This window comes from Helianthus annuus, chromosome 8, assembly GCF_002127325.2.
Source record: "Helianthus annuus cultivar XRQ/B chromosome 8, HanXRQr2.0-SUNRISE, whole genome shotgun sequence".
Lineage (NCBI taxonomy): Eukaryota > Viridiplantae > Streptophyta > Magnoliopsida > Asterales > Asteraceae > Helianthus > Helianthus annuus.
In genome coordinates, this window is record NC_035440.2 from 148,809,531 (window position 1) to 148,881,619 (window position 72,089).

Consider the following 72,089-nt stretch of genomic DNA (forward strand, 5'->3'; position numbering starts at 1 on the left):
CATGACCAATCATATCAATTTACAATATAATTACAAGAAGTGCTCAATCATCATTCATCCAAACATATCGAGCATTGCATTTATTTAATTCATATGGACCCTACGACTAATTAAATCATCCATTGCAATTGCTCATATAATCATCATGTGAATCCGAATCAAAGGCTCAAAGATATCATGGCGCACTAAATTCCTACACTATCCGATTTATTCATACAATACCAAATACGAAACTGTTTCTTCGAACTATCATCATCGTCGAGCACTCTATCCTCTAAACGTTACCATTATGACTATCAACTCGGATCATATTTATGAACAACCAATCCTTATTAACCCTAGTGTGCATGAGTTTTAACAAATATGTTCCATTAACAACTCTATGTAATAAATCAGTATCACACCTTGTTCTAGATTACATCTAGGGTTTGCTAACATCTAATCCTACAAGTCAATTATCATGCAGAATCGCATATCATTCAGTTACACATAGTCGAGCAAGATTAAACAAATATTTAGTAAACATATTCATACTAACCAGAGAATGATATTCGCTAGACACAAGAGACGAGACACAAGGTGGGCTGCCATCGGCTTCAAGGGACGGATGAGGGTGTTTAGAGTTTTGTTTTGACTTTCCTAATAGTACCACGCAACACAAACTTCTCCATATATGCGCACAAGTGAGGGTAGGGCTTGGACAATTTGGGCCAGATCAGTGTGTGTGGGCCGAGAGCCCTTCTCGGCGACGAACCATTCTTGACGAAGGACTATCCTCCGTCATGAGGGAGGATGACGAAGAATCCTCTTCGTCGAAGGACTTCTTCGTCGGGAGGGATGGCTGGGGCGAAGATCTGGTTGCGACGAATAACCAATGTGTTTCTTAATCAAGTTAGACATAACTATGTTAGACATAGATTTAATCAAGTTAGACGTAACTATCTTACACAATACTTAAGTTTTCCATGCAACAAGTTTTGCATGCATAATACACGTAACAATCCTTCAATCATTCCAGATCCACCATAAAAATGAATTACGAAGCAAGTAATGCATAAAGGAAAGGCCTTGAAATCTCGAGTTGTCATATCATCCCCAACTTGAAAGAAATTTCATCCCGAAATTTGATAAGTACTCCAAAAGCAGCGAGGTGGTAGATCATGATGACTGTGGGATTTCCTCGGGTGCCACATCATCCCCAACTTAAAAGGGAATTTCGTCCCGAAATTCGTCAATGATATCCGGAGTTGATTGAACCGTTCGAACACTAAAGATACTATTGCGTTCCCACGGGGACTTCGGTCCACGTATCGAGTTCCAACAAACTCTTACGACTGAAATTCGACTATGTTAATTAACCTTAACATCCTGGTCCATGTTTTCGATAGATTCCTCGACAACTGCATCCTGTCGCTAGCCTTAGGTTCTAGTAAGGGTATCACAAGTTTTCCTTCAGACAACACTTCTTTAGACTCGAGGCATAAATGTCATCGCGAACGTTACATAATTAGGTAACTCGAGTTTGTGAGCCATGTCACGGATTCTTTCCAGAATTCCGAATGTCCAAATGTATCGCAAATTAAGCTTAACACGCTTTCCCATAGCGTACCGCACCCTCCCAGGGTGAGACTTTCAATCAAGACACGTTCGCCTGCAGTGAACTCCCATTGTTTCCTAAGCTTATCAGCTTTCCTGACGGTCACGCGTTGCCGCCAACGATTTCCGATCTAAACAATCTTCCCAAGAGTTTCGAGTACAAGTCTTGGACCTGTGATTAGGTTGTCACCCACCTTTGTTCAACAAGGAGATAAGCAGTATCGTCCATGCAATGCCTCAAATAGAGCTGTCTGAATACTGGGATGGTAGCTGCTGCAGTAGAACTAAGCCAGGGGTATGTGTCCTTCCAATCTTCACTAAGTCATTCATACACATGCTCGTAGCATGTCTTCGAGTGTCAGGATGGTTCGTTCACTGTGACCATCTGTCTGAGGGTGATATGCAGTGCTCATGTCTAGATCTGAGCCACAGGATTTGTGTGCTACCTGCCAAGAATCGGGTATAAACGCAGATCGCAATCAGGGGTAATGGAAGTTGGCACCTCGTGCCTAGAAACTGCCTCTCTCAGAGGAATATTCACAAGCTGTGAAGACTCGTCAGTTTCCTTAATTGCAAGAGTGTGTACTGGTTACATGAGACAATCAACAATCACCCAGGTGATATTGTTTCCGTTCTGGGTTTTAGGTAGTCCAGTGACAGAATCCGTGGCAGTCTGTTCTCATTTCCAAATGGGTGTTTCTGGTTGCTGACACAAACAAGAAGGTTCTTGATATTCCACCTTGACTTTCGCACAAGTCAAACATCGCGCACACACATTGCTATATGGACCTTCACACCCGGTTGCCAGTACCAGATTTAAAAATCCTAATATCCCCTATCAAAATCCAGACGACTAGAATAACGATGCTGGTGTTACCGTATAGTGGAATCCATATCCGTTCCACGAAGTAGCGAATATCGTCCAACTTGCCAAAAGTTGCTCCTCCAGCCCCGCATGGACCCAACTTGAGAATTCTCTTCCTTCAGTGCTTCGGTTTGAACAGGGCGATTCTGATCGGGTAGGCTAGAGTCGATGGTGAGCTGCATGCTCATATGTGTTTAGGCTCCTTAGTCGTAATCGCTCGCTAGAGTTCCTTCCAGCGATGCCATCACATGTTTAGCTTTTTCGAAACAAGGGTACACGGGAGGCCCTTGTTATCGGTCTAGGTAGTGCATTTGGGTACCATCCAAGTAATGCCTCCAACTCAAATCCAAATACCATAGTTTCCACCGCAGGTGGTGACTTGTGCAATCCTTCTTGTAAATCCACCGCGTAAGCCATCACTTTCTCGTGTTGCATCGGCGTGTAACTGGGACTCTGATGAACTATCATGGTATACCACTAGATCACCCATATCCTCGGGTAAAGACGATGTTCAGTGCGTTGCGGAGTTGGGATTCGAAAGTTGAAAAGACATCCTCCTGTTTTGTCTCCTATGAATACACAGCACCCAGCTGTGGTAAAGAGATTAAAGTTGCGCGATCTTCAAAAATGATGAACCTGTGATAGTATCTAGCGAGACCAATGAATTGTTGTATCCCCGAAGGGCTCTTTGGTGCCGATCAGTTTCTAATAAAATGGATCTTAGCGAGATCCTCGTGTATCCCCACTTCGTTGAATATGTGACCAAGAAAGTGTACTTCTAAAATCCTGAAGTCACACTTAGGCAAACTTTGCATGGAGTTGCTCCTCCCCCCAGGAGCACTAAGACGATATACAAGTGCCGCTCAGGGCGTTCCCTTCTCCCGGAAATGATTCAAAACATCATAGCTAAACACGATTGACGCATCTGGCGAGATGAGATTGACACATACTACTCATGTGATCCCTATGGCTGCTGGTGTGTTGGATAACTTAGACAATCATGAACAGAAAATCGTAGTGGCCGTACTGTATCTGTAACGCCGTGTTAGGAGTCATCCTCCCATGGGTCTTCCATCAGGTGACAGTCCGATCTTAAGTCGGTTTTTGAATAGAAACTTGATCATTGCGACAGATCAAGCAGGTCGTCGATGCGAGATAGTGGGTGACGGTTTATGATAGCCACCTTGTGGTAGTCTGTACACGTACGAAAGGACTCGTCCTTCGTTTCCGCAATAAGCGCGTTTCCCCAAAACGAGGAGCTAGATCTATAAAACTCCCATCCTGTAGTTTCCTGAAGTTGATTAGACAGTTCTTGCAACTTTCCAGGCGCCAAACGATAAGGAGTACAAGTAATCAAGGCTGTCTCTGGTCGTGAGATCAATCTGGGACTCTACTTAATCAGTTGTGGAGGTAAACCTGAAAGTTCCTCGAGTAGCACACTGAGAGGAATTACGAACAATTGGTGGATCCTTGATCCTCTTTCCTTAGCCTTATTATCAGTAATGATTGCTAATACAGAGGGGTAATCCCTTCGTAGACGCTCCTGTCTTTCATTGCTAAAATGATACCAACCTTCACACCACACTGATGCTTTAGGACAGACGACTATTCGCCACTAGGGAGAGGGATACTCAAAATTTTCCCCACACAAGGTATATCCGCGCGTTATCTGGATGACCAATCCGCAAAACGATCAAGGGTAGATGTCGAACACTTGTCCCACAAGGTCGAGTTTGCATCCCAACGAACATAGGAGGTTTCCATTGACTTGCCATAAGTCGGTTCCACCACAAGTTTGGTTTCCAGAAGCATCAGCGTTAATCAGAACAGAGACGAAGTGATTAGTTACCAAGAACGCGCAGGCCACCATGTTGCTATGCTCCTGGCGTCGTCTACGCCGATCCTAAATGCTCTTCCACGAGCACCATCTCCAGTGTTACTGTTTTCGTTACGAGAATTTCCAGTACCGCCATCGTTTCCCTTGGTTGTTGTCGTCTTGATTTAACAACGGCCGATCCATGTTGCGGGCACCTCCGTTTCCATACTATAGGCTACGATGCGAGTTCCTTGATGTTGCCGTGACTCTTGCCCCTAATGTCATTGCTAGAAACGAATCCCTACAATCTTTCACCAACAAGGTCCATCTTGTCGCTTTCCGTGTCACGTACTAAGACACTACTCACTGCGTGGGAAGTTACACATTCCACTCTATAGTCAGTTGTCATCGTTTATGCCCCGATTGATTCATAGGAGTTGACGCCCATAAGTCGCTGGCTAGGGTTAAGGATTCGATTGAAGTCAATTTGCTGGTGTTCGTTGCCAGTAACCAGGGCCGTTCTAATACTGAGGTTGGTGAGATACTACGATCATCCTCTTGCCCTTCGATCTTGCTAGTTGATCGAGTAATACACAGTATGTTGCTAGGGTGTTGCAGAAGTGATCGCAGAGTTCCAACCAATGAAGAGGAGTGAGAAAGGTATCGACCAATCAATCAACGCTGCGACATCCAACTCAGGGACGTTCGTACAAGCACATAACATTCTACCCAGTTTGCTAGGCGTGCAGGTGGGTGTTCAGGTAATACTCGATAGCATCAGGATTCGTAAGGATTCAGAGAGGAGTGGGAAGATCACGTTCAAGTAGGAGGCAATCATTGCTAGGACTCCTATAGTTTTGGTTACGTTTTTCACTGATTAAATAACAGTACAGGACCCCTTTTTCACTTGTTAGGCCTCCCTGGGACTCACACGCACCCCACATTATTATTATGTGTGCACCCACAATAATATTGTGATTTGCATGCTCATATCAGTTCCTCCTAACTCGTGTCAAATGGTTCTTCAAACCCAGATATCAACGGAGGTTGTCAAAGTAATAAGATCACAAAAATTCAAGGACTATGGCATACTATCTACGCATCATAAAGTAAGCAAGCAATCCATGCCATCATGCTATAGTGACGAGTGTGTGTTCGTATGTTACATCATAAACAAATGTGTACTAGTCATGTAATGTATGCAACAAGTGAGAAAGACGGACCTTGCAATCTAGAGCTGAGTGTCATGGTCGTATTCACGTATTCAGAACTGTTCGGTTATAGTCTGGTGTTACAAAAACGTTTTAAAACCAAGTTCACTATAACCAGTGGCTCTGATGCCAAACTATCACACCCCCAAAATACCATATGCGGGAATACCGCGGGACGTGTGACGTACCAGGATCTAACCACTAATCACATTGAACTCATAACAAGATTTCTAATAAAAACTTTCATTCATTAAGATAAAGTGTCACAAAACATATTAACTCGTTGTGTTTAGTTCCATTCCTTGATTACAATGTTGATATTATCTCGAATACAAGACGGCTCCAGATTTATTTTGCCCTTTCCCCAATGTTCCCATCAAAGCATTGGGCATGACTGAGTCATTAGTTCACACCCGTCCTCTCAGGTACGGGGTGAGGGTGCCAAACCTAGATAGCGCTACCAACTAATACTTCGTTACCTCTCAGGTAACAAACAAGATGGGACTTAAAGGTGATAGGATGAGTGTATTATCCAACATTCCCGATTTTACCCACAAGACGTATTCCTCTCAAGAATACCCAATTGTTTTACCCAAAAACCTATCCCTCTCCGGGATACCCAACGACTGTCCCACCCACTGGGACGCATGCTCAAGAGGAATGAACTCACCTTTGATTGCTCGGTATGTTACGTTACACTACCCATTCCAAATTGATCAACCAAACCCTAATTTGGTTACCAATAACAGTCAGTTTCATATGCACATAGAACACGTATTCTCTACACATACTACACTGGTAGCGTACGCAGTTTCCACATATCATTATACAAGTCACAATAGTAGTTCATGCAACTTACCAGTTCATTATCATCATATATTCACATAGTATATATTCGGGTCACATACTAGGTCAAATTATCAGTTCATGTTCAATAAACACCCAACAGTCCATTATCACTCATGGCTCACAAACTCGAGTTACCTAATTATGTAACGTTCGCGATGACATTTATGCCTCGAGTCTAAAGAAGTGTTGTCTGAAGGAAAACTTGTGATACCCTTACTAGAACCTAAGGCTAGCGACAGGATGCAGTTACCTAATTATGTAATGTTCGCGATGACATTAACCTAGTTCAGCCTAATGTAGTGTGCGGTTCATAGACTACCCGGCCCACTAAGGTTCGAAGGAAATGTGCAGCCCATAAGCACGGGCCCATCCGAAGAGTACGACCCATACTCACGTGTGCGGCCCAACAGACCTCTCAAGTTATACTACAAGGGGTGCGTTTGGGCCCATTTATTTGATAAGCCCAATTGAGTGTGTGGCTGTGTAAATGTGTGCGATCATATTGATAGTGTGCGACTAAAGAGGTGTGTGCAAGATTTGTTTCCATTTGCTGTGATAACCGTAACCACCCATGATCAATCCATTTTATCATTTGTTTCCATAACAATAATTTACCACATGCACCCCTCCAATTCGGCCAATCAGTTACGAAATTTAGTCCAAAACCACCTCTATATCTTACAGTTTCATTATCCCCATTCATGACCAATCATATCAATTTACAATACAATTACAAGAAGTGCTCAATCATCATTCATCCAAACATATCGAGCATTCCATTTATTTAATTCATATGGACCCTACAACTAATTAAATCATCCATTGCAATTGCTCATATAATCATCATGTGAATCCGAATCAAAGGCTCAAAGATATCATGGCACACTAAATTCATACACTATCCGATTTATTCATAGAATACCAAATACGAAACTGTTTCTTCAAACTATCATCATCGTCGAGCACTCTATCCTCTAAAAGTTACCATTATGACTATCTACTCGGATCATATTTATGAACAAGCAATCCTTATTAACCCTAGTGTGCATGAGTTTTAACAAATATGTTCCATTAACAACTCTATGTAATAAATCAGTATCACACCTTGTTCTAGATTACATCTAGGGTTTGCTAACATCTAATCCTACAAGTCAATTATCATGCAGAATCGCATATCATTCAGTTACACATAGTCGAGCAAGATTAAACAAATATTTAGTAAACATATTCATACTAACCAGAGAATGATATTCGCTAGACACAAGAGACGAGACACAAGGTGGGTTGCCGTCGGCTTCAAGGGACGAATGAGGGTGTTTCGGGTTTTGTTTTGACTTTCCCAATCGTACCACGCAACACGAACTTCTCCGTATATGCGCACAAGTGAGGGTTGGGCTTTGAAAATTTGGGCCAGATCAGTGTGTGTGGGCCGATAGCCCTTCTCGGCGACGAACCACTCTTGACGAGGACTATCCTTCGTCATGACGGAGGATGACGAAGAATCCTCTTCATCGAAGGACTTCGTCGGGAGGGATGGCTGGGGCGAAGATCTGGTTGCGACGAATAACCAATGTGTTTCTTAATCAAGTTAGACATAACTATGTTAGACATAGCTTTAATCAAGTTAGACGTAACTATCTTACACAATACTTAAGTTTTCCATGAGAAACAAGTTTTCCATGCACAATAAACGTAACAATCCTTGAATCATTCCAGATCCACCATAAAAATGAATTACGAAGCAAGTAATGCGTAAAGAAAAGGCCTTGAAATCTCGAGTTGTCACAACCCGAAACACCAAAATTTCACTAGAAGCATTGTTTTAATGTTACAAAGCTAGTTATGATCTCCAAACACCATATTACATCCTAAAACACTATAACACATTAAACACTAAACTTTATACTTGAAATCTAACCAACATCCTTAACCTAAAATTAGAAACCAACCAAGACCCCCCCCCTCTAATTGACGGTCACAGGTGGGTCCCCCACTTGTGATTTCTTTTGTTTAATTTATTTGATATGCTATATAGATTTCCAACATAAAAACTTGTGGATAAAAGATTGTTGGGAGAACTTTTATAAAAACCAAAGGACTTCAATTCCTTATCATTCTTAAAATTTCAAACAACACTCCAACCTCCTTCTTCCCCTCTTAATTCTCGGCTCACACACGCCTCACCATCAACTCCATTTCAAGCTTCAATCCAAGTATTCCAAGTGTTCTCTAAGGTGTAACAAGCATATCTAAGAAGGTTGGAAGCATAGGAAGTGGAAGGACCATCTTGGAGTGCTTTTATCCATCACATTTCTTATCATCTTCATACTTGTTTCTTCCATAGCCTTGGTGCTAGTAGTAAGCTCCTTTAATCTTGATTTTACTTCTAATTTTAGTAGTTAAAGTATAATGTAACTTGGTAATTCAAAGAATCTCAAGAAAACATAAGCATGATCATGAACATGAACATAAAACTTAAAAACATGAAAATCAAAGATGTTTAAGTGTATGTGTTAAACTTGTTTGTTGACTACTTGTGTTTATGGGGTAGATCACCATAAGAAGCTTGCTAGATGATGATTAAACACATGATCTAGCAAGTATAAGGATGGATCTTGAGAAAATCATGTTGATCATCCTTTATGTGAATCATGAACTTGAAGATGAACTTGTTTTAGTGTAGGATAATTGTTCCTACAAGTTATAAGTCGTGAAATTAAAAGATTTCAAAAATAATATTTTCAACAACCTAAAGTTTATTTCAAGATTTAACATGGAGTTGGCTTTTAAAGAAAATAAACATGTTTTAAAGGTTAAAATAAAGCTAGTAAAGTGTATATAACACGAAAAATGCAAGATGCATAATTTTTGAAAAATCAAGTTGTAAGTTGTAAAGAATGAAGTTTTACAAGAAAGAGTTTTATTAAATAAAAACCATGTTTTTAGTGTTAAATAACCTTACTAAACAACATGTTAAAAGACTACAAAGTTTTACAAACTTTCAAGTTAATGTTATAGTGTAAAATGCATATTTTGGCTCATGGTAAGTCGTGTGTGAATTGTTGATAATTGATGATGAATTTTTAAAAGAAAATGATATGCTATTAAAGATGGAAACCTCGATTTTTAAGGGGAAACTATCGCAAATTTTTTATAGAAATTAAACACCTAGAAAAATATTTTTAAACAAGTGTTTACAAGTAAATTTTGATCTTGATTTTAATACAAAAATTTGCCATAATTTTTATTACAAAAATTACAAATATTGGAGGTTGATTTTTGATAATAAAAGTCACTAAGTATATATTTAGGAAATATATATTTAGATGTCACAAATTATGTGTTACTTGTATATTGATTGTATTAATTATATTAAAATTAGGACTTGAAAATAATACACCACACCAAAATACTAAAAATTGTAACATGAAAATATTACCAAAATCCCAAGAAAACAAATATATAATTTATACCCGAATATTGGACAATCTGACATATGGACTATAATTATATATATTTTGGAAATAAATTCATAACTCGACAAGTATGACAAACGGTATTTTTGAAACCAAAGAAAACGGAAAGATATGGATTTTTATAACTATTACAAAATATATCATGTTTTGTCAAATAGAAAATATATTATTTTTGAGTGGAGAAAAATATATATTTTCTTATACAATTCAAAAATATATTATTTTGGTGAAAACTAAATATATATATTTTTTCTAAGGTTAATCTTAAAATATATTATTTTTGAGATATATGTGAAAGTATACTTATTTTGCCAAGTAAAATTTATAGATATCTTTCCATAAAAATTCCCTTAAAATATGTATATTTTAAGAATATAAATTTGGTGATTTTTAGTTGTATAAAAATAATATTCCGGAAAATTTAAATACAAATTAAGTATAAAATACTTAATAAATACAAGAAAATACGTATTCCTATACGTATAAATATACACTGGAATACACCACCAATACTTGGCAAAATACACAAGTATGAAAATACACAAGTATGAGAATACACAAGTACTAGTGTACCTACACTTGGAAAATACATATGTGAGAAATACATAATAAATCAAGTTAAAAATATATTATTTATAACAATATCCCAAATAATTGGATAAAAATAGTTTAAGTTAAAATATTCTTATTTTAACTTATATAAATTGAAATTATAATGTACATCCAACATATAACTCAAAGTATACCAATTCCAAAATAAGTCTTAATAATTAAGACTAGGAGTCATTACACGACCTAATTGTCTAATAAAACATAGTACGTGTGTAGGTAGTGATACGACCCAGGAAGTGAACCCTTGAGTATACGAGACAGCAGGACGCAAACTTGTGAGTTCATATCCCCCTTTTCTTTTAACTATTTCGGTTTTATAACTTCGGGGGTGAAATACATGTTTCAAATGTTTCAAACGTTTACAAATGGTATGGTTAGCTAAGGAATGAACTGTTAGATCATGTGAATGGTGGGTACAACACTTAAGACCATTAATCCTTGTATAAGGACCGAGGGGCATGAGTGGTAGATCTATCTGGGTGTTGCGAGCCCCACCCATGGGCCCGGGAGTGGCCGAATGTGGTGACTATGTCATTCCAGCTGGGTGGACTAGTACAAATCCGCTAGGTTTGAGCCTTCCTGTACCATTGCACACATATTAATGACTTTGCAAATCAATAATTGATCTGTCCTTAGACGCTTTCATACCGGATTACAAAGGAATACTTACAAATGTTTACAAGATTATTCGTGCACACATACAAAAACACATGAACTCGCTCAACTTTTGTTGATGTTTTCAAACTACATGTATTTCAGGAAACTAATGGATCTGGCGGTGTTTGAAAGATTTCAAGACGTGTCTTCAAGATTGATGTCATCCAACTTTTGGAGGGTTTGACTTGGATATCTTATCTTAGATAAGATATACGAATCAAAGCCTTGATTTAAATGTCTTTTGTTTAAAAGTCCTTTATGGAACTTATTTCTATTTAAATGGTTTGTAAGTTAAACTTGAAGTCTGTTGGTTGGTACTTAACGACTTGGGTTTGTAATATTTTGGAACGTACGAATGGATGAACATCATGTTTTAATCATATAGTTGTTTGTTATAATTGAATGCAATGATATTGAGCAAGTCACACATCATACGTTTCCGCAAAAGTCAGGGTGTGACAGCTTGGTATCAGAGCTAGGTTGTAGTGAACTAGGATTCCTTCTCGAGTCTAGACTACAATCACTAGGACTCTCTCACGAAAATATTTTTATAAAATATTTTTGATTGCATTTACAAAACGCCAAGATCCATGGAACAAACATTTTACAAAGGAAAGAAAGAAACACGAGCAAGGACTTAATCAGTGGTTTAGTTTGCATGGGATAGACTTGTTAAGTTAGAAAAGACTCACGTAGGAATAACGCGAATACATGTTACGTGATGCCTATCTTTGCCTGCATATACATAGTGATGGTAATTAATATAAGTGCATATGCCATGATTATTATGTTACATGTACTGATGTCATCATCAAAGAGTAGTGGATTGACTGAGGAGCACGATCCGATGGCGATCGTCTCCGATGATGAGGTGGCACCCATCCCAGAGATTCTTACCTCCGACACCGACATCGACCCAGAGATGTTATTGGATGGAGACGATGATTTTCAGCCCTTTGTGCTGCCATACTTTGGAGTCGATGCTCCATTTGCTGATGACGTTCCTGTTGATGACGTTCTTGCACTTCCTTTTCCGATTGCTGATCAGCTTATCATCGGTCACCCCGATTGTGACATATGTGCCTCTGTGACCATCAAACAAACACCAAATCAATGAAATATTGTGTTTCATACTTGGGATTTGTATAAATTTGTGTATCATTTGCACATATCAATTCTTGTTCGATTTCGAGCTCTAAATCACTTTATGGAAAGTTATACGTGAACTGATGCGTAACTGTAATCAATTTAATGCGACAAACACTCTGGAACAGTTACATGGGCTTAACATACCTTAAATAACCTTTACATAACTTAGAAATAAGTTTTGGAGGGTTTGGTGTGTCGAAATCAAGTTTATTCGATCGCAGGGACTATTTGCGTCAAACTACAAAAGTATACCGAATCGAACGGTATCGAACATTCTGGAACTTTATCATAAGTTAAATATTCCCTAAATATCCTTTACATAGCTTAGAAATAGGCTTGAGGTGTTTGGTGCGCAAAAATAAACTTTTGGGTCAAGTAGGGACTAAAAGCGTCAAAAAGTGCACAAGTTTGCATTTTCGCGCATATCTTACTTTCTGAATATATCCAGACATCCAAAAAATTATGTAATCATTAAAATATTTTATTTTAGTGATTGGCATGATAAAATTTCATTCGTCACGCAATTTGGATCATTTTTGCGTCCGTAACGACTTCCGTCGTAATTAACCGAATAACGCAACCGTATGACCAAACGAACCGACATCCGAGATGTTTTTGAACATATTTTAAGCTCCCTATACTTTAAATTCATTTTAGAGCCTTGAAATGGGGTTAACGGGGCTTAAACGTGTCAAAAATGCATCGAAAACCAAGTTTCTGGGCTGCAGGGACCAATTTTGACAATCTGCCAAACATTGGCTCAGGAGGGGCGCGTAAGATGAAGCCCATTTCTTACGCGTGGCGCGAGAGACCCCCAGATCAGCAAAAATCATTTTCCAGCAAAACCCAGCTGTTCCTTTGTTTTGCACATGGTTTCTTTCACTCTATGGGCTAGATTTTGATGGTTTTTAGTGTCCCCTTGTATTGAAAACCATGTGCCCAACTGTAAGGCCAAGATCGAAGCACGAATTGTGAGGAATGATCCTAACGATTGTGGGATTTCTATAAATACCCAACACCTTCATTTCTTGCAACTCACAAATCTGATTCAATTGCTCTAAATTGGGGTTTAGCACTTCATACCTGAGCAACTTGAATCAAGATCTTCCTAGCTTGGACCCTTTGTAAGTATTCTTTCGTGCTTTTATGCGTTTTAAGCGTAAAAGTCAAACAGTGTTTGACTTTCTGCTTTGACCAGCCTATGGTCAACACAAAGTTCGTTTGAACTTTGCAACGTGTGCGTAATCACGATGGTTATAGTCTTGTGTGACTATACCTACTGATTACCACGTTGATTAGGTGTAGTGACGAGTCATAGTTTTGGTCAAAATGCGTATTTATGCGTATTTTGCAACCAAACTATTCTTGGGTATCAAAACCCTTTGTTTTGATATCAAACTTGTTTTCAAACTTCGTTAAACATGTTTAACTCGTCACTGTTAGTTTAGTGCTTATATAGGGTCGTAAGATAAGCGGTCTAAACAACCGCTTAAACTTTCGAACCCGACCCGTTTGGTCGATCATTAGGATCCGATCAAGCATGTTTAGTGACCATAGTTGTATAGGGAATAACCTTCCGAGGTTATACCTTATGGTCACTTCGCTTAGTTAGTTGTATGATAGGTAATTTATATGCCTTAGGAAAATTACCAAAATGCCCTTTTCATGCATAATTGGATTTTAAGCATATGTAACTTAAACTTTTGTCATTTAACAGATTATGCAACATATTTAAACAAGTTTAGGCATATAATACTTGTCATAGGAATAGTGTGACAACCCTCACAATTACAGGTATCCGTATAATTAATTAATATTTAATTTGAGCTTAATGACTGTGCTTGATTACAACTGTGATTAAACTACTTCCTGATTTCCATTACATACATGCATATGCATCACATTTCATACTGTCACTTCATTTATTTCACACAAACTCTAGTGACAAACTTGATGCACAAAGCACAGTTAGCACACTGAGCGGATAACCCAGTGACATGCTGACAATGCCAGCACCTAGATAGACAATGATTTTAAGGCCAGTATGAGCCAGGGATAGAATACTACACTAGTAGGGAGTGTAGGGAAGTGAGGACCATAAAACTGCGTCACTGGGTGATAGTTAAAGTGCCGAGAAGTGCCTAAAACACACTTTAACTGCAGAATTCTGCACTTAATAACAAAATTCAGCATTTAATTATGCTAGTAATGTGCAAAAACTTGACAAAATGGTCCTAGATACTTTCCAAAGTGTCAGGAATTAAATGTGTCACAAAAAGTATTATAAAAGACACATTACGGATTAATTAAGCACTTTAACGGAACAACACCCAACCGAACAACCGGACTTTACCCAGAACACAAAAATATTGTCAAACACATTGTTTTTACTTTTCTAAGCTAGTTAGGGTCCCCGAACACCCGAACACCCTAACACACTATATAATTAATAACACACCACAAACCACTAACTAAACATTTGATTTCTAACTAAATTACTAACTAAACATTTAAAACCCAACCCTATACCCCCCCTGGAGACGGTTACCAAGGGTGTCCCCACCCATGGATTTGTTTAATATTTTATTTGATTATGTTGGGGGATTAAGAAACATAATATACAAAGGTTAAAGGGTGACATTGGTTTATAAAAAGGCACTAGGGTCATAACCTTTCATTCTCAACTCAACATCTAACAAACACACTCCTCTCTTCTCTCTTCTTGTTCGGCCGAGACCCACCACACCACCATCACCATCTTCAAGTTTCATTCCAAGCAATCTCTAGTGATCCAAAGGTGTTAGAGATCATACAAACAAGCTCGGTGTGTTCGGAAGCTCAAGGACCACTCTCATCTTCTTTTATCCACCACTTTTCTACACTTGAACTCCCCTAGCCTTGAGCTAGTGGTAAGAACTTAGATCCTTGCATTTTACATGTTGTTTAAGTGGTTAATGATGTGTAGTGATCAAAATGATAAGAACTCTAAAGAACCATAAACAAAGTCTTGAACATGAACTAACTTAGTAATAAAGTATGGTTAAAAGATGAAGAAATCATGTTATTCATGTGTTGTGATTCTTGTTGGTTGTTGTTACTCATGTTGTTGATGGATCATCATATGGTCTTGCTAGAGCATGATTAAAAACATGATCTAGCAAGATGAGAAAGCAAGATGTTGTAGGATGATGGAATCATCCACACATAAACTATGAACATGAATGAATGGGTGATTTCTTGAAAAATAAAGATCAAAGTAGGTTATAATCTTGTAGATCTAAAGATCCATGAGTGGTTTTTCGAAAGAACCAAGTGAAAAATATAAGTTTCACTAAAACTTGGATCTTACATAAACTAATCACATTTATGGTGGGTAATCAAGTGTAGAAACACTTGTATAAAAGGAAAAGTTTACAAAGAAATATTTTGAGAAAATATGATTAAAAGTTGTGAACATTCAAAGTCTTTAAAAATGAAGTTTTAAAGAACTAATCACATTTTTAAAGGTAACAAGACTTACTAAGTATGCTAGTAAGTTACTACATACTTTTATAAATTTTCAAGTTCATGAGTTTATAGTTTATGCTTGTTTTTGACGAGTTTGGTAAATAGAGGTTGTATGTTGATGACTAAGAATTGTTTGAATGAATTTTTGAAAAGAAAATGATATGCTAGTAAGCATGGACACCTCCATTTACAAAGGAAACTTTGGCGAAATTTTTCTAAAATCCCAACACTTAGAAAATATTTTTCTAGTAAGTGGTACAAACATATTTTTAACCTTGTTTTCAAAATAAACTTCGCCATGATTTTTATTACTAAAATACTAAGTGCCGGAGGTTGATTTTCGTAAATAAAATTTGATAAATATATATTTAGAATGTATATTTTATACTAAAACTCTTGTGTGATTATTTGTCATTTTGTGAACTAGTTATATTATTTTTAGGATAAAATAATATAACTTATATATACCATGAAATTACGACTCCAAAATAATACCAAAACTCTCACGAAATAAATATTTAAGTTACACAATTATCATTGCGATACGTCACGCTAAAACGTAACTTATGTAATATTTCAGAAAAATGCTTTTATACGTACATTTTTGGTGAAACATTATTTTTGAAAATTTATGAAGTAAAATATAATATTTTTGGGAAAAATATATATATTTTTTGAATTAAGATGCTTTAGACAAATAATTTAAATATATTTTACTAAGTGGGACTTAAAATATATTTTTCGGAATTACAAATATACATGTATAAATACCCTCATCCTTGGGAAGGAAATACACATATAAAATACTTGAGAAGTATGGAAACGAAATAGTTGCCTAACTATTTTCCTAAAAACGAAATTTGAGTTAAACTAATTATTATTATTTTAACAAGAAGTCACAAACTTAATATAATATCAAGGTAACGCAACTCAAAATATTAAACCTTAAACCAAGGCACGGCCCGTTCGTTTAATAGACATTAGTACGTTGTAGGTCGCCAGGTAGCTGATCGAGTTTGAGATTGACGTTACAGGATACGCACTTCTGTGAGTTCATGTCCCCCTTTTCTTTTAACTGTTTTCAGTTTTATACTTCGGGGGTGAAATACATGTTACAATTATTACATACTTTTATTTACATGGTATGGTTAGCTTAGGGAGGGTTTTTACTATGCGATCATGTGAATGGTGGGCATGACACTTAAGGCCATTAATCCTCATCGTAGGACCAAGGGACATGAGTGATAGATCTATTTGGGTGTAGCAAGCCCACACCCGTGAGGCCGGGGCGGCCCATTGTGGTGACTATGTGTTAGTGCATGCATATGTTGACTTCGTCTTGTATCGAGTCTTAGACTAGATAGGATAGATCAGGGCACGTTGTATGAGAAAATAGGAGGTTTTAGTGATGTTTGATGTGATTCCGCTTGAAAGTGGATTGTGCTCTTTCAAGCGAAATCAGAAGATTGTAATTCCGCTTGAGTGTGCATTTGATGAGATTTCGCTTGAATGGGATTACGCTTGAGCATGTTCAAGCGGAATCAGAGTACTATAAATAGGTGATGTGAGGTTGGAGCGAAATCAGTAGTTGTATGTGTGATTTTGGATACCGAGGTGCTGCTGGTTTATCCAGTGACTGTAATTGCTGTTAAGTCAATCAAAAGTGTGTTAAAAGTGGATTTCAAACTGTGTGTACCTTTGTTTCTTGTTTTCCGCACCTGAAACAAAGAAAAACTTCTCTGAATGACTCGTTTAGGTCTGAAAACGATCCTACAAGTGGTATCAGAGCTCAGGAGGAGGAGTTCTGCAGATTACAGCTGTTTTTCATTGCATTTTCTTACTTCTACACCTTCTTTCTTCATTAAAACAAATTTTAACGGTCAAAATTGGATAAATTTTTCACAGAATGTGTAAAACAACATATTAACAAACCCTTGAAAGTTTCATGCTAATACAGCTTAAAAATGGTAAAAATGGACCTTAGACTAGATTCCGCTTGAACGGTTCTTCGGTGATTCCGCTCGAGATCAGCTTATTTCACTTGAGTTTTCAAGCGAAATCTGGTATTTCGCTTTGAATTCTGTTGATTCCGGATCAAACGCTTTATTCCGCTTGAGAGATTTCAAGCGAAATCAGTTATTTCGCTTGAAATTCCTGATTCCGCTCGAAAGACCTTATTCCGCTTGAATTTCAAGCGAAATCAGGTCATTTTGCTCAAACAGCTTATTCCGCTTGAACTTATCTCGCTTGAAGTTGTCTTTTCAGGTTATTCCGCTTGAAGTTGTCTGATTTTGAACAACGTGATACCGAATCATGAGTGACGAATTTTACAACGCGTTTGCCACATCTTCGATTAATCCGGCTTCCATTGCTCAAAACATGAATCTGGAAAATGAAACCGGAACTACACAAAAGCCCCCGAAGCTAATGAGCATTGAAGAGTACTACGGATGGAAAGATCGGTTCGAGAACTGGGTTCAAGCCAATCATCTTAGATCGTGAGAGTGTATTTTGAAGAGATATGTTCTACCTCGTACTGAACTGCAAACTGAAAAATAAATCTCAGAGTTTAATGACCAGGAACGAGAAATGTACAGAGCTGAAAAGATGATGATCAGTTTACTTCAGCAAGCTATCAAAGAAGACATCTTTGTGTTACTTCAACATGACAAAACTTCAAAATCGATTTGGGATGCTCTTAAAGTCAAGTTTGTGGGTAGTGAAAATATGATTAAAAGCAAAAAGGCGTTACTTAAGAAAGAATTTGATCTTTTCACTAGTTTGCCTGGGGAAGATACTAAGAAGCTAATCGAACGATATTGCCACCTAGTGTGATCTATGTCTATGTTGAGTATAACCAAAGATCATGAAGAGTGGGTCGAAAGTTAGCTAATGCTTTGCCACAGAAAGATTGGGGAACTTACTTGATGATCTTGAAGAACACTGGAGTTTATGATGGGTTGACAATTTCTCAGTTCATCGAGAAGATTGAAAGTCAAGATCTGGAACAGCAAAAGATTGCAAGGATGAACAGTCCGAGTGGTCAACAAGATGTGAAAATGTACTACAAGGGCAGTGTTCCAGAAGTTGAAAGAAGCCCGAAAATCCAAACTGCATTTAGTGCTGGAGATTCAGCTGAAAAAGTTGATCAAAGTTTAAACAAAAGCAGTGGATTTTCTTCATATCCGAGTGTTAATCCCAAGAGTTCATCTGAAAGTTTCAGTTCTCAAAGTTCTAAAAGTGGAAATGGTTGTGTGATACAATGTAACATTGCATTGAATCTTCCAGATGGTCAAAGCTTTTCTGAAGAGGTTGCAAAAGATCACATGGCATTACTTGGTTCCATGCTTCTATCTTATGAAGGCTTAGTTGCAGGACGGATCGGAAATCCTATGTTGACAAAGGAGGATTACGATCAGATAGACGCTGAAGAGATGGAGCTCATGGACATCAAATGGTGTCTAGCTAGTGTCCTTAGGAGAGCAAAGAAGTTCAAACTGATTACCGGGAGAAATGACTTTCTTGATGCACATGTTTCTACTTTAGGTTTCGATAAATCTAAAGTTACTTGTTTTAAATGCAGGGAGAAAGGTCATTTCAAGAGGGAATGTAAGAATAGAGAAGCAAATGATACAAAGAATCCGTTCGGAAAAGATTACTACTACCGGAAAGCCATATACCAACAAGTTGGTCAGCAACAACAACAAGAATCACAAGTGGCTCATGGTAGAAAAGTGATTGAGGATTCAAAGAGAGCATGTTTGGGAAATCAAGAAAGTTTCAACTGGAACAAATATGTTTCATCCGACAGCAAAGCATGCCTAATCAATCAAGATGATGAAAGGCTACCTGAAGGATTTAGCTGGGATATGTTTGTTGATGAAAAGGGAGATTTCAAAGCTTTCATTACCAAGATTGTTAAAGAACCGGATATGTTTACCGAGTGGATGAAATCTATCGGTGAAAGTGTGAAAAATGAAATTGAAAAGTCTGTTTCATCAGAAGAAAGTTCACAGAGTTCAGATGAAAGTTCTGAAAGAGAAGTTGTTTTTGATCAAACACCATCTGATTTTGGTTTTTCAGATGACTGTTCTGACAAATCAGTAGAGTTTGATCAATCTCCGACTGATGACAGCAGTGATGATGAAGAAGAAAGACATATTAATGTTGCAAAATCTCATCTCTCTCCTGAAAGTTTTCATTTTTATTTTGCATATCGCTTGGAGAAGCTGAAGGAGAGAAGAGCAGCAAAAGAACAAAAGCAGGAGAAGTCTGAAAGCATTGCTCAAGAAGATGAGATTGTTCAAAATGAAGAAGTTAAAGTTGCTGTTGAGGAGACTGTTGATACAGAAAAAGTGACTGAAGCAGAAAAAGTGGTTGAGGTAGTAAAAACCATTGAAGATGAAAAGAAATGTGAAAGTATGGATCAAGAAGAAGATTCTGATTTTAATGATAAAGTTCAATTTGCTAAAGAAGTGTTTCAAACAATCAAAAGAGTAGTTGAAGTAAATGAAGAAGTTGTAAAAGTGGAGAAAATTATCGAAGTAGAAAAGATTGTAGAAGTCATCAAACCTTGCACAAAATGTTTAGAACCATGCAAGGAATGTGCAGCAAAAGACGAGAAGTTGGTTGAGCTTGTGAAAATGAAGGAACAATTACTGTTCAATTTAAACTACGTGAAGGAATCTTATGACATTTTGAACAGAACAGTAACTGGTCTTCAAAAGACAATTTCTGAAAGAGAAGACGCTTTGACGATGATGAACGCAACAATGATGTTGAAGCAAAAAGCAATCAATCATTACATTGAAGAAAATGCTGAGCTGAAGCAAGAGTTGGAGAAGGAGAAAATTGAGAATGAGAGGATCAGACGTTTATTACGAAGTTATTCTAGTTCTGATTATCTTATTGATCGAATTTATCCGACTGTTGCAGGTTTTGAAGCATTCAAAGACGACAAGCCAAAGAAGAAAGATACTGGTAAGAAACCGACTGTTAGCTATAACAAGTGTCCGCCTCCGATCTGGGAAGGTTATTCTCCCAGAAAGCCAAATGAGGAGCAAGTCCAAAAGGCAGTCAATATAAAACTAAAATCCGAAACAACTGATGAATTACCAGGAAACATTGACGTCACGTTCACCTCGTCTGACACTGATCATGAGTCTGAGTTAATAAAAAAGGTGGTCGATCAGGTGTTGGATACTGATGAGGAGTCTGAGTCAAAGTCTGAGTCTGGAGGGTCAAGTTCGTCAGTCAACAGTTCCAAACTGATGGATAAAAGGACTTACAGTAAAGAATTTTTGTTATCAAAATCAAACTTGAATGATGAAACATTCGAAGTAGCATATACCTTGAATGATTCTGACAAGTTATATTTTGACAAAGAGCTTCCAATAAGAAGTGTTAGATTTGAAATGATCAAAAAGGTTTTCAAAATGACAGAAATTAATATTTCTAAAATAAAAGATTTAAATCTTACTGGAAAACCTAAAAAATACACTTCAAGAGTTCAACAACGATTAAACAAGAAAAAGGGTTACAATTCTGGTTCTGGTTTTCAAAAGAAACCAAATCATAATGGTAGCTACAAAAAGAAAGGTTTGGGTTTTATTCCACCAGAAAATTATAAAAATGAGAAAAATTCTAAAACAAAAACAGAATTTGTTTCAGGTGGAAGTGCAGAAGAAGAACAGAAGAAACCGTTCTGGAGGCAATCAAACTAGGAGTTTCTTGCTGAAAAGAAAAAGAAAGGAACTGGAGTGTTTCATCCAATAGAGACTCGAACCTGTTTCAAATGCAATGAAGTTGATCACATTGCATAAACTTGTTCTCAAACGACAAAGAAAAAAGGGGGAGTTTCTGAAAAACTGAAAGAAAAAGTTGTCAATGTTGAACCACCAACTGAAGAGGTCAAAACTTTTGAAAACTCGACTTATGATGTTGGTGAGAGTTCAAAGAAAAACTTTTACAAAAAGAAAGCGAAAGACAACCAAGTGTGGGTTGTTAAGAATATTTCTGAAAAAGTCGGCGATGAACCTGATTCCACAAAATCAGAGAAGCCACAGGTTGAAGTAAAAGAAGAAAAATCTGTCTCTTAAGAAGATGATGTTGAAATTCCATCTTTGAAGTTTGAAAATATTAAACGAAAAGTTGGTAAGGTTGAGATCTCAAATCAATTCTTTTCTGATCAGAAGGAATTTGATATTGAGAAAACATTCAATGGGAACGTTAAGAAATTTTTTGGGAAAATGGTCGAGGGAAAGGCCAAAGGGGTTAAAGACTTTTACGCTACAAAGAAAGCAACTTACAACCCAACTGAACAAGAATTGAAAACACCCAAGGTTGGTAAGACTTGGGTGGAAATTCTTTTCCCATGAAAAATCTGGACTATGCCGGAGATCCCAAGTTTGTAATCGTGGATCAGGAATCAGCATCTTTCTTGATAATTGAATTTGTGAGTGAACTTTAAAGATGTTTAAATTTTACAAGTGAAGGACTTTGCCGGAGCTTCCAGGTTGGTAAGTGCGAAGCAGGAATCGGCATTACACTCGATGCAGATGTTTGTGTTCTTACAAGTGGTAAATCAGGGACATTAAGTTGTACTTGATTTTCTTACAAAATTTTACTTCCAAGTGGTACAGAGGTTTGTACTGTCAAAATGATTACTCAAGGTCATTAAGTTGAGCTTGATGTAATCCTCATTAAAATGGATGAACAGACAAGATGATGAACCAGTCCCTACAAGTGGTAAAAACAAACTTATTTTCCGAAAAAATTATTTTGATTAAAACAAACTTAAGTGTTTTGAAATCTTAATGAGAAAATAGTTTGTTAAAAAGGGGAGTTCTGATTGTTTATGCCAAGTGGATGGCGAATTGATGCGATTTGATATCGGTTGTCATTTTAATTGTATAGTTTGTTTTCAAATTTTTTTTAAGAAGATCAAGAGCTTAGGTTGTTTTTCAAACTTTCTTTAAAATGTGTTCGCATTTTAGGGGGAGTAAGAAATTTCAGAAAATCCAAAAACATTAGAAAATTTGAAAAGCCAAAAACATGTTAAAACGAAAAACGAGTTTTGTTGTATAAAAGAGGAAATGATAGTACATCAGTGGATTGTCACAACATTCTAAAGAAATGTAAAGTAAAAATGTGATAAACAATCTCAATGCGGATATGCTAGTAGGTTTTTGCACATTTAGTAGATTGTGACGAGATATAAACCTAATTTCAAACTTGCTTATATTGTGGGGAACAACTTCTTGGATATATGGGTAACCCCCGAAATCTTGTTTGAAAGGTCCCTCTTTCTGAGATACTAGGTCTTTATACTCAGTGATATCTGGGGTATTATCCCAGGACTTCTGCTGAATGGAAATTCTGACCTAGTCCCCGTATAATACTTTCTGCTAATGCTTTGAAATATAAGCTCGCCCTCAGCAAATATGATGAAACAATAAAATTGATAATCATTGCTATTGTAGAAAAAAGATCCTCTAAAGGGGACACACCTAAAGTCGAACCGTCATCTCTCTGCTGAACGGAAGTTCTGACCTGAGCTCTCACGATTTCGCATCTAACCCCTTTACAGATATCATTTGTGGTATACTCACATGTAAGACTGAATATTGGGATCTGGATACGGGAGTATATTCAAGTAGTGGGACACGCGAATAAGTTTAAGTTTTTAAGATATTAATATCGTATCTCGAAACAGTTGAATTTTGTGTGAAAATTTAAGTGGACCAATATACTGACAATCTAGGTGAATTGTTTAAAACTTAACATGAAATGAAGCGTAACGGTGTTAGTGATTTGTCTCATAAACTGATATGATCCTCTTACACAAACTCCCAAAAATATTGTCTGTAAATATTTCTTTACTGCATTGTTTTATAATCAAAAATCCAAAAAGAGTTTAGTGTGTTTTAGCATAAATTTTTGAAAAATCCAAAAAGATTTTTGACAACTGATGTTGGAAAGCTGATTTTCAAAGTTCCAAGTGCTAGACATAATGACCATGTAGTGAGGGGGACTCTATGTTTGAAATCAATTGTGTTAATCATTTTTACAAGTGGTTCATCAAGTTTATGGAGTTAATTTTGGGAGGAAGTCTGAGTTAGTGCATATATCTATATTTGAAATATGTGAGATTTACTTTGAGGTAGAGATTGTGCAGGTGTAAATCTGAGCCAGGTAACGATCCTGAGCAGGATGAGAGCCAAATTACGATCTTGAACTTATGAAAGCCAGGCTACGATCCTGAAGCTGATGATGCTGATGAACTTAAGGAATGCCAGCAAATCGTTAGGGGGAGTCTGTTGATGCTGATTGATAGAGTGAAGCCCATAGACGGATCAAGACTGAAGATGCGAAGACTCGACACGTTAGACTCGTCAACATCTGAGGGGGAGTCTGTTAGTGCATGCATCTGTCGACTTCGTCTTGTATCGAGTCTTAGACTAGATAGGATAGATCAGGGCACGTTGTATGAGAAAATAGGAGGTTTTAGTGATGTTTGATGTGATTCCGCTTGAAAGTGGATTGTGCTCTTTCAAGCGAAATCAGAAGATTGTAATTCCGCTTGAGTGTGCATTTGATGAGATTTCGCTTGAATGGGATTACGCTTGAGCATGTTCAAGCAGAATCAGAATACTATAAATAGGTGATGTGAGGTTGGAGCGAAATCAGTAGTTGTATGTGTGATTTTGGATACCGAGGTGCTGCCGGTTTATCCAGTGACTGTAATTGCTGTTAAATCAATCAGAAGTGTGTTAAAAGTGAATTTCAAACTGTGTCTACCTTTGTTTCTTGTTTTCCGCACCTGAAACAAAGAAAAACTTCTCTGAACGACTCGTTTAGGTCTAAAAACGATCCTACACTTTGTCTTCATACCGGAGACAAATTTGCTAGGTTTGAGTCTTCCTGCACCATTTCACACATACCAGTGGCTTTGCAACCCATTGGTGATCAGTTTTTCCCTAATTGCTACATACTAGGGATTTTCATACTTACAGACATATTTTTAAAGGTTTTATACACTTACACACACATGAACTCGCTCAACTTTTGTTGATTTTTCAAACTACATGTATTTCAGGAAATTAGTGGATCTGGCGGAGTATGCGTTGTGTCAAGGCTGCGTAGTGAATAAAGATGTCATTCGAATGGTAGAGTTTAGGAGGTGGATCCCTTTCCTGGACGGGATACACAATTCTAAACTTGGGTTTTTATTTACGTACTTTTGATGAGTCCTTGTGAACTCTGTTAATTATGTCATGGTTGTAACTTACTTTATGTGTCTTCATTTTCAAACAATGTCGTTTTAGTATCTTAACTTAATGAATGGATGAACATCTTATGTTTTATCATATAGCATTGTTATGATTGTTGCTATGGTATTAAGAAGTCACACCAAAATAATCCACGCTTCCGCAAAAGCCAGGGTGTGACAGCTTGGTATCAGAGCCTCGATCATAGCGAACTAGGATTCCTTCTCTAGTCTAGACTATGATCACTAGGGCTCTCACGAAAACATTTTTACATTTCATACGCTAAACGTCCAGATCCAGGGTACAAAACATTTTTACAAATAAAAGGCACAAATACACTTTTCAAAATTCATGGTTCAGTCTTAGAGACTGAGGGAGTTCAGCCTTAGAGGCTGAGGGAGGTTCAGTCTTAAAGACTGAGGGGTCCAATCTTAGAGATTGGGAAGGTTTAGTCTTAGAGACTGGGAGTTGGTCTTATAGACCAGGGAGTTAGTCTGAGAGGCTAGTGAGTTCAGTCTGAGAGACTGGAAGAGTAGTCTAGGGAGACTAGGAGAATTACTTGTTTGCTTTATTGTGACTTACATGTTTATTTGATTTCATGTTGATATGTGTGCATATGTGTGGTTGTGTTACAGACACCATGGTTTCTTCTTCCGACACAGGAGTATCAGACACAGTGGACCCCATGGCGGTTGTGTCAAACGATGAGATACCGTCCGAGGGAGATGTTTACACGTCAGATACCACGAGCACGGATAACGATGATTTTCAGCCTTTCGCTCTTCCAGACATCAGAGTTGAGGTTCAGCCTGCTGATGGCATTCTAGCTGGAGATCTCCCTCTTGCTGTGATCCCTGCTCCCGTTCCACTTACTGCTTTTCCCGTGGCTGATGTGCCACTCGATGTCGTGTTTGATGACGACATTGATCTTTTCGAGGAGGGTCCCCCTGCGGAGGACTATGAGGGTGGGGCCCCAGTTGACGATGATGCTATCCTTCCTATTGCTGAGGCCTCTGTAGAGGAGGCTCCTCTTGATTCACCTGTTCCAGACTCGTTGGAGTCTGTGGCATCCGCTTCTTTGCACGACCAGGGCGTGCAGCACCACTCTCCTGACGCTGACGCTGACGTAGCGATGTCAGTTGCACCTGGTCCGTCAAACGAATTTGAGTTTGACCATGAGATCGATAACGATTTTGATCCAGTTTTTCCTCCTGATTTCGATCCTGATCATGAGATAGAGTTTATTCCTATGGACCAGCCCTTAGAGGCGCCAGTGGCTCTTATTGATCCGTTGTTTGACATCCCTGCCGACTTTGATATGGACCTTGTTGACCCTGAGCCTGTCATGGCCCCAGAGCCTGTTGTTGCTCCTGATCCTGCACTAGAGCCCGACCCTGTTCTTGATGATGCACCAGCCCTTGAACCACCCATTGTTGACCTTCCCATTGTTGCACCACCAATGGTGGACGATCCTATTGCTGATGCACCTTTACCTGATCCCGTACCGGTATTGGTTGACCGTGCACCTCTCGCCACTCACATCGATCCTCGTTATGCTGACACCCGTAACAGGTGGATCGATGATGATGACGACTACCCACCGTTTGTTGTAAGACCCGTCTTTGCGTCTAATAAAAATGACGACCAAAACCACTAGAAACCTAAACTTTTTAAAAGCGTCCAACTTTTCGCAATTTAAGGAAACATTACTAATATCATTTATGCACAATTTTTAACAAAATTTGGGCATGACCCGTCCGTAAAACGAGTATACCACTGTTTTAACCATAATCAAAACAAATACTATTCTACAATCCATTCGACAAGATACTACTAAAAACTAAAACATCAAGTGTTAAAAAGTGTGACTACTAACAAGTTGTACAAAATAGATATTTTGACCCAAAACATTAATACGAACTAGAGGAAGCGCTTGATGGTCATAAAGTGTGCGTATGCTCGCTCCAATTTGCCAAGTCGCCTACATTGAGGATTTACCTACATTTGACATAACAAATAAGTTAGCATTTCGCCACTAACAAATTTAGGTAATAAACCCATTTGTTTCTTTCTCGGATTAACATCATTCAATTCCTTTGCTAACCGTTAAACGGTTCCTTACATACTCGCCTCAAATAGAGGCTAAGCATACCTTACTTAACATACCTGTTAGGAACGGATACTAGCATCATTGCATCACCTTCATTCGATTTGTTCATAATGAACAATCATAGTCATTACATTCTTACGTCATACTCCGATCCGAGAAAGATGGATCGAGTAGACTTTCGTCCATTACATACATAACTTCCCATACCCGGTTCAACTAAAAGTACAGGATATGATGTGTTTACTTCCGTATTTTAATCATTCCTCACAATCCGTTTATGACGGATTTTACCTTTACTTTCAACGACAATTGAATTCGATTCTAACAACTTTGACATAGCAACACAATACAATTAGAATTTATTATACATATGACAACATCATAAATATAGAAATGAGGTGTACACTAACGTACCTCGATCTTGTGAACTTTCCGATTTCCTAGTGTTGGAACCTTCTTCTTTCGCGCCTATAACAACACATTCATTCGTTTATTTCATCAAACACTTGGTGGACATCGTATTTACTAGCATTATGTACAAGTATACAAAGCATGAATTCCTACTAGTTCATCTTATAATTCATCAACAATCAACCCATGTTCATAACCTTCTTTTATCCTACATAAATCTTCTAAGATTCAAGCATTACTACATCATCATATTTCAAGATTCCACATGATTATAGCTACTTTGATCATCCTATTCATACCACAATTTCACAAAGTGGGTTTTTACCAAAATCTTTCAAAAAACCTAAAAATCAACATCATTCTTGTCCTAGAAGGTAACCCTAACTCAGATTTCTCACATTTAGACATAAAAATTCGAGATTGGGTTGAACCCCTCATTCAACAAATCATGATTTCAGAAAATTAAACTTACCACAATAGAAATTGAGGTTAGCTACTCGCATTTAGGGGTTCATGCATTTGATTTCTCCTTTGATTCAAGCTCAATTCTTGATTTCTTGAAATTAGGGTTTCACCCATTTCCCTGCTCTCTTGTTCGATCGACCAGAACCCAGTTATGGGTGTTTTCTTTTATATTTTTATTTAATAGTTAAAAGCTTTTAATTTATTACTTACATATTGAACCCTCCACTTTGAAAGAGTGTTTAAGTTAGGTTGTTCCCCATAAAATAACTATCATTTTGCCAAATTTCATTAACTAAGTTGAATTCTTTGTTTATTTGCACTTATTATAATACTAAACATTTTTGGGGTGTTACAAGTCTAGCCCCCTTAATGGAGGTTTCGTCCCCGAAACCTTTCTCATTCCAACTAGACCACTTCTACTCTTACTTTTTCATCTATTCATTCACGATGCTTAATACAACATAGATGCATTCGGGATCTTGGCAAGAGTTTCATTCGTGCATAAACGTATTTGTACGCATTGTCCCTCCGTCTTAAATCAAGTAAATTACTTTCATAATCACATATAAGTCAGAATCTGATCCAGAGCTCTTATTAGTGTCGTTTTCACTTTATAATGCTAGTCCTAGCATACATCATCACTAGCGGTTCGTTCATTGAAATTTATTCCAAATGTATACTATTGGTCGTACAAGCTTATGCTTACGGCTTGTTTCTATCTTTCGAAATAAGCGTAACATATTCATACATTTATTAATATAAATAAATCGATTTATTTCATTCCGCACACGAATCATGCACGATATAATTCATTATTGTAATCATGAGCAAACCCCATTATCCCCTTACTAACGTTTTTCTAATTACTTTCTTGTTCATATGGGGCTTAGCATAACATTATACGTATACTATAAACATTTAATGACTTAGTGGTACTAATACAAAGCTACCCACTTCCTAATTACCTTTTCATACTTACTACGAGTATAAGGCATCATTCTACGGTTACTACCGTCACTTGAACTAATTACAAATTTGAGTTTAGCCTCAAATTTAATCCTTCGCACACTTTATTATTAGCTCCTTGCATGAACTACTTATGATAACAACTGGGTATGTTATGTACGAGCACCATACTAGCGTTTAACCATTTCAGCTCAAACTTTCATTTAAGGCCTTTAAATCTCCCTCTTATTGACATTCATACCTTCTCACGCTGACCATTACAGGTCGATCATTGTATACCATACCATAATTATTCTACCATTCATTTTGTTCACACTTACAAATAAATCTACGGATTCTTAGTCATTAATTAAGAATTAAACATTTTACTAACCACGCCTTCAATGCATAAGTCGGTTATCCGTGCGCCGGATCGATCCGCTTCTTTATATGTACCTTCCATACCAGAATTGGTCTCATTCATTCATGAAATATGCTCCCACTCGTGGGCATCCTCCCACTAGCTTCATTACTATCATCTCACTAAGAATTCCATCATATTTGTCTATAAATAACAGTTAGCACATAACCCTTCATAACTGTGTCCTACGGGGTGTTTGTTCGCCCATTGCCTCTCTCACAATTTTCTTACGTACATGCTAAAACATATCATACATTCCATTTCTTACATACAATCCTTTATTTTTATTGGTTATTTCTCCAACTTTCGCAGTTTGAACTTTCAAGGTCAGACTAACACCACCTCACCTATTGTGGTTGCATCGAGGTACACGTTCGTACCTTATACTTGCATAATTGCAAGGACTTCATTTATTTCGTTTGACTTTTCGGAAGTCTAATTGTAAATACATTCTTACATATGGGTATCAGTTATCCTATTCTGACACATCATTCTCTAGTCGAGCCCTAAGCTCCTATTAAAAATATAACATTTTTATACGTACCTGGCGCGGGTCAAAACCCTTAACTCGTTATTTATACTTTGCGACGGTTAATGCTTTCCAAACTGTGACAATGCATGCCCATACATTATGCTCACCTATAAGTAATAAACTTGACAAACCGAACATTAAATACCGGGTTCAAATGGCGATCTCCATTTGACCCGAATAACTTATTTGAGTTTGGTACTTAGTTTTTATTCTCACTTGTTTAATACGTCTTCACTTACGGATTCGAACTTTTAATTTATTACCTTTCATTCTTACTGGTTTGAATCCATTTCTCATATTCTAACATTTTCATCCATACCTTTCGTTCTTCTATCGTATCATTTACCATGTCATTTCTTATGATATATTTTCGTATTAATCTTCTACATTCAACTTCAAGTGTTGGGTCCTAACACTAATTCCATGTCCTAATTCATGTAGGGCGTTTCAACGCAACACTCTACATCCTATTTCTAGTGGTGTTCCCACCCTTCTTTCTTGAGTTTGTTTTACATTCAATAGTAAGCTTAAACTTTTCATTCTTATCTTTCTCTCTTATATTGACCCGATCCCTTAAGAATCGTTAGACCCCTTTTTACTTGCTTGTCCGGACATAAGTGAGATGATTCTCGTGTTTTTCTCGAGCTTCGATCAATACATGACCATCCCTTAATATACCATTTCCATTTGTTCGTTCACCGTATTTGGTGTTAATTCACATACGTTCTCTAACATGTCTCTACTAATGAGTATCCTACATTACACATTGTATTTCTTACGTAATACTTCTAGCATTTGTAAGTAATTATTATTTACTGTCTTCTACAATATAACCTTATAAGGTCAACCACCACCCAGTACTTTTTGTATATAAGTATTGCAGTACATGTTGTACTTACTTTCAATTCGAACATCTTTACAAAATGTCTTTAGCTAACATCCCAACTAATATTCTTCCCATCCTTACATATTATTACATTCATAACACTGCTAGCTTATGTGAGCATTCATACAACTATTCATTTTCTTTCTATTCATAAGTTAATTGACTTTCGTTAGTAAAATTTCGTATAAACGAGGCATTTATTATTAGTTATCTCACTTCCAATCCATACAACTAAACTATCGTCAAGCATAACACGTAAATCACTTAATACATAACACATTAACTCTTTACTTTAGCATTTGTGTCTAATGACCATTTCATGATATCCCTATACTGTTGACTTTTAGATAGTCAACTGTCTTGCTTACACACTTCAAACTTTTGAACATGTAATCATCTAAATATGATAGACCGTAATATTAATATTTTACGTATTTCATACATACAATTTACGTAATCCTCCAAACAATACACATATATACATTCACTTTCACGTACTTTCACATGCTAATGCTTCATGATTCTACAAATAATAATTATCATTCAAGTTAACTATATAACATAATTCCAACGTATCCTTTACTAATAAGCTCGTATGATTCTCATTTAGCACATATTCGCCTCTTAATCATAACAAGGCAAATCATTAAATACACACAAGCATCACGCCATTCAAGTACAAGGTACAAGCCTCTAATGCATAATTCTGATCAAAGCATACATTCATCCAAATTTTCATACGAATTTCCATCTAACTCACATTCTTCAAATTATTTTCACCACTAATCTCATCATTTTTTTATATTTATTTATTAACAATTCCGGCTCCTTCACATATCCAAGTACTTTAGTCTATACTCCACTTTATACATTCGTCATTCATTTCAGGTCATTCCATACGTTACATTCGACTTTCATAAATTTTACTTTATCGCCAACGATCTACATAACTTTACATAACTTATTATATCTTCTATTAACTTGCCAGGAACATAAAACAGGCATTTCTGAGAAGTATGGGAACTTAAATTATAGTTCACAAGCTTTCAATACATCATAGTTCATTAGTCCGTATTTACTTCATTTGCATTCTCACATTTTAAACTTTACTCACTTTTTAAACTTTCAGCATTCATTCGTGTCATTCGACACATTACTTTCGACCTTTACAAATTTCTTTCCATCGTAACCACTAATTGTGGTTACATACATCTTATTAGGCCTTATATGGACCTCACTTAATCATTAAATAGGCTTTCGGATAACTCGGGAACTCAAAATGCGACAAATAAAATAAAACGAAAATTTTTAGTGGACTGATCTTCTGCTGGCCGTCGGCGACGGCCTTGCCTCCCGTCGGCGACGGGCTCTAGAATGTGGAGTCGGCCACTTTTGCCCGTTGACAGTCAAATAGGGCGTCGGCTCAAAGGGGGGGCGTCGGCGACGGCCAGAAGCCCGTCGGCGATGGCCTCCCGTTTGCTGAAACGCTGCTGAACTTTCTTTTAGTTGTTCCGACCATTTCCCGGGTCCGTTTTCAGCCACACGGGTCCAGGGACTTCTCATTTTACCCGCCTTATTACTTCTTAGCATGCATAACTTTAAAACTTATACCGTAACACACTGTACACACTTATATTAAACAAAAACTTAAATTTTTACCTCATTGGCGATCTTGGAGCGAGCACACTTTTGAATAAGCCGTCAGTTTGAGTTCAAGCATCACATTATATGCTCGAATCCCTCGAACCTCGGCTCTGATACCAACTTTGTAAGACCCGTCTTTGCGTCTAATAAAAATGACGACCAAAACCACTAGAAACCTAAACTTTTTAAAAGCGTCCAACTTTTCGCAATTTAAGGCAACATTACTAATATCATTTATGCACAATTTTTAACAAAATTTGGGCATGACCCGTCCATAAAACGAGTATACCACTGTTTTAACCATAATCAAAACAAATACAATTCTACAATCCATTCGACAAGATACTACTAAAAACCAAAACATCAAGTGTTAAAAAGTGTGACTACTAACAAGTTGTACAAAATAGATATTTTGACCCAAAACATTAATACGGAGTAGCGGAAGCGCTTGATGGTCATAAAGTGTGCGTATGCTCGCTCCAACTTGCCAAGTCGCCTACATTGATGATTTACCTACATTTGACATAACAAATAAGTTAGTATTTTGCCACTAACAAATTTAGGTAATAAACCCATTTGTTTCTTTCTCGGATTAACATCATTCAATTCCTTTGCTAACCGTTAAATGGTTCCTTACATACTCGCCTCAAATAGAGGCTAAGCATACCTTACTTAACATACCCGTTAGGAATGGATACTAGCATCATAACATCACCTTCATTCGATCTGTTCATAACGAACAATCATAGTCATTACATTCTTACGTCATACTCCGATCCGAGAAAGACGGATCGAGTAGACTTTCGTCCATTACATACAAAATTTATCATACCCGGTTCAACTAAAAGTACCGGATATGATGTGTTAACTTTCGTATTTTAATCATTCCTCACAATCCGTTTATGACGGATTTTACCTTTACTTTCAACGACAATTGAATTCGATTCTAATAACTTTGACATAGCAACACAATACAATTAAAATTTATTATACATATGACAACATCATAAATATAGAAATGCGATGTACATTAACGTACCTCGATCTTGTGAACTTTCCGATTTCCTAGTGTTGGAACCTTCTTCTTTCGCGCCTATAACAACACATTCATTCTTTATTTAGTATAACTAAATCTCATTCATTCACCTTCCAAATTATACATATTATTCTTTTAAGCATTTCATCAAACACTTGGTGGGCATCGTATTTACTAGCATTATGTACAAGTATACAAAGCATGAATTCCTACTAGTTTATCTTATAATTCATCAACAATCAACCCATATTCATAACCTTCTTTTATCCTACATAAATCTTCTAAGATTCAAGCATTACTACATCATCATATTTCAAGATTCCACATGATTATAGCTACTTTGATCATCCTATTCATACCACAATTTCACAAAGTGGGTTTTTACCAAAATCTTTCAAATAACCTAAAAATCAACATGATTCTTGTCCTAGAAGGTAACCCTAACTCAGATTTCTCACATTTAGACATAAAAATTCGAGATTGGGTTGAACCCCTCATTCAACAAATCATGATTTCAGAAAATTAAACTTACCACTATAGAAATTGAAGTTAGCTACTCGCATTTAGGGGTTCATGCATTAGATTTCTCCTTTGATTCAAGCTCAATTCTTGATTTCTTGAAGTTAGGGTTTCACCCCTTTCCCTGCTCTCTTGTTCGGTCGACCAGAACCCAGTTATGGGTGTTTTCTTTTATATTTTTATTTAATAGTTAAAACCTTTTAATTTATTACTTACACATTGAACCCTCAACTTTGAAAGAGTGTTTAAGTTAGGTTTTTCCCCATAAAATAACTATCATTTTGCCAAATTTCATTAACTAAGTTGAATTCTTTGTTTATTTGCACTTATTATCATACTAAACATTTTTGGGGTGTTACAGTTTGTGCTACCCGTCACTCCTCCTATAGCACCTATTTCTGCACCTATTGAGATTCCATTGTTCCCCCACACACCTCTAACGCCCATCACACTGATCTTCCTATTACGTTCCTCCAGGACATTCCGCCACCTCGTCCTGGGGAGGGTTCATCTAGGCAGCCACCTGTTTCTATTCCACCTGTATCGGCATCTGTTCCTTTCATGTCCCAGTTCCCACATACTGCACCATCTTTCGTACCTTCGGGCGAGCCGTTTCTATGGTCTTCACCCAATGTTATGCCATTATCGGACCCGTACCACCCGTTTCACGTGGGGTACACGACAGAGGATATACTCATCTCTCTTCAGCTACAGCAGGACGTGCTTAGTCGTCGCATTCAGGAGTTAGAGAGGACACCACCTCCTCCATGTCACTGTCAGACTCCTTTCGTCGCACCACACACTCCCCGTTCGCTTTCCCCTGATTCGGATGTTCGTTTCCTTACATCTGAGCAGCAGATTGCCTATTTGCTGCATGTCTGCCGTGCACTTGAGGAGGACTGGATGCACATGCGCCGCTTGCTTTTCTCTCATTTTCCTCCTCCTCCTCCTCCGCCATCAGCATAGATATTTTTGGTTTGATGCAGGTAGATCATTTTGGTGAGAAAGTCGCAATTGAGCCAGCATACGAAGACTTTTGAGAGATCACACTTTTTGTATATGATATGTGTATTTTGACTTGTATTTTGAGGGTGATGTGACCCTATGATATCATTTGGATGTATGATTTACTATAAAACATGTAAGCTCAATGGCAACGTTCTCACTACATGCTTTGTTGAATTATTTGGTATATTTTATAACATGGGATGTTATGTGGTTGGTAAATGTTATTAGGTACGCATATTAATTACTTACTATGACCTGACCAATATGACCACCTTTTAGAAGATGCCTCCACGCCGGAACGTACACATGCCTACTATTGAGGCGGAACTCCAGGGGATAATTGCCGCAGCTATCGCACAGTACGCGGCCTCCCAAGCAGAGACAAGCGGGAACATCTCGAACAACAACGGCAATAACAATCCACCCAATGGTAATGTTAAGTCATTTGAGACACATTACGATACGTTTGGATATTTCTAGCACACCCGCTAATACCGTCTGTAAATTCTAACGTATGTGCAGGGTGCACCTACAAACAATTTCTTGACTGCAAGCCCGTAAATTTCGATGGCACTGGAGGTGCTGTTGCATTTGTCAGGTGGGCAGAAAAGACAAATTCCTTCCTGAGGATGAGCAAGTGTGTTCCTGAGCAACAAGTTACATACATCTCAGGGCTGTTTCTTGATGGTGCCCTATCGTGGTGGAATCTGCAAGTGCAAACCTTGGGAGAAGCAGCAACATATGCGTTAACATGGAATGAGCTGAAGGAGCTCATGAGGAGGAAGTATTGTTCGCGTACTGAAATACAGAAGCTAGAAACTGATGTCTGGCACCTGAGAATGGAGGGTCCTAAGATTGCAGAATATGTTCAAAGGTTTCATGATTATCCCATGTGGTGTCGTACATGGTCACGCCTGAATTTAAACGCATTGAGTGCTTCATCTGGGGATTGGCACCCCAGATCATGAGCATGGTTACCATGTCCAAGCCTGCAACAATTACTGAAGCCATTAATCTCAGCGTGGCACTTACTGAGGAAGCCATTCGGTTGAACAAGTTTTCAAATTCTGAATCGAAGAAGAAGGAGACTCATGTGGATTCGTCTGGTGAAAACAAACAGAAATTCTCCAACTTCAAGCAAGGTACCAGCAGTATGAGCAAGAAGGGTGAGTTGAGCACACCGGCCAAGGCCACAACCGGTGTCGAAAACAAAGGAAAGGGTTACATGGGCACTCTACCCAAGTGTGATACATGCCAGTACCATCATCCCGGCCCGTGTAGACTCAGGAAATGCGAGTCTTGCGGAAAGACTGGCCATTCAAAGGAAACATGCTGGGTTGGTACCGGTGCTGGCCGTGGAAATCAGCGAGGTCATGGAAATGGGAACGGGAACCGCCAACAGGGAGGAAATGGCGGGAATGGAAACCGTGAAAATGTTGGGAATCGAGCTGGTAGCTAGGGAGCGAATGCAAATCGAGGCGGAAATGGAAATGGAAATGGAAATGGAAATGGAAATGGAAAAGGAAATGGGAATGGTCGAGGACCGGGGTGTTTTAACTGTGGAGACATCGGGCACTTTAAGAGGGAATGCCCAAAACGGAATCAAGCCCGTGGGAGAGTATTCAACATTGGAGCAAGGGAAGCGCGCCAGGATCCAAATGTTGTCACTGGTACATTCCCTATAAATCAACGCTTTGCATCTGTTCTGTTTGATACTGGTGCCGACTATAGCTTTGTATCGTTAGAATTTAAGAATATGCTTGGGTTAACTGCTAGTAAGTTAGACGTTACGTACTCAATTGAACTGGCTAATGGAAAGCTAGTTGAAACCAATGAACTCATCAGAGGATGTGTGACAGAACTGGGAGGACACGAGTTTACGCTAGATCTACTGCCAGTCGAGTTGGGAAGCTTCGACGTAGTAGTAGGGATGGGTTGGTTGTCAAGCAACAAAGCCGAGATTGTTTGCCATGAGAAGACCATCCGCATCCCAATGGAAGATGGCGAGACGATTGTGGTTCATGGAGAGAAGCGCGATACGCCATTAAGGATCATTAGCTGCATAAAAGCTAGAAAGTGTTTACAGAAGGGATGTGTTGCCTTCCTGGCACATATCGTAGATAAAGAAGCTGATGGCCAAAGATCGAAGACATTCCAGTCGTAAAAGAAAATCCCGAAGTCTTTCCAGAAGACTTGCCAGGATTACCGCCGCAAAGACAAGTCGAGTTCCACATTGACTTAGTTCCAGGCGCCGCGCATGTGGCTAAGGCACCCTACCGACTTGCGCCTTCGGAGATGCAGGAGTTGTCAACGCAACTCCAGGATCTGTTAGACAAAGGATTTATCAGACCAAGCTTCTCACCTTGGGGAGCTCCAGTTTTGTTTGTTAAGAAGAAAGATGGTAGTTTCCGCATGTGTATCGATTACCGAGAACTGAACAAGTTGACTATCAAGAATAGATATCCTCTGCCGAGAATTGATGACCTATTCGATCAGTTGCAAGGTTCAACTTTCTACTCAAAGATCGATTTGCGATCAAGATATCATCAGTTGAAGATTCAAAAGGAAAGTATTCCCAAGACTGCTTTTAGAACTCGATATGGACATTACGAGTTTTTGGTGATGTCGTTTGGATTGACAAACGCGCCAGCCGTTTTTATGGATTTGATGAACAGAGTTTGTAAGTCGTACCTCGACAAGTTCATGATTATGTTCATCGATGACATTCTGATCTACTCGAAGACGAAGGATGAGCACGAACAGCATTTAAGAGCCATTTTGGAGCTACTTAAAAAGGAGAAGTTGTATGCCAAGTTCTCGAAGTGCGAGTTCTGGTTACGCAAAGTCCAATTTCTTGGACATGTGGTTAATGGAAATGGAATCCATGTGGATCCCACAAAGATCGAAGCGATAAAGAACTGGGAGACTCCAAAGACGCCAACCGAGATTCGACAGTTCTTAAGTTTGGCTGGTTATTATCGAAGGTTCATTGAGGATTACTCAAAAATCGCTCAACCTTTGACCTCTCTCACTCAGAAAGACAAGAAGTTTGATTGGGGAGATAAGTAAGAAGAAGCATTTCACTTGTTGAAGGGCAAGCTTTGTGACGCACCAATCTTATCTCTACCCAAAGGCACGGACGACTTCGTGGTATATTGCGACGCCTCGCGTCAGGGTTTAGGATGCGTGTTGATGCAGCGACAGAAAGTTATAGCATACGCGTCACGCCAGTTAAAGGTTCATGAGAAAAACTATACCACGCATGACTTAGAATTAGGCGCGGTGGTATTTGCGTTGAAGATCTGGCGACACTATTTGTATGGCACGCGATGTACAATCTTCACTGATCATAAGAGTCTGCAGCACATATTTGACCAAAAGGAGCTTAACATGAGGCAAAGACATTGGGTTGAACTATTGAACGACTATGACTGTGAAATCAAGTATCATCCAGGGAAGGCGAATGTGGTCGCTGATGCCCTCAGTCGAAAGGAAAGGATCAAGCCCATAAGGGTTAGGGCTTTGGAAATGATTGTCCAGACAGACCTCTCATTGCGCATTCGTGCCGCGCAGAGAGAAGCTCTCAAAGAAAGGAATATTGAGGATAAATATCTCCGTGGGATAGAGAAGCAGTTGGTACCAAACGAGGAAGGAACTTTATGCATCATGAAACGAATTTGGGTTCCTCTGTTTGGTGGATTGAGAAAGGTCATTTTCGATGAAGCTCACAAGTCACGGTACTCGATTCATCCAGGAGCAGATAAGATGTACCAAGATCTTAAGGATTTCTATTGGTGGCCAAGGATGAAAGGCGATGTTACGATATACGTTGGTAAATGTTTAACTTGCGCCAAAGTGAAAGCCGAATACCAGAAGCCTTCAGGTCTACTGCAGCAACCTGAAATACCCAAATGGAAATGGGAATAGATTTCAATGGATTTTATAACGAAATTGCCAAGGATGCCCAAGGGTCACGATACGATTTGGGTGATAGTAGACCGTTTAATGAAATCTGCGCACTTCTTGCCAATCAAGGAAAAAGACAACACGAGTAAACTAGCTGAGATATACATGAGAGAGATCGTTGCACGACATGGAGTGCCTATCTCAATCATCTCTGATAGAGACGAAAGATTCGTGTCAAGGATTTGGCAATCCTTTCAAGAAGCATTCGGTTCTCAGTTGAATCTAAGTACAGCTTTTCACCCGCAAACAGATGGACAGAGTGAACGAACGATTCAGACATTAGAAGACATGCTGCGAGCTTGCGTAATGGATTTAGGTGGAAGTTGGGACACTCACCTACCATTGGTGGAGTTTTCATACAATAACAGTTACCATGCAAGTATTCAATCTGCACCGTTCGAAGCTCTCTATGGACGCAAATGTCAATCACCGATTTGTTGGGCTGACGCGGGTGATAGACAACTAGTTGGTCCGGAATTGGTCCAGGCAACGACAGACAAGATTGCACAGATCCGAGAGCGCATCAAGGCGGCTCGCGGTCGACAAAAGTGTTATGCGGACCGAAGAAGGAAACCTCTAGAATTCGAGGTGGGAGATATGGTTTTATTGAAGGTTTCACCCTGGAAGGGTGTGGCACGCTTTGGAAAGCGTGGGAAGTTGAATCCACGCTACATTGGCCCATTCAAAATTCTGCAATGGATTGGGCTTGTAGCATACAAGTTGGACCTACCTGCTGAACTTTATGGCATTCATGATACATTCCATGTATCAAATTTGAAAAAGAGTCCAACTCAAAAGATAGTAGTCATTCCTGCTGACGAAGTTCATATCGACGAGACACTCCACTTTATTGAAGAACCGGTCGAGGTTACTGATTGGAAGATTAACAAGAGACGCCGGAGTAGTGTCAAACTCGTCAAAGTCCGATGGAATGCACGACACGACCCAGAATTCACACGGGAACGTGAGGATTGAAAGAGAAGTACCCGCATTTATTCCCCAAGACCCCTGCAACCAGAAGCAGAACCTAAAATTTCGGGACGAAATTTTCTTAACGGGGGGAGAATGTGACAACCCTCACAATTACAGGTATCCGTACAATTAATTAATATTTAATTTGAGCTTAATGACTGTGCTTGATTACAACTGTTATTAAACTACTTCCTGATTTCCGTTACATACATGCATATGCATCACATTTCATACTGTCACTTCATTTATTTCACACAAACTCTAATGACAAACTTGATGCACAAAGCACAGTTAGCACACTGAACGGATAACCCAGAGACATGCCGATAATGTCAGCACCTAGACAGACAATGTTTTTAAGGCCAGTATGAGCCAAAGATAGAATACTACACTAGTAGGGAGTGTAGGGAAGTGAGGACCATAAAACTGCGTCACTAGGTGATCGTTAAAGTGCCGGGAAGTGCCTAAAACACACTTTAACTGCAGAATTCTGCACTTAATAACAAAATTCAGCATTTAATTATGCTAGTAATGTGCAAAACTTGACAAAATGGTAGTAGATACTTTCCAAAGTGTCGAGAATTAAAGGTGTCACAAAAAGTATTACAAAAGACACATTACGGATTAATTAAGCACTTTAACGGGACAACACCCAACCGAACAACCGGACTTTACCCGGAATACAAAAATATTGTCAAACACATTGTTTTTATTTTTCTAAGCTAGTTAGGGTCCCCGAACACCCTAACACACTATATAATTAATAACACACCACAAACCACTAACTAAACATTTGATTTCTAACTAAATTACTAACTAAACATTTAAAACCCAACCCTATACCCCCTTGAGACGGTTACCATGGGTGTCCCCACCCATGGATTTGTTTAATATTTTATTTGATTATGTTGGGGGATTAAGAAACATAATATACAAAGGTTAAAGGGTGACATTGGTTTATAAAAAGACACTAGGGTCATAACCTTTCATTCTCAACTCAACATCTAACAAACACACTCCTCTCTTCTTTCTTCTTGTTCGGCCGAGACCCACCACAACACCATCACCATCTTCAAGTTTCATTCCAAGCAATCTCTAGTGATCCAAAGGTGTTAGAGATCATACAAACAAGCTCGGTGTGTTCGGAAGCTCAAGGACCACTCTCATCTTCTTTTATCCACCACTTTTCTACACTTGAACTCCCATAGCCTTGAGCTAGTGGTAAGAACTTAGATCCTTGCATTTTACATGTTGTTTAAGTGGTTAATGATGTGTAGTGATCAAAATGATAAGAATTCTAAAGAACCATAAACAAAGTCTTGAACATGAACTAACTTAGTAATAAAGTATGGTTAAAAGATGAAGAAATCATGTTATTCATGTGTTATGATGATTGTTGGTTGTTGTTACTCATGTTGTTGATGGATCATCATATGGTCTTGCTAGAGCATGATTAAAAACATGATCTAGCAAGATGAGAAAGCAAGATGTTGTAGGATGATGGAATCATCCACACATAAACTATGAACTTGAATGAATGGGTGATTTCTTGAAAAATAAAGATCAAAGTAGGTTATAATCTTGTAGATCTAAAGATCCATGAGTGGTTTTTCGAAAGAACCAAGTGAAAAATATAAGTTTCATTAAAACTTGGATTAACTTACATAAACTAATCACATTTATGGTGGGTAATCAAGTGTAGAAACACTTGTATAAAAGGAAAAGTTTAAAAAGAAATATTTTTAGAAAATATGATTAAAAGTTGTGAACATTCAAACTCTTTAAAAATGAAGTTTTAAAGAACTAATCACATTTTTAAAGGTAACAAGACTTACTAAGTATGCTAGTAAGTTACTACATACTTTTATAAATTTTCAAGTTCATGAGTTTATAGTTTATGCTTGTTTTTGACAAGTTTGGTAAATAGAGGTTGTATGTTGATGACTGAGAATTGTTTGAATGAATTTTTGAAAAGAAAATGATATGCTAGTAAGCATGGACACCTCCATTTACAAAGGAAACTCTGGCGAAATTTTTCTAAAATCTCAACACTTAGAAAATATTTTTCTAGTAAGTGTTAAAAACATATTTTTAACCTTGTTTTCAAAATAAACTTCGCAATGATTTTTATTACTAAAATACTAAGTGCCAGAGGTTGATTTTCGTAAATAAAATTTGATAAATATATATTTAGAATATATATTTTATACTAAAACTCTTGTGTGATTATTTGTTATTTTGTGAACTAGTTATATTATTTTTAGGATAAAATAATATAATTTATATATACCATGAAATTACGACTCCAAAATAATACCAAAACTCTCACGAAATAAATATTTAAGTTACACAATTATCATTGCGATACGTCACGCTAAAACGTAACTTATGTAATATTTAAGAAAAATGCTTTTACACGTACATTTTTGGTGAAACATTATTTTTGAAAATTTATGAAGTAAAATATAATATTTTTGGGAAAAATATATATATTTTGAATTAAGATGCTTTAGACAAATAATTTAAATATATTTTACTAAGTGGGACTTAAAATATATTTTTCGGAATTACAAATGTACATGTATAAATACCCCCATCCTTGGGAAGGAAATACACATACAAAATACTTGAGAAGTATGGATATGAAATAGTTGCCTAACTATTTTTCTAAAAACGAAATTTGAGTTAAAATAATTATTATTATTTTAACAAGAAGTCACAAACTTGATATAATATCAAGGTAACGCAACTCAAAACATTAAACCTTAAACCAAGGCACGGTCCGTTCGTCTAATAGACATTAGTACGTTGTAGGTCGCCAGGTAGCTGATCGAGTTTGAGATTGACGTTAGAGGATACGCACTTCTGTGAGTTCATGTCCCCCTTTTCTTTTAACTGTTTTCAGTTTTATATTTCGGGGGTGAAATACATGTTACAATTATTACAGACTTTTATTTACATGGTATGGTTAGCTTAGGGAGGGTTTTTACTATGCGATCATGTGAGTGGTGGGCATGACACTTAAGGCCATTAATCCTCATCGTAGGACCAAGGGACATGAGTGATAGATCTATTTGGGTGTAGCAAGCCCACATCCGTGAGGCCGGGGCGGCCCATTGTGGTGACTATGTCTTCATACCGGAGACAAATTTGCTAGGTTATTGTCTTCCTGCACCATTTCACACATACCAGTGGATTTGCAACCCATTGGTGATCAGTTTTTCCCTAATTGCTACATACCAGGGATTTTCATACTTACGGACATATTTTTAAAGGTTTTATACACTTACACACACATGAACTCGCTCAACTTTTGTTGATTTTTCAAACTACATGTATTTCAGGAAATTAGTGGATCTGGCGGAGTATGCGTTGTGTCAAGGCTGCGTAGTGAATAAAGATGTCATCTGAATGGTAGAGTTTAGGAGGTGGGTCCCTTTCCTGGACCGGATACACAATTCTAAACTTGGGTTTTTATTTACATACTTTTGATGAGTCCTTGTGAACTCTGTTAATTATGTCATGGTTGTAACTTACTTTTTGTGTCTTCATTTTCAAACAATGTCGTTTTAGTATCTTAACTTAATGAATGGCCCATCTTATGTTTTATCATATAGCATTGTTATGATTGTTGCTATGGTATTAAGAAGTCACACCAAAATAATCCACGCTTCCGCAAAAGCCAGGGTGTGACAACTAGTTAGGCGATCCGAACGCGCTTTGCGTGAATGACGCGTTAAAGTAGCGTAGGCTACCTAAACGGGTCGTAATGGGTTGTAAGCACATAGGATAGGTTCCGTTTTAGTATGTAGGCTTTGTTAAACCATATCATATGAGTTCCAATACTCATTTGGTTTACGAAACCTCATCCTATCCGATCTTCCGATTTAGGTCCGTTTTATTAATGTAGTTACCTATATTAGGTGCCGTTTGATTTCCGTGATCCCTCTGGCATTGCTTGGTAGTTATTCAAGACTTCTAAGCATTCTCAAGTGAGTACATAGTTCCCCTCTTTTACCGTTTTAAACTGTTTTGGGGTGATTCATATGTGCCAAATGTTTTCGAGTCTTTTAAAAAAATGCTATGGTTTATATTACTATTTGAACTGTTTGAGCCGTTTGGAACTGTTTGATCCATGTGAACCGTTTGGAACTGATTAATCTATTTGAACCGCTTAGAACTGTTTTGTCACACCCCGACCGTGTAAAACAACAAACTGCGGCGGAATCGTCAGGGAGTGTCGTAACAGAATTACTGTTTCACAACACATGGTAATTGAAATTTAGTTTTATTAAGTTACAAGAGGTTACATTGTCTTATAAACAAAGAAACATAACATAATTAACTAGTCTTGCATCTTTTAATGTCACGGCTGTGACATCTGTGCCTCCAAGACCATCGAACAAATACCAAAACAATGAAATATTGTATTTCATACTTGGAAAATTTTATAAATATGTGTATCGTTTGCACATATCAATTCTCGTTCGATTTCAAGCTCTAAATCGCTTTCTGGAAAGTTATACGCAAACTGGTGTGTAAACGTAGTCGGTTTAATGCGACAAACACTCCAGGAAAGTGATATAGGCTTAACATACCTTAAATAACCTTCACATAACTTAGAAATAAGTTTTTGGATGGTTTGGTGTGTCGAAAACAAGTTTGTTCAATCGCAGGGACTATTTGTGTCAAACTGCGAAACTATACCGATTCGTATGGTGTCGAACAGTCCAGAACTTGATCATAAGTTAAACATACCATATATAACCTAATCATAGCTTAGAAACAAGCTTTGAGTGGTTCGGTGTGCGAAAACATGCTTATATGATCTTTCAGGGACTAAAAGTGTCAAAAACGACGTAAGTTTGCATTTTCGCGCATATCTTATGTTCTGGACACATCTGGACATCCAAAATTTTTGTACACACTAAAATATTTTTATTTTAGTGATCGCCATGCAAAAATTCCATTCGTCGCTTAATTTGGATCGATTTTGCGTTCGTTACGACTTCCGTCGTAATTAACCCAACAACGCGATCGTACGACCAAACGAACCGACATCCGAGATATTTTTGAGCATGCTTTGAGTCCCCTATGCTTTAACTTCATTTTAGAGCCTTGAAATGAGGATAACGGGGTTTAAACGCATCGAAAAAGGCTTTAAACACGTGCAGGGACCATTTCTGCCATTTTTGAAACTTTGCTGAATCAGACACATGGTAGCGTAGCGCGAGCACCTCCTGCCTATGCCGTCGCGCTACGCGAGCGTCACATCTGGGCAGAAAGTCTGTTTTCAGCAACAGTTTGTAAATTCAGGGGCCAATCTTGCAATTTCTTTGTGTGGTAACCAAGTTACCACCTCTCCAAGGCTTTGCACCTGCTCCTAACAAATGTATGGTTGTGATTTCATGCTTAATGGCTAAGAAAAACACTTGGAGTGATCTTGTTCTTCATGTCCAACTATAAATACCATGCTCCATCAACTCATTTCTTTGCTCATTCACTCATTCCTCTCTTCACATCTGCTTTGGAGCTCTCTCTCAAGCATTTGGGACTTTGTCTTCTTGTAGAAAAGATAGCAAGGACCTTAAGTGAGCTTCTTTCATTCTTTTTCTTGCTTTTTCCTTATGTAGTGCAGAAAGTCAAACAGTTTGGCCAACAGTTTGACTTTCGGTTTTGACCATCAATTGGTCAAGTCAAAGTTCAATTGAACTTTGACACGTGATTGTAATCACGATAGTTATAATCCTTCGCGATTATAACCGCTGATTACCACGTTATCTAGTTGTAGTGTCGAGTCAAAGTTTCGGTCAAAATGCGTTTTAGCACGCATTTTGCAACGGAACTACTTTAGGGTATCAAAACACTTTGTTTTGATACCAAATCAGTAGGTTAGACATGTTTTGACATGTCTAACTCGACACTATTAGTTTGTGCTTGTTTAGGGTCGTAAGATATGCGGTCTAAACAACCGCTTATACTTCCGAACCCGACCCGTTTGGTCGATCTTTGGATCCGACCAAGCTTAGTTAGTGATCATAATTTCATAGGGAATAACCACTGAGGTTATACCTTATGATCACGTAGGATCGGTTAGTCATTTGCTAGTTAGCTTGTATGCCCATAGGAAATGACCAAAATGCCCTTTTGAAGCTAAAATCCGTAATTTGACTATGTGAACATATTTTTGACTTGTAATCTGATTTAGTAACATGTTTAGGGATAATTGGGCATGTAAGACTTGGCATAGCACATAGATTACCGTCCGAACATAGTTATACGCTAACGACGCCTTATAGTAGCTTATGTTACCATAATGTGTCGAAACGGGTCAAAAGCACTTAGGTAGACTTCCAAATCAGAATGTTGGGACTATTAAATCATACCATATGAGTTCAAATACTCATTTGATTTATAGAACCTCATTCTATCCTATCTCCCGATTTAGGTGTCGATTTATTTATCTAGCAATCCGATACTAGGTACCACTTGATTCCTTGATTGCCCGTGCATCGATAGTTCACAAAATCAAGGATACCCTACAATCTCAAGTGAGTACATAGTTCCCCTATTTTACTGTTTTCAATTGTTTTGGGGTGAATCATATGTACAAAACGATTTTCAAGGTTTAAACGATGATTTCAAAAACGATTAAGATGGTTTATACAAAACTAATAACGATTTCAATAAGGTGAACAAGACTTGTTGGTTGTAATTACATAACGAATGACATTCATTAGCTCTGATCAAGCCGACCAGTATTAGGTTATGGTACCATAGGATCTGACAAATCCCGTTATCAGACTACACCCATGGTTATGTGTGGGGGTTATGTAGGTAACGACCGAACCTGATGATTGTTAACTTACCCTTTGGTGGTTTGTTAATACGAAACGAGAAACGAGTTAAACGAGTCACGAAGGTTTGAATGTTGTTAACGAGACGACCAAAAGTATTTTTCACTATTAAAACGAATACGATTTTGGGTCGAGTTAAACGATTTGAAACGAGATACACGATTTGAAACGAGATAAACGATTGGCTTTGGGTAGTGATTAGATAATGGAACGAGTGTAGTATGCTAGAATCATGGTAGATACGCCGCTGGTACTTCTTATATATAAGTGATTCTATCATATTACATTGCGTGTCATTATTTAGTTCACTTGGGAAAACGATTTGAAACGATATCACACAACGAGGTTTTCGAAACGATATAAACCATACGAGTTCTATTAACGAGCTTTTACGAGATGTTTCCAAATTATTTTACTAAAACAAATGTTTTTGGGTTAAGACTCATGGCTACGAGATTTTATAAACTATAACCAATTTGATTTGAGTTGGTTAATTATGTTGCAATACACTTTTCAAAATGAGGTTTGTATTTTTGACTCTTGTAGTCTAACGAGGTACTGCAACATATAAACGAGCCATGAATCCAATACTCCCACAAAACCTATGTACTCGCCAGCATTTCTTTGCTGACTTTATTTTTTTACATATGTTTCAGGAGATATTGCTTGATGTTGCTTGCTAGGAAGTTTGCGTCACATAGGACCAGGACGAGGCCTTAGTGATCTAAAAACAGCAATAAACAATATGTAGTTTGTTTGTTTTAAAGACAATGTACATTACATAATAATTCAATAAAACAAAACATTTGGTTACCATGGTTGTGAAACAATAATTCTGTTGCAACACTCCCCGACGTTTCCGCCACGGTTTGTTGTTTTAACGTGGTCGGGGTGTGACAGAAAAGTTGGTATCAGAGCCAATGGTTATAGGGAATTAGGTTATTAGTAATGCTTTGACCTAGACTATAACTTTAGGACCCTAACACAAGTTTACTTGTGTTTAGAAATTTTAAAACAATACCGTCACCTATCCTTAGGTGATAACCACAACAAGAACACAATAACGAATCCGTTTTGAAAATTAATCATCTATCCTTGGATGATTGATTACTAGGTTTTGAACCTTCTATTATAAGGTTTTGAACCCTTCCAGTCTGATTCATCTTTGGCTTTGTGCCTTTCGAGTTTTCAAAATCTCGTCAAAGTTTGGGTTTAAATAATGTGAACACGTGCAAACTGGAAGAGTGAATGCCTGTACCCTGAGTTTTCTGTCTAAGGCTAGAGTGTTCGTACAAATCCGCATTATCGGACCAGTCACTCTTACCTGGGAACTCTTGGGGTGAGTGTTCACTTATAGGCGAGCATGTCTTCGCGATACATTATTTTGACCTATTTACTTTGATTTGTCACTGCGTGTCGTTTGTTTGTTCAAGGTAACGAACAAATGATCCCCTTCCTTGTGTGGTGTCGATATTTTCAATACCTCTTTTGTTCCTCCAATTGTCAACTTCACGCGTTTCCCATGTTTCCTTTTTTAACAATGCCTCCACAATGCAATACTCAAACCGATGCTCGAACTTATACTGCTGAGGAACTCGCAGCCCTTGTCTCTCAACAAATGGCTGCTGTGCTTCCAGGCATTGTGACCCAAATCCACGAGCTATACAATAACAATAATAACAACAACAATGCACCGTGTAATTTCAAGAATTTCAATTCTGCGAAGCCTCTTAAGTTTTCTGGGTCACAAGGAGCAACCGCACTCCTGCAATGGTTTGAGAGTATCGAGAGCACATTCAGACATGTGCAGTGTCCGAATGCGCGCAAAGTTGAGTTTGCTTCAAGCGTATTTGAGAAGCGAGCTCTTACATGGTGGAACGGAGTAATGCGTGATAGGGGTGCTGAAGTGGCACTAGCACAAACTTGGGAAGAGCTCCGAGCTCTCATGATGAGAGAGTTCTGTCCCCGACACGAGATTCGAGTGTTGGAACGAGAATTTGACGATTTGAAACAAATCGGGAGAGAACACCGTGCTTATACGGATCGATTTGAGGAGCTTAGTTTGTTGTGTCCCACGATGGTTACCCCGTTGGATAAGGCAATTGAGAGGTATATCGATGGTTTACCCGACTCCATTCAGGACATCCTGACTGGCGTTAATCCTACTACCGTTCGCCAAGCGATCGAGTTGTCTGCTACCCTGACTGAATCTCAAGTCAGGAAGGGTAAACTCACCCGCAAGGGTGATAAAAAGAAGTCAACCGATTCTGAAAAGGGTAAGGGTAAGAAGCAGGATGAGGCATCGAAGAAGTCAAGGAAGCGCAAGGCTTCCCAAAACTTTGCTGTCACCAATCAAACCGCCCAGAACCCTCAAAACCCACCGAATCAACCTCCTGCAAAGAAAGCATATGCTGGTACCGCACCTCACTGCACTCGATGTAATGGTCACCATGTTGCCCAACAGGCCTGTAAACAGTGTGCTACGTGTGGTAGGCTTGGGCATTTGGCCAATACTTGTCGTTTTGGTCAAAATCAGGCTGCCCAGGTTCCAGCACAAGCTCAAGGGAATGCTGTGAGATTCCCACCTGGTTCATGTTTCAATTGCGGAGAAATGGGTCATTTTCGCAACAATTGCCCGAGATTGGTAAACGCGAATGCGAATGTTAACCCAAATCCGAACGCGAACGTGAATGTGAATCCCGCTCGTGGACGAGTGTTTAACATCAACGAGGCGATCGATGATGCAGCTTTAAACAATTAGTATTTTGTATTTCTTCTAGTTGTTATCTTTTAAACATTTAACAGACAATGCGGTTGTTATATAAATAAAATTTGTGGTTTTATTTTAAACTACTGCAATTGCATGAATGTTTGAAGCAACCTTGTAATGTCAACACAAAGACAAACTGCTCGTGTAGTTCTGTCAATCCCATGATCACTTGTGATCTCCCCTAGAACCTTAAACGCTCATTTCTTTTAAAAAACCATTGTTATTTGAGAAAAGGATTCATCTGTCCGAGCTTTTTCACCTTGGGGAGCTCCTGCCCTCTTTGTGAAAAAGAAAGATGGATCTTTTTGTATGTGTATCTATTATCGTAAGCTTGATAAGCTTACCATCAAGAACCGAATTCCTATTAAGATCTTCCTATCTTCATGGTTAGACTCTTGGAAATATTTAAAGTGCCAAATGAAATCCACAGATTGGATTCCTAGCGTACTTTAAATACCCTGGTCCAAAGATAACAAATTAAAGGTTGAATTAATCAATTATGCGATTTTGTGATTATGTGTTTATGTGTTCTCCTTTGTGTTTTGTGCGATCCGATTTGTTTTCAAAATCCTCATAGAATCTCCCATATCTTCATATGATAGATTCATAGTAGGATATTCAAAGGTACTACCTTAAATCCTTAATGGGCTTCTACGTGGTATTTAAGACCCTTGGATTATATAAGTGCCATTTCATATTTCGAAAAAGACCCCTTGAGTGGTCTAGTTAAAGATTGATTCAACATCTGGTCAGGAATGACATGTGATATAGCTGGAAAGACTTCTAGGTAGTCTGTTCTAAAAGATCATTTATTGATCTACAGGACTCAATGATGGTCTAGTCACGCTCATCACAGGTTCGTTCATTTGGTTCTTCCCTACACATTATCAAATACACTGTGTGGACTATGCAAGGAATTACGTAATTATGGACGCGTACATAATTATGAAATTCAGTGCACGGAAACCACAGTAAGATTTATCATGTGTAAGAACTGATAGTGGTAACAATGACGGAATGTGAACGATGTAATGGAGGTACGGTGGACGCACCAATGACACTTCATATACTTGTATATAAGTGTCCCTCTTACACTGCAAGCATAATGTTATTAAAGTTACTAGAAGTTCAGAACCCAACCAGTATTGTCTTATCTTTCCGACTTCATGTTTCGAGCTCTCACAAGTTTCCTCTGATTAAATTTCGGGACGAAATTTCCTGAAGTAGGGGAGACTGTGACATCTGTGCCTCCAAGACCATCGAACAAATACTAAAACAATGAAATATTGTATTTCATACTTGGAAAATTTTATAAATATGTGTATCGTTTGCACATATCAATTCTCGTTCGATTTCAAGCTCTAAATCGCTTTCTGGAAAGTTATACGCAAACTGGTGTGTAAACGCAGTCGGTTTAATGTAACACCCCAAAACTCGTATTAATACGTAGGTACGTTGCCATGATTAATTGAATGAAATACAATAACTAGGTTATTAAACTTAGTTAAAATCCTAACAAAATAAGTAAAGAAAATGAAAATTGTGGCAACAAAGATGGTGTGATAAACTTGAGGGACTAGAGTTGCCAAATTGGAAATTTGATTTAATTAAAACAAGAATCACACACACACAAGGGGTGTGTGTGCGTGATGTCGATCAGGAGAAGAGGAAAAGGGGTGAAACCCTAATTCAAGAAAACCTTCAAATTGAGAGGGGAATTGAGGGCCATTTGGATGCATGAACCAAGAATGTTAATCCCCTAAGCGTTTCCAATAACAAGTAAGTCGAATTTTGCAATTTGGTGATGCTTGATTTAGTGGGTTTAGTGTAATTTGTGAATGTAATGTTAAATCTAGTATGAATGATGGTTACTATGGCTATGTAGACATCAAGATATGTTAAATTTCGAATATGAACGTGGATTTAAGCAAAACCCACTTGCATGTCAAGAATGGCTAGAAATTTTGAGGTTTCTACTTATAAATTGGTTGTTGTTGATGATCTTGTTATGAATAATTGATGTCACAACCATATATTCCTAGTTAGGATGAAATATTGTTATGAACTTGATTGATTGTGAATGAGTTATGTGAAGAATTAGTAGGAATCACGCTTTAAAAGCTTGTACATAATGTTTTGTTAGTAGTACACCCACCAAGTGTTCGATGAAATGCCCAAGAGAGCAAAATTTGTGAAATTGTATGAAGGTTATGGGTAATTGTGTATAGAAGGTGCTTATGGTGTAGCCGTTAACAAAATAATAAGTTGAGTATGCTTATGGTGGAGTCGTTATGAGAATTCGGATTTGAATGTATGGTTTGGTAAAATTATGCATTAGGAACTTGTACCTTAAGTTCCAATAATGTGATGCTCGCCATGTACTTTATGCGTTTGATTCATGGTGATTAAGTGCAAATGTGTACGAATGTGAGATGCGTAGTTTATTGATAAGTGATAATGTTGGAATTATGTCATGTACATAGGTAAGATGATAATTTGATTGTGCGAATGTTGAACAATGTGGTTGTTGAATGTAGAGTTATGAAAGCATAAGTATGTGTATATTGTGTATGTGACTAGGTGATCGTATGTTCGTATGTATTTTACTATATGGGTATAAATTGTTTATGGTGTCATTGGTATAACGACCACATCGGAATGGATATATGTTCCTAAGTTGGAAGTTTGCATACTCAACCGTTAACCTTATGAAAAGTAAATAAATATTAGAATAGCATGGATAGATTATATTATATAATTGTAAGACTAGGAGGATTGAATGATGCATGATGAATCATTATGTTTCATACTCGATGGTATGTTAAAGTGCGTAAATTGGAATGATGCATTGTTATATTTATGCCTTGTGCTTGTTGAAATTGACTATTGAAAGTCAAATGCGAGATATGAACTAGACATGATTAGTGATATGTAGATCTCGAATGCTAACAAGAATGTGAATGTAGTGAGATGTAGAGGATAAGCATCACGTCAAGAGGACGCAAGCACAAATGGCAATCGGGTCAAGAGGAGACAAGGAAACGGCCACGAATACGGATCCTTAAGGTAAGTGACTTTCGACTCACTTCTTAATATACATAAGGACTTTCGTGTTTGTAAATGAAGGGAAGCTATGTATAGTATGAAATAAATGATAGTATTAAGATAAGTATTAATATAGATGGTTGAAGGTAGTTTGTGGGACCAAACGGGTCAAATAAATAAGAATAAGTAAGCTAACGGTAATAATACGGGTAATGATTAGGGACCCGGGAAAGGAATTTTAGTCTAATATGTAAGGAATCATTTTACGGACATTTAGGAACAGGTTTCATGTGAAACGGATGCATAACGAACGAGTTACGCGAGTTTTAATATTTAAAATGAGGGCTGAACTGGGCATCACCGTAGCTTACGGTGCCCACCGTAAGCTACGGTGGGTGCTGGGAATGTTATTTCTGCCGTAAGGCAGGTTAAGGCTGCCGTAAGGATTTGGGGGCCACCGTAAGCTACGGTAGCCACCGTAGCTTACGGTGGAGGTCTGATGTAATTGTTTTGTTTGTGTAGTTTCTTCGTTTTTCCTCGAACGCGGACCCCGTGAACCCATTCCAAGCCTCGTTGAGTCTTTATAATGTTCCTTAACCCTACCAAATGGCTTGGTTAGTTACGGATGAGTATGAAACTCATCTTTAAGACCCGAACATATCTGAAAGATAATTTAAAAGCGTTTGTGACATGTGATTCAGTTCGGAATGTGTGAGCGTGTACGCGGGGTAATGAATTAAGTATGTGAGTAGGTATGCTTGTAGGGATTAGTGTATGTATGTATGTATGTATGTATGTATGTATGTATGTATGTATGTATGTATGTATGTATGTATGTATGTATGTATGTATGTATGTATGTATGTATGTATGTATGTATGTATGTATGTATGTATGTATGTATGTATGTATGTATGTATGTATGTATGTATGTATGTATGTATGTATGTATGTATGTATGTATGTATGTATGTATGTATGTATGTATGTATGTATGTATGTATGTATGTATGTATGTATGTATGTATGTATGTATGTATGTATGTATGTATGTATGTATGTATGTATGTATGTATGTATGTATGTATGTATGTATGTATGTATGTATGTATGTATGTATGTATGTATGTATGTATGTATGTATGTATGTATGTATGTATGTATGTATGTATGTATGTATGTATGTATGTATGTATGTATGTATGTATGTATGTTTGTATGTATGTATGTATGTATGTATGTATGTATGTATGTATGTATGTATGTAATCACCTAAGTAGGCAAGTCGTATGCCGTAATGTATGCATGTATGTAAGTATGTGAGTAGGTAAGTTTATATGTAGTAATGCGTGTATGTATGTATGTAGGTATGTGAGCAGGTATTTTTGTATGAAGTAATATATGTATGAATGTGTGTAGGTATGTATGTACGTAGTTATGTATGTAATGCATACGTGGTTTCAATACTCTTAAGTATTGACGATATTAACAGTGTGCCTCGAGAATGAAATGTGGTGCAGGTTCTCCATCGAGGTTCGCTAAGGGTTAGGCACCCGGAGGGAATGACTACATCTAGAAAGTTAACGGATGGAGAGAATATGTGGATAGAACAAATCAAGACCACACAATTAAGAATCTTGTTTGTATATAATGTATGCTAATGTTTCGATTGTATGTGATGGGTGCAGGTAGTACGAATCACAGATTTTCATTCCAAGGAGTAGCGATCAAAGACCGAGTCACAAGTCAGATTGTACGGGAATACTTGATTATGTAAAATGATAGTTTTAAGTTATGCTTTTATTTTGTAAGTATGTACGAAAGACAGTTCTGTTGTAAGAAGGTATTTATATTGAAAAAATTTTATAGTACGAATTTCCGCTGCGTCTTTTCAGTTAAAGCGTGTTAGGGTGTTACAAGTTGGTATCAGAGCCCTGGTTTGAGAGAATCAAGTAGAAGGAGGTAAATACTTGAACTCAAACCGGTGTGCTCTCGTGACTAAGGACCCGTACAATCTAAGACTCGATCAAGATCTAAGGAAAGAAGCCAAGGTAAGTATGTGTTTAAGTATGTATTCGAAGATAACTAACAGTATGTTATGTGTAAGGACAGCATGACTGCTTGGAAAGGATGATTTGTAAATGCGGTCTAGCGCCGGCACCAAGGTATGTAATATGACATATTGATCGAGGTACGTAGAATTAGCTTATGGGAGCATGAAATGGTATAATTAAGCAAGAGAAAGAAAATTTTAAATGAAATATAATAATAATATGGTAAGGAAGTTTTGAAAATGTTACACGTGCCGAAACTTAAATCTGCGGACCTAAGGTGGCGATTACGCGAAGGCACGAAACTAGTATGTGGATTGCGTACCTGGCCAGTACACAAGAAACATATGATGTTCGTGAGACCGTGATAATTGTTACAGGTACGTCCATTAGAATTAGGTAGTAGGTGGACGTGGGGGGGGGGGGTGGATGAAAAGAAATGTAAGACTTTCAGGAATGAAAGTATGAACGATATGCTGGAATCCGCGAGACGGACTCGAAGCATGAAAGGAATGAAGTATGAACGATCTGTTGAATCCGCGAGACGGATTCAACACGTGTAAGGAATGAAAAATATGAATGGAATGTTTGAATCCGCGAGACGGATTCAAGGAATGAAAGGCTCGAAGGGAATGTTTGAATCCACAAGACGGATTTAAAACATATAAAATGTAAAATTTGCCCACATCAGTATTGTGTCGATAATTGACCATAGTTATGTCAAACGAGTTCTATGAATAAATGTAAAGTAAATGAACAAAAGGATGATCATAATGGGCTCGCAAAGCTAAATTTAAAAATGAAAGAAAGAAGTTTTAAACCCGTTAGATGTTAAATGTGTTAGTAATCGATCCGTAAGAGTCGTAATGTAGGGCGGACTATGACCCAAACAATAATATAAGTATGAATGAAAAGGGTAAGCTGGTCATGAGTATCGAAATAACGTAATGAATGATTTTGTAAGTAAGTATGAATGGAAGGAAGTACGAACATATACCTCGATGCATATACTACAAATAAGAAATGTTAGTTGGCCTCGAAAGATTAAATTATGAAGGTTGGTGAACTAAGTAACCAGAATGAAAAAGTTTCGTGTGAGAAATGAAAAGTACTAACTGTTAAATTTCTTGAAGGTAATGTTAGAATCCTTGGTGTGATGAAACCAACAGAATTGGTGAAGGGATGTGTTCGAATGGAGGCACATTACATGGATGAATGGAATCTAGCCTGGTCTGGCTAGTACTCGTGAAGAAGGTGGACAGATCTGATTTACAGATCGTTGTAGTATGGAATGAAAACGAGGTAAGTAAAGTGTTTTAATTTATGACGGATAAGTATAAAATGGTAAATTGAAATCTCCCAGCAAATTGAATGGTGAAAGGAGTATGGTATAGTATGTAATGGTTGATTCCTTTATAGTTAACATAAGGAGAGAACCATGTCATTAAGAATTACGTTTTATAAGTTATAAGCGAAACTTTTGGGTATGGGTTAAACTCGCGTATGAAGAACCTGTATCATGCGCTTGTGTGGGCAATTTTAGCGATGCATGAATTGAGAAGGATAGTAATGTAGGACAAATGAGGTAAGTTGAAGGTAAAGTATGAGAAATATGGACATATTAGTAAAGAATGGTGTTGAGATTATGTCAAATTTCTAGTTTTTGAACATAACTGTCAACTATAATCTGTTGTATATGTTAGTATGAGTGAATTGACGATACATGTGCATATATGTAATTAGTTGATCATGTACTTAGGTACATGCGTGTCTTTCGCCATGATTATGAAATGAAAGTGGTATCATTAGTATGGCCGACTAGGTTTAGATGAGTACATGATCATATGATGAAAGTATGAAGATAAGATGATTGACTTTCTCAAAAGTCAACGATGAATGAATTTGCATGACATGTTTAATTAAGTAGAATAAGTAATGCAAGAAGTAAGGGTAGTTGTAATGTCAGATGAATGGGGTAATTTGAAGGTAACGTAAAGGTACGTATGATACAAGTAACTATAGAAATATAAAATGATGTCAACCTTGTGGCTAAAGCATGTATAGGTGACTATAAATTAATAGTTTTGTTGCGATAACAAAACAAGAACTAAATGTTATATGATATACGTATAGAAAGTAATTTTAAGAAGTGGGATGAAGGTATTAGACCCGTCCTAGACGGATCACATGAATGAAAGTGCTAGTGCAAATTCAAATAAATATGAATATTGACCTGTTGCAAACGGTCAAGGAAATGAGAATGTTATGGGAAAGTATAGTATGGATAGTAAGAGCTTATTAGGAATAGGTCAGTTATATGAAGAATTTATGAAACAAGGACGGGTAGTTACCTATCATGATGAGGTACCAGTCAAAGTTAGACATATATGTGTGTGTATAAATTTTGAAATAAGATTGTATAAACTGACGAAAGTAACAAGAATGTTGAGGTGAACAAAAAGATATCTAAAGCACATAATACATGGGTATTAAAATGATAAATGAACCAATAGCTAAGGAATGGGTTGGAAGCTAGCGCTATTAATGAAAGCGGCGCTATTAAGAACTCCGTGATGGGTTCTAAAATATAGAAGGTTGTTACTAAGATGGGCCAGTGGTCGTGTTGATAGAGTAAGGAAAGAATAGTTATGTTTATTGGAAATGAGAAAGGTTTCGGGGACGAAACCTTCTTTAAGGAGGGTAGATTTGTAACACCCCAAAACTCGTATTAATACGTAGGTACGTTGCCATGATTAATTGAATGAAATACAATAACTAGGTTATTAAACTTAGTTAAAAGCCTAACAAAATAAGTAAAGAAAATGAAAATTGTGGCAACAAAGATGGTGTGATAAACTTGAGGGACTAGATTTGCCAAATTGGAAATTTGATTTAATTAAAACAAGAATCACACACACACAAGGGGTGTGTGTGCGTGATGTCGATCAGGAGAAGAGGAAAAGGGGTGAAACCCCAATTCAAGAAAACCTTCAAATTGAGAGGGGAATTGAGGGCCATTTGGATGCATGAACCAAGAATGTTAATCCCCTAAGCGTTTCCAATAACAAGTAAGTCGAATTTTGCAATTTGGTGATGCTTGATTTAGTGGGTTTAGTGTAATTTGTGAATGTAATGTTAAATCTAGTATGAATGATGGTTACTATGGCTATGTAGACATCAAGATATGTTAAATTTCGAATATGAACATGGATTTAAGCAAAACCCACTTGCATGTCAAGAATGGCTAGAAATTTTGAGGTTTCTACTTATAAATTGGTTGTTGTTGATGATCTTGTTATGAATAATTGATGTCACAACCATATATTCCTAGTTAGGATGAAATATTGTTATGAACTTGATTGATTGTGAATGAGTTATGTGAAGAATTAGTAGGAATCACGCTTTAAAAGCTTGTACATAATGTTTTGTTAGTAGTACACCCACCAAGTGTTCGATGAAATGCCCAAGAGAGCAAAATTTGTGAAATTGTATGAAGGTTATGGGTAATTGTGTATAGAAGGTGCTTATGGTGTAGCCGTTAACAAAATAATAAGTTGAGTATGCTTATGGTGGAGTCGTTATGAGAATTCGGATTTGAATGTATGGTTTGGTAAAATTATGCATTAGGAACTTGTACCTTAAGTTCCAATAATGTGATGCTCGCCATGTACTTTATGCGTTTGATTCATGGTGATTAAGTGCAAATGTGTACGAATGTGAGATGCGTAGTTTATTGATAAGTGATAATGTTGGAATTATGTCATGTACATAGGTAAGATGATAATTTGATTGTGCGAATGTTGAACAATGTGGTTGTTGAATGTAGAGTTATGAAAGCATAAGTATGTGTATATTGTGTATGTGACTAGGTGATCGTATGTTCGTATGTATTTTACTATATGGGTATAAATTGTTTATGGTGTCATTGGTATAACGACCACATCGGAATGGATATATGTTCCTAAGTTGGAAGTTTGCATACTCAACCGTTAACCTTATGAAAAGTAAATAAATATTAGAATAACATGGATAGATTATATTATATAATTGTAAGACTAGGAGGATTAAATGATGCATGATGAATCATTATGTTTCATACTCGATGGTATGTTAAAGTGCGTAAATTGGAATGATGCATTGTTATATTTATGCCTTGTGCTTGTTGAAATTGACTATTGAAAGTCAAATGCGAGATATGAACTAGACATGATTAGTGATATGTAGATCTCGAATGCTAACAAGAATGTGAATGTAGTGAGATGTAGAGGATAAGCATCACGTCAAGAGGACGCAAGCACAAATGGCAATCGGGTCAAGAGGAGACAAGGAAACGGCCACGAATACGGATCCTTAAGGTAAGTGACTTTCGACTCACTTCTTAATATACATAAGGACTTTCGTGTTTGTAAATGAAGGGAAGCTATGTATAGTATGAAATAAATGATAGTATTAAGATAAGTATTAATATAGATGGTTGAAGGTAGTTTGTGGGACCAAACGGGTCAAATAAATAAGAATAAGTAAGCTAACGGTAATAATACGGGTAATGATTAGGGACCCGGGAAAGGAATTTTAGTCTAATATGTAAGGAATCATTTTACGGACATTTAGGAACAGGTTTCATGTGAAACGGATGCATAACGAACGAGTTACGCGAGTTTTAATATTTAAAATGAGGGCTGAACTGGGCATCACCGTAGCTTACGGTGCCCACCGTAAGCTACGGTGGGTGCTGGGAATGTTATTTCTGCCGTAAGGCAGGTTAAGGCTGCCGTAAGGATTTGGGGGCCACCGTAAGCTACGGTAGCCACCGTAGCTTACGGTGGAGGTCTGATGTAATTGTTTTGTTTGTGTAGTTTCTTCGTTTTTCCTCGAATGCGGACCCCGTGAACCCATTCCAAGCCTCGTTAAGTCTTTATAATGTTCCTTAACCCTACCAAATGGCTTGGTTAGTTACGGATGAGTATGAAACTCATCTTTAAGACCCGAAACATATCTGAAAGATAATTTAAAAGCGTTTGTGACATGTGATTCAGTTCGGAATGTGTGAGCGTGTACGCGGGGTAATGAATTAAGTATGTGAGTAGGTATGCTTGTAGGGATTAGTGTATGTATGTATGTATGTATGTATGTATGTATGTATGTATGTATGTATGTATGTATGTATGTATGTATGTATGTATGTATGTATGTATGTATGTATGTATGTATGTATGTATGTATGTATGTATGTATGTATGTATGTATGTATGTATGTATGTATGTATGTATGTATGTATGTATGTATGTATGTATGTATGTATGTATGTATGTATGTATGTATGTATGTATGTATGTATGTATGTATGTAATCACCTAAGTAGGCAAGTCGTATGCCGTAATGTATGCATGTATGTAAGTATGTGAGTAGGTAAGTTTATATGTAGTAATGCGTGTATGTATGTATGTAGGTATGTGAGCAGGTATTTTTGTATGAAGTAATATATGTATGAATGTGTGTAGGTATGTATGTACGTAGTTATGTATGTAATGCATACGTGGTTTCAATACTCTTAAGTATTGACGATATTAACAGTGTGCCTCGAGAATGAAATGTGGTGCAGGTTCTCCATCGAGGTTCGCTAAGGGTTAGGCACCCGGAGGGAATGACTACATCTAGAAAGTTAACGGATGGAGAGAATATGTGGATAGAACAAATCAAGACCACACAATTAAGAATCTTGTTTGTATATAATGTATGCTAATGTTTCGATTGTATGTGATGGGTGCAGGTAGTACGAATCACAGATTTTCATTCCAAGGAGTAGCGATCAAAGACCGAGTCACAAGTCAGATTGTACGGGAATACTTGATTATGTAAAATGATAGTTTTAAGTTATGCTTTTATTTTGTAAGTATGTACGAAAGACAGTTCTGTTGTAAGAAGGTATTTATATTGAAAGAAATTTTATAGTACGAATTTCCGCTGCGTCTTTTCAGTTAAAGCGTGTTAGGGTGTTACATTTAATGCGACAAACACTCCAGGATAGTGAAATAGGCTTAACATACCTTAAATAACCTTCACATAACTTAGAAATAAGTTTTTGGATGGTTTGGTGTGTCGAAAACAAGTTTGTTCAATCGCAGGGACTATTTGTGTCAAACTGCGAAACTATACCGATTCGTATGGTGTCGAACAGTCCAGAACTTGATCATAAGTTAAACATACCATATATAGCCTAATCATAGCTTAGAAACAAGCTTTGAGTGGTTCGGTGTGCGAAAACATGCTTATATGATCTTTCAGGGACTAAAAGTGTCAAAAACGACGTAAGTTTGCATTTTCGCGCATATCTTACGTTCTGGACACATCTGGACATCCAAAATTTTTGTACACACTAAAATATTTTTATTTTAGTGATCGCCATGCAAAAATTCCATTCGTCGCTTAATTTGGATCGATTTTGCGTTCGTTACGACTTCCGTCGTAATTAACCCAACAACGCGATCGTACGACCAAACGAACCGACATCCGAGATATTTTTGAGCATGTTTTGAGTCCCCTATGCTTTAACTTCATTTTAGAGCCTTGAAATGAGGATAACGGGGTTTAAACGCATCGAAAAAGGCTTTAAACACGTGCAGGGACCATTTCTGCCATTTTTGAAACTTTGCTGAATCAGACACATGGTAGCGTAGCGCGAGAACCTCCTGCCTATGCCGTCGCGCTACGCGAGCGTCACATCTGGGCAGAAAGTCTGTTTTCAGCAACAGTTTGTAAATTCAGGGGCCAATCTTGCAATTTCTTCGTGTGGTAACCAAGTTACCACCTCTCCAAGGCTTTGCACCTGCTCCTAACAAATGTATGGTTGTGATTTCATGCTTAATGGCTAAGAAAAACACTTGGAGTGATCTTGTTCTTCATGTCCAACTATAAATACCATGCTCCATCAACTCATTTCTTTGCTCATTCACTCATTCCTCTCTTCACATCTGCTTTGGAGCTCTCTCTCAAGCATTTGGGACTTTGTCTTCTTGTAGAAAAGATAGCAAGGACCTTAAGTGAGCTTCTTTCATTCTTTTTCTTGCTTTTTCCTTATGTAGTGCAGAAAGTCAAACAGTTTGGCCAACAATTTGACTTTCGGTTTTGACCATCAATTGGTCAAGTCAAAGTTCAATTGAACTTTGACACGTGATTGTAATCACGATAGTTATAATCCTTCGCGATTATAACCGCTGATTACCACGTTATCTAGTTGTAGTGTCGAGTCAAAGTTTCGGTCAAAATGCGTTTTAGCACGCATTTTGCAACGGAACTACTTTAGGGTATCAAAACACTTTGTTTTGATACCAAATCAGTAGGTTAGACATGTTTTGACATGTCTAACTCGACACTATTAGTTTGTGCTTGTTTAGGGTCGTAAGATATGCGGTCTAAACAACCGCTTATACTTCCGAACCCGACCCGTTTGGTCGATCTTTGGATCCGACCAAGCTTAGTTAGTGATCATAATTTCATAGGGAATAACCACTGAGGTTATACCTTATGATCACGTAGGATCGGTTAGTCATTTGCTAGTTAGCTTGTATGCCCATAGGAAATGACCAAAATGCCCTTTTGAAGTTAAAATCCGTAATTTGACTATGTGAACATATTTTTTACTTGTAATCTGATTTAGTAACATGTTTAGGGATAATTGGGCATGTAAGACTTGGCATAGCACATAGATTACCGTCCGAACATAGTTATACGCTAACGACGCCTTATAGTAGCTTATGTTACCATAATGTGTCGAAACGGGTCAAAAGCACTTAGGTAGACTTCCAAATCAGAATGTTGGGACTATTAAATCATACCATATGAGTTCAAATACTCATTTGATTTATAGAACCTCATTCTATCCTATCTCCCGATTTAGGTGTCGATTTATTTATCTAGCAATCCGATAATAGGTACCACTTGATTCCTTGATTGCCCGTGCATCGATAGTTCACAAAATCAAGGATACCCTACAATCTCAAGTGAGTACATAGTTCCCCTATTTTACTGTTTTCAATTGTTTTGGGGTGAATCATATGTACAAAACGATTTTCAAGGTTTAAACAATGATTTCAAAAACGATTAAGATGGTTTATACAAAACTAATAACGATTTCAATAAGTTGAACAAGACTTGTTGGTTGTAATTACATAACAATGACATTCATTAGCTCTGATCAAGCCGACCAGTATTAGGTTATGGTACCATAGGATCTGACAAATCCCGTTATCAGACTACACCCATGGTTATATGTGGGGGTTATGTAGGTAACGACCGAACCTGATGATTGTTAACTTACCCTTTGGTGGTTTGTTAATACGAAACGAGAAACGAGTTAAACGAGTCACGAAGGTTTGAATGTTGTTAACGAGACGACCAAAAGTATTTTTCACTATTAAAACGAATACGATTTTGGGTCGAGTTAAACGATTTGAAACGAGATACACGATTTGAAACGAGATAAACGATTGGCTTTGGGTAGTGATTAGATAATGGAACGAGTGTAGTATGCTAGAATCATGGTAGATACGCCGCTGGTACTTCTTATATATAAGTGATTCTATCATATTACATTGCGTGTCATTATTTAGTTCACTTGGGAAAACGATTTGAAACGATATCACACAACGAGGTTTTCGAAACGATATAAACCATACGAGTTCTATTAACGAGCTTTTACGAGATGTTTCCAAATTATTTTACTAAAACAAATGTTTTTGGGTTAAGACTCATGGCTACGAGATTTTATAAACTATAACCAATTTGATTTGAGTTGGTTAATTATGTTGCAATACACTTTTCAAAATGAGGTTTGTATTTTTGACTCTTGTAGTCTAACGAGGTACTGCAACATATAAACGAGCCATGAATCCAATACTCCCACAAAACCTATGTACTCGCCAGCATTTCTTTGCTGACTTTATTTTTTTTACATATGTTTCAGGAGATATTGCTTGATGTTGCTTGCTAGGAAGTTTGCGTCACATAGGACCAGGACGAGGCCTTAGTGATCTAAAAACAGCAATAAACAATATGTAGTTTGTTTGTTTTAAAGACAATGTACATTACATAATAATTCAATAAAACAAAACATTTGGTTACCATGGTTGTGAAACAATAATTCTGTTGCAACACTCCCCGACGTTTCCGCCACGGTTTGTTGTTTTAACGTGGTCGGGGTGTGACAACGGCCCTCGTCCAATCCTATGTTTGCATCATAATCATCTAACAACAGCACATGAAACACATGTGAAAATAGGTACGTCTACATAAAAATGCCTGTAAGATACATAGGTTTTATAAAAATAGGATTCATGACTTGTAAGTTTAAAGAAAATGTTTAACAAAACAGTCATGAACCTTGCAAAATGTTTTCTTTTATAAATCATACAAAAATTGATAAGGAAACAGATGATATAAAGAAAATAATGCATGGTTAAATAAATAACCAAGTAAAAATGAGTTTGTATAAAATATGTTGTTTGTAAAACAATGTTTTGTAAAGATATGTTAATTGTGTAAAATGTAATATGTCAAAACTGAAATGGTTTAAATAACGCTACGATATGTAATATCATAAAAGCACTTATATATAGGAAGTACCAGCGGCGTATCCACCATGCTTTTATCATATTACGCACGCCTCGTTACTTAAATCACTTACCCAAACAAACCACCAATGTAAAAATGTTCATGTATAATCAAATGTCAAAATGTTTGTGTGAAAACCATGTCTATTGTCAAATGTAAATCATGTAATGTGTAACCAAATGTCATGTATGACAAGTAAAAAGTGACTACTTAATCATATGTAAAAATGCACAAAACAAAGTATTTGAAATAAATCAAAAGTTATTTTTGTAAAATCCATGCATGCTTTACTGATACAAACATCTATGCAGTATTGTTAAACGCCTACATTAAAGCCTTGAGACTGTATTATATGCCTTAACAAGGGCATTTTGGTTACATATGCTTAAAATGAATTTATGCGCAAAAAGGGCATTTTGGTTACATATGCTTAAAATGAATTTATGCGCAAAAAGGGCATTTTGGTCATTTTCCTAAGGCATATAAACTACCTATCATACAACTAACTAAACGAAGTGACCATAAGGTATAACCTCGGAAGGTTATTCCCTATACAAATATGGTCACCTAAAGTGTTTGGTCGGATCCTAATGATCGACTAAACGGGTCGGGTTCAAAAGTCTAAGCGGTTGTTTAGACCGCTTATCTTACGACCCTATATAAGCAGTAAACCTAAAAGTGACGAGTTAAACATGTTTTTTCAACATTTAACAAAGTTAGAAAACAAGTTTGATATCAAAACAAAGGGTTTTGATACCCAAAAATAGTTTGGTTGCAAAATACGCATAAACGCGCATTTTGACCGAAACTATGACTTGTCACAATGCCTAAATAACGTGGTAATCAGTAGGTATAGTCACTAAGGACTATGACCATCGTGATTATGCTCACGTTGTGAAGTTCAAACGAACTTCGTGTTAACCATTAACCGGTCAAAGCAGAAAGTCAAACATTGTTTGACTTTCGTGCTTAAAAACGCGAAAAAGAATGAAAGAAACTTACAAAAGGTCCAATCCTTGAAGATTTGAACTCAAATTACTCAGGTATGAAGCTTGAGAGCTTCAACTTAGAGCAAAAATGAGAATAAATGTGTGAAGAATGAAGTGAATCAAGTGGGTTTATATAGATTTTGGACAACCATTAGGATCGTTCCTTGATTAATGTGCTTTAATCTTGACCCTCCATGTGTTACCCATTGTTTTACAATGCTATGGGTGTCCAAAACCAGCACATGGTATTGCAATTGATGAGTTTTGGAAGCTTGGAGTGGCAATCAAGCAAAAAAATGCAATGCTGGCAGACCAAACCGTAAGTCCTATTCTGCAAACCGTAAGCCACGGTCGGGCCAGGCTAGTCACACTCACAAGTTTTCATTTGTTGCAACTTTGGCCCCTTTGACATCCAAACTTGCATTTTTCACTTCTAGCACCCGTTTAACCAAATTTTTAGACTCTATAAGGATGTTAAAGCATAGGGGACTTGAAATATTCTTGAAAATATGCCGGATGTCGGTTCGTTTGGTCGTACGATCACGTTGTTCGGTTAATTATGACGAAACATGAACGGACGCGAAAAACGATCCAAATTACACGACGAATGGAATTTTATCATGCCAATCACTAAAATAAAATATTTTAATGATTACATAAATTTTTGGATGTCAGGATATATTCAGAACGTAAGATATGCGCGAAAATGCAAACTTATGCACTTTTTGACGCTTTTAGTCCCTGATTGACCAAAAAGTTTATTTTTTGCAAACCGAACCCCTCAAAGCCTATTTCTAAGCTATGTGAAGGATAATTAGGGTATGTTTAACTTATGATCAAGTTCCGGAATGTTCGTTATAGTACGAATCGGCATACTTTCGCAGTTTGTCGAAATTAGTCCCTGTAAGCGAATAAACTTGATTTCGACATACCAAACCTTCCAAAACTTATTTCTAAGTTATGTAAGGGTTATTTAAGGTACGTTAAGCCCATGTCACTATTCTGGAGTGTTTGTTGCATTAAACTGATTACGTTTACGCATCAGTTCGCGTATAACTTTCCAGAAAGCGATTTACAGCTCGAAATCGAACAAGAATTGATATGTGCAAATGATACACATATTTATACAAATCCCAAGTATGAAACACAATATTTCATTGATTTGGCATTTGTATGATGGCCATGGAGGCACAGATGTCACAGTCTCCCCTACTTCAGGAAATTTCGTCCCGAAATTTATTTGGAGGAAACTTGTGAGAGCTTGAAACATGAAGTCGAAAAGATAAAACAACACTGGTTAGAGTTCTGGACTTCTAGTAACTTTAAATAACATCCTGCTTGCAATGTAAGAGGGATACTTATATACAAGTATATGAAGCGTCATTGGTGCGTCCACCGTACCTCCATTACATTGTTCACGTTTTGTTATTGTTGCCACTATAGGTTCTTACACATGATAAATCTTACTGGGGTTCCTGTGCACTGAATTTCATAATTATGTACGCGTCCATAATTACGTAATTCCTTGCATAGTCCACACAGTGCATTTTATAATGTGTAGAGGAAAACCAAATGAACGAACCTGTGATGAGTGTGACTAGACCACCATAGGGTCCTTTTAATTAAGTCAATGATTAACCTCTTTAAATTGACCACCAAGGAGTCTTTTCAACTATATCATCACATGACATTCTTAACCAGATTCTGAATCAATCTTTTTAACTAGACCACCCAAGGGGTCTCTTTGAATTGTGGATTGGTACTATATAATCCATGGGTCTTAACTATTACGTAGAAGCCCATTAAGGATTTAAGGTAGTACCTTTTGATATCCTACTATGAATCCCTCATATGAAGACATGGAAGATTCTACGAGGATTTGGATAACGAAAAATCGGATCACACAAAAACATAAAGGAAAACACATAATCACATAACCACAAAATTGTTTAACTTGATCTTCAATTTGTTATCATTTTGTTAATTGGTTTGTTAACTATGCACATGTATTCAAAGCACACCAGGAATCCAATCCGTGGATTTCATTTGGCACTTTAAATATCTTCAAGAATCTAACTATGAAGATAGGAATATCTTAATAGGAATTCAGCTTGTCCTTTTTTGAATCATAATGTACGTATTAAGGCATACAAAGAATTCAATTAAGGACTCCGATTTGAGCAATAAACATCCACAAGGATCTAATTATGAAGATAAGAAGATCCCATATGGATTTTGGGATTTGAAAAGCGGGAGGCGTTTCAAAACCTTGCACTAGACGTGCTTAAGTCAATACACGAGGTAGAATGCTCATGAAGTTGAGGTGCTAGATATGCCAAGGCGACACATGAAGCAAAATTTGAAGGTTAAGTCAATGTATGAGAAAAATGTTTTTTTTTTTTTTTTTGAAAACTATGCGTGGGGTTCTTTTAGAAATCTGTTTAATGTTTTTGAAACCTTACATAATACTTTTGAAATCATAAAGTAGGTGTATTAGATAAGTACATTTATAAAATGTTTTTAAAATCATGCGAGATGAATTTTGAAATTATGTATAAGGTTTTTGAAAAGATGGATGATGCTTTTGAAATCATGCATTTGATATGTTAAGTAAATATACCATGTTAAAAAAATGTTTTCAAACTCTATAAAATGTTTTTGAAATCATGAAGGTTGTTTTTGAAAAGTATATATTATGTATGTTGTTATGAAAACCAGAATGTAATGATATCGGTATGAGATCGAAAATACCCTTAGTTATCCAACCGAGGATTTAAAGTAACAATTTGAGTAATCATCTAAAATTGTCACTTATTTTATGTACTTCGTTTCTTAGAATGAAACGAGTACTTATAATTTTTGAGGAAATCATGAGCGATCACAAGAATGGGGGAAATTACAAGAGTAGTTTGTTTAAAGAACATAATCCTTGATGTAGGTATCATAGGGGAATGCCATACACACATGTAACTACACTTGTATATCATAATTTGCGAACAATGATTTATTTATAAACTAAACACATTGTTTCCAAGTTCAACAAAAGCAAAGGAACAAAAGCAACAGATACAAATTATTCAAAGTAGCAACATCTTCTAATCAGCCAACTGCTCATCCGTGGGTCAGACTTGCATTGACAGCCTTTGATCACTTGTTCCGGAAATAGCTCGTCTTGCCGTAGTCGTACCAAGTACCAGACGGTAAACGAGCTTGAGCAGGGTTGACTTGGGGTTGGTTTGGACCACCTTGGATTGGGTTGAATTGACAAGCATTTTCCAGGTGACCGAGTCGTCCACATGATGCACACAGACGACACTGTAGGTAAGCTTGGTGAGGTGCATTACACTTGTTGCACATTGGTCCAGTACCGGTATAAGGTTTCCTGACAGGAGGTTGAGCAGCAGCAAAGTTTGCAACAACTTTGTTTTGGATAGCAAAGCCGCATATGTCAACCAAATGTCCCTATCGTCCACAGTGGGTACATTTGAAGCAGGGTATCTGATTTGGATGATGACAGTTTCATCGATTACACCATTGAGCGGTTCCCTTATATGGCTTCTAGGCTGGTGGTGATGTCACCTGGCTAGGTTCTGCTTGATTTGGTACAACCGCTGCGGGTTTCTTTGAAGCCTTACGCTTCTTTGATTTTGGTGAAGGCTTGGCTTTTGCTTCCTTTGATGCTTCTTGGGTGGCTTCATTCTGGAGACGGGACATGGCAACGGCTAATTCAGAAGTCTTCAGAAATACTTCGCCTATTCGTTGGGCAAATTTGGTAGCCTGCTCGGACATCTGAGTGTTGTTGTGATGAAGAGACATTCTGGAGGAAATGAAAGACATAGGAGGAAACAAGTGAAATGTTATCGGATAATCAAAACAGAATGATAGCGCATAGAAATTGCGATCATTTGTTTGTTACCTAGGGCAAACAAATGAGACGACGACTAATCAAAGTAAGCGGGTCATTTTAATGTATTGCGAAGACATGCTTTAGCCTATAAGTGGACACTCACCCCAAGAGTTCCCAGGTAAGAGTGACTGGTCCGATTATGTGGATTACGAACACTCTTGCCTTAGACAGAAAACTCAAAGTACAGGCATCCACCCTTCCAGATTGCACGTGTTCACATTATAAGACCCAACTTTGATGAGATTTTGAAAACTTTGAAGGTTCAAAACCTTATAATAAATCATCCTAGAACAGATGATTGGTTTTCAAAGCGGATTTGAAATTTATGTTCTTGTTGTGGTTGTCACTTAAAGATAAGTGACGGTATTGTTTTAAGATCTAAACACAAGGATCTTGTGCTAGGGTCCTAGGAAGGTTATAGACTAGGTCAAAGCATTACTAATAACCTAATTCCCTATAACCATGAGCTCTGATACCAACTCTTCTGTCACACCCCGACCGTGTAAAACAACAAACTGCGGCGGAATCGTCGGGAAGTGTCGTAACAGAATTATTGTTTCACAACACGTGGTAATTGAAATTTCGTTTTATTAAGTTACAAGAGGTTACATTGTCTTATAAACAAAGAAACATAACATAATTAACTAGACTTGCATCGTTTAATGTCACTAAGGCCCTCGTCCAATCCTATGTTTGCATCATAATCATCTAACAACAGCACCTGAAACACATGTGAAAATAGGTATGCTAGCATAAAAATGCATGTGAGATACATAGGTTTTATAAAAATAGGATTCATGACTTGTAAGTTTAAAGAAAATGTTTAACAAAATAGTCATGAACCTTGCAAAATGTTTTCTTTTATAAATCATACAAAAATTGATAAGGAAACAGATGATATAAAGAAAATAATGCATGTTTAAATAAATAACCAAGTAAAAATGAGTTTGTATAAAATATGTTGTTTGTAAAACAATGTTTTGTAAAGATATGTTAATTGTGTAAAATGTAATATGTCAAAATTGAAATGGTTTAAATAACGCTACGATATGTAATATCATAAAAGCACTTACATATAGGAAGTACCAGCGGCGTATCCACCATGCTTTTATCATATTACACACGCCTCGTTACTTAAATCACTTACCCAAACAAACCACCAATGTAAAAATGTTCATGTATAATTAAATGTCAAAATATTTGTGTGAAAACCATGTCTATTGTCAAATTGTCACACCCCGACCACGTTAAAACAACAAACCGTGGCGGAAACGTCGGGGAGTATTGTAACAGAATCATCGTTTCACAACCATGGATACAAATGTTTCGTTTTATTGAATTATTAAGTAATGTACATTGTCTTAAAACCAAACAAACAAGCTACACATCGTCTATTATTGTTTTTATGTCACTAAGGCCTCGCCCAGATCCTAAGTGAACACGCTCCCTAGCAATCAACATCATGCAACATCACCTGAAACATATGTAAAAATAAAGTCAGCAAAGAAATGTTGGCGAGTACATAGGTTTTAGGAGAGTATCGGATTCATGGCGCGTTTATATGTTGTAGTACCTTATTAGACTACAAGAGTAAAAAGTACAAACCTCGTTTTGAAAAGTGTATTGCAACATAATTAACCAACTCAAATCAAAATGGTTATAGTTTATAAAATCTCGTAGCCATGATTCTTAACCCCAAAACTTTTGTTTTAGTAACCCAACTCATAAACATCTCGTAAAAACTCGTTAATAAAACTCGTATGGTTTATATCATTTCGAAAACTTCGTTGTGTGACATTGTTTCAAAATCGTTTCCCAAGTGAACTAAATAATGACACGAAATGTAATATGATAAAAGCACTTATATATAAGATGTACCAGCGGCGTATCTACCATGCATATATCATGCTACACCCATCCCATTATCTAATCACTACCCAAAACCAATCGTTTAACCAAATCGTTTATCTCGTTTAAGTCGTCTCAAATCGTTTAACTCGTCCCAAAATTGTATTCATTTTAATAGTGAAACTACTTTTGGTCGTCTCGCTAATAACATTCAAACCTTCGTGACTCAACTATCTCGCTTCTCGTATTAACAAACCACCAAAGGGTAAGTTAACAATCACAGATTCGGTTGTTACCTACATAACCCCCCACACATAACCATGGGTGTAGTCTGATAACGGGATTTGTCAGATCCTATGGTACCATAACCTAATACAGGTCGGTTCGGCCAAAATTAATGAATGTTATTCGTTATGTAACTACAATCAACAAGTTTTGTTCACTTTATTGAAATCGTTATAAGTTTAGTATAAACCATCTTAATCGTTTCTGAAATCATCGTTTAAACCTTGAAATCGTTTTGTACGTATGAATCACCCAAAAACAATTGAAAACAGTAAAATAGGGGAACTATGTACTCACATTGAAGTGCAAAGTATCCTCAATCAATAGAACTTCAACAAACTCAAGCAAACCAGAGAAATCAAGTAGCACCTAGTAATCGAACCACTAGTCAAGCAATAGACGCCTAAATCGGAAGATCGGACAGAATGAGGTCGTGTAAACCAAATGAGTGTTGGAACTCATGTGATATGGTTTAACAAAGCCTACATCCTAAATTGAAACTTAACCTAAGTGCTTTTGACCCGTTACGACCCGTTTAGGTAGCTTACGCTACTTTAACGCGTCGTTCGCGTAAGACGCGTTCGAGATGTCTAACTAGTCCTATGACAAGTATTATATGCCCTACCATGTTTATTTGTGTTGCATAATCAGTTATGTGACAAATGTTTAGGTTACATATGCTTAAAATCCAATTATGCATGAAAAGAGTATTTTGGTCATTTACCTAAGGCATATAATCTACCTATCATACAACTACTTAAACTAGGTGTCCATAAGGTATAACCTCGAAAGGTTATTCCCTATG

The 72,089-nt window shown here is 37.4% G+C and overlaps 1 long non-coding RNA gene across 1 annotated transcript; it reads right to left on the bottom strand.

The window, feature by feature from the left end:
- Positions 1–26,932: 26,932 nt before the first annotated feature.
- Positions 26,933–33,516, bottom strand: LOC110871270. The gene is made up of 3 exons (XR_002553609.1): positions 33,461–33,516; positions 27,532–27,585; positions 26,933–27,005 (listed from the first exon to the last, which is right to left on the bottom strand). It is a non-coding gene; the product is annotated as an uncharacterized LOC110871270 (long non-coding RNA).
- Between the last annotated feature and the right edge of the window lie 38,573 nt (positions 33,517–72,089).